We start from the raw sequence: 60356 nt of genomic DNA on the forward strand, positions 1-60356 counted from the left end.
GTAGCCAAGACTATACTTACTGCTCCGCCCCTATTGGCTGCAGGCTGAACACAAAAATAATTTTTCAAATGAAAGAAAGAATTAAAATAATTTTATTTTGAAAAAATATTTCACCCGTAGCGCGCTTAGATAGATAAGCGCGTTCAAGCAAACATACTCTTCAGCTTTATAATATTAGTACAGTACCTACATACAGCAGAAACTATAACTTCACGCATATTAAGTAGGTACCATCTGAATCAAGTACTCTGGTAAAACTTTTGGTGCTGAAACGCATGGCGTGATACTGTCGAAAGCACGTAAAACTTCATATTTCAGCTGCAAAATCGCCTCTATCACTTAGGAAATAAGAAACCACTAACTTTAGCTTCATATGCCCTCGTCTGTACATACGTTCCCAAGCTTATTATATAGCAGTTATTCATGATACAAGCGCTTCATGACACTCACTGATCGATAACCTGATGCATATTTAATATGGCCTGACGCTTGCATATTCGCGAACTAGGAAGCTACTGGTGAAGCGAGTATTAATTAATTAATTTACCAGGCGATTCCTCTACTTCATTTACCATGGGCATTGCTGGGGTGGTTCGTTCCATTTTAATGGAGCTAGAACTCGTTGCAAACTTTATTATGCAGGGTGTTAGGAAAAGGGAAAGCCCAAAAACACGGATAATGATGATTCCATAGAAGTTAGGGATTGCGAAGTCAAGGAAAAAGTTTTTTTTAAGATAAAAGTAACTACTTATTACACTATTCAGTAAAGACATAGGTTGCAAATTCTGTGTTTCCATTTTATAGAAAATCGTTATCGTGTCTCTCGTTTCGCAGCGAGAGAAGTGCTTTACCTTTCTGGATTTAAATAAAAGTCGTTGTAGGTTCCAAAGAGTTCCTAATTTTTCTTTTTCCCGAGACTACCATATGAAAACAAAATTCCTGTTATGTGTTACCATAGGGGTCACTTAAAAATCAGGACTTGATGGTGAAAACGGGCATAAATCTTGTTTACTTACAGACAGGCTTTAGCGGCTATGCTGGTAGATCCTGGCTAAAGATGAGATGAAATGAAGTTAAAGAAGCTAAAGAAGAGATGGAAATAGCTGAGTCCTAATATGTACATACCCAGGATAGTACTGCATAAGTGCATAATCATCATCAGGTCATTTAGTCTCCACTGCAGGAGTACGACTCTCCAATTTACTAGAGCAAATGAAGGATTTGTCCTACACTCCCCACGCTGGCCAGACAGGTTGGGGATGCCTGATGTTCGCATATTTGTCCCTCCCTTTTACGACATCCATGGGAAGAGTGGGAGCTGGTCTCTACTCCACCAGAACCACGCAAAGTATGACACTCTTTAATAATGTCAAAGGGCGATGGAGCGGGCTATGCTCGAAATTTCCCTGCGTGATCGAATCAGAAATGAGGAGATCCGCAGGAGAACCAAAGTAACCGACATAAGTAGCTCGCAGAATTGCTAAAATCAAGTGGCAGTGGGCGGGGCACATAGCTCGTAGAGACGATGACCGTTGGGGCAGGAAAGTTCTCGAGTGGCGACCACGGGCTGGAAGACGTAGCGTGGGCAGGCCTCCTACTAGATGGACCGACGATCTGGTAAAGGTCACAGGAAGAGCCTGAGGACCGTTAATTGTGGAAAACCTTGGGGGAGGCCTTTGCCCAGCAGTGGACGTCATTTGGCTAAAACGAACGAATATATACGACTGTGTTTCATGGAAATTATATTAAAACATTATTGCATGATGGCAGAAACTTTGCGTGTCTCTTGCACAGTAACAGCATTGGAAAGCAAATAAATAAGCTATTATAAGTAATACGGATTCGCGTGCACTGAGCAAATAAGTTTGGACGTATAGATTAGCGGTGCAGTGTGGAGAAAGTGATGAACTACAGCGAATAGCGATTCATAATAATATAAGTACTTATTTAAATAATACTAGCTGACCTAGCAAACGTTGTTTTGCACCTACCTATGACTATGTTCCCACCGCTGCAACTCCTGTGTAGCCAGGATCTACAGCTTGACCGCCATTAAAAACCCAACTAGTGAAGGTCAAGTTTGTCCCGGGGGAAAGTTTTAAACTGTCATTGGACCCGCAACGAAATGAATCAGAAGAACGGAGGAGAGATTCAAAGTTAAGATTCTTGGCCAGTCAGTATCTCACCAGGTGAAAAGTGTCAGGTCACAGGTGGAAGCGAGCTACACCCGCAACTTCAACCTAAGAGGAACTGGCTGAACCATCTTAGTTCCAACTGCCGAAACACATGTTGTTATGGCGACAGACTTAGGCTGAGTACCATCTAACTTTGACCGTAACGATAACCGGTGTTTGTTATATGGAGTTTGACAGATTTTAGACGTTTTTTAAAGTTAAAGTAGTTAGTTAAGATGGTGCAACCCAGCTTTAGGTTGCTAGCTAAACGGACTAAGTAGTACAAACTACTGCCACCAACCAAACTGAGCATAAAATGTTATCTCCATTGGAAATCAAACTCGGCACCTCTAGGTCATAAGCAAGTGGTCTTCTACTAGACAGAGAGGTGGTTTTAAAATTTAGTTAATATTAAACAGTTGACGTGCAAATCCGTTACACTGGACTTGTCAAATATTGACGCAATTATTAATTAATATCTTCGAATAGAAATGACTCAACCGCCATTTCTTTTAGATTGTGCCTCCCAAAATGAGCATCCGAAATGTAGGTCACACGGAAGCCAGCAAGATAGCAGTCGCGATACCAAGTGTATGCTGATTGCAGACTTCAGTGAGCTTAGTGAGCATACAAGTCGTAAAGACATCCATAGACTACAGGGGGCGTGGTATAAGTTTACATAAGGTAAACGGCTACTAGTTCGTGATAGTACGTAAGTTCGTAAGTTTTTTTTCTAGCTCAAATAATAAGCAAATGGAATATTATTTATAAAAATTCTTCATTACTGCAAAAACTCTATTATTTAAGCTATCTAAAAAACCAAGTACCAGCATTGTGGCGCCAAAAATGAGAGTAATACGAAGCTTCAAACTCTCAGAGAGCCAAAAACAACCGTGCGGCTTGCAAAGGTTGCTCTCACCGTAAGGTTAGCGCTCCAACTTCTTAAGCTTATAAAAAGGCGAAGGAACGTCCATTTAAATAAAACTTGTAATAGTGGTTTCATGTGTTCCTTGACAATTGATTTGGCTTAGAAAAAAGTTATATGTCAACGTAGAATTCCTTTAAAATTGCGATTAATTGACTCACGAAATAGCGTACATATTATTTTTCGTGTGTCCCCTATTTCGTGACACTACCGATTCAAGGATATTATGGATAACATTTTGATGCTTGGTTTTTAAATAATTATTTATGATAATTTAAATGTAAGTTATGAAACAAATAATGCATTTATTTAAGTTTCTCGTGACCTAAATTCGGTATATGTTTCGTTCACTAGAATTTATATGACACGAGTTTGAAGTTCACATATATGACCAATTTTAAGATAAATTAGCATAAGTAGTACCAGCATATTTTTGGTTTTATTTCGATTTGTTTTATTTATCTTTGTTTATTTGTATTGTATATGGGATAGATAATAGTTAATTGACACATTTTGACAATAATCCATGAATTTTACCTGGGGAATTTGGAATAATCAGTATCACGAAACAAGGAACCGTATTATTGTTACTTTTTTCCAAGTTCGTGATATATAAATGTATGGTGTTAGGTACTTTTATGACACACACCATCAAAGAAATCGACATATTTTTTAGTTTTTAATACTTACCTACCTAAGAAATTAATTAAATACTTACTTTTATTATGAGTCATTGGCGTATCTGGGGTTATTTTCAGGGGGAGGGGGGGGCGCTACCCTCACTTGAAACAGCTCCAGGGGTGGGATTATGGGGAGAAGGGGGGGTTACAAATCAAAATTTTATGGGTACGAAGGGGGGGGGTAAGTCCCCCCACATTTCTAATGGTTATATAAATATTTTCAGATATCGCTAGAAATAACAATACAAATTTTATGGGTACGAGGGGGGGGGGGGTTAAGTCCCCGCCCCCCTCTATATTTCTAAAGGTTATTTAAATATTTTCACTTATTGTTAGAATTAACAAATCAAAATATTATACTAGACACATTATTTCTTATGAATATTTCAGGTAAGTAATATCGTCAATTTCACATAATTATTTTATTGTAAATTTTTATCATCGTTTTTAAATTTATTAAACCCTTACTCATTATTAAAATATCCTAACGGTATGCATAAAACCTTATCCCGAAATAGGGGACATGAGTTCACGAACTTAGAAACAGAGCAAAATTTTGTCACGAAACAGGATCCAAACAAGAGGTCCGCAGAACAATTAATATAAAAAAAAGTTCAAACTATATAACTATAAATTATGTATTAACTTACTGTCAAAAGACCAAAGTTTAGCATACAAAAGCTTTCATACTGATATCATGCTTGGTTATTTTTAAATAAAATGTTAAGGTCGTAAGAGCCTTAATATACCGAAGTAGGGGGCACTTACCTTAAACGTCGTCTGTGAGCGTGTAAAAAAATTACATTAAATGTATGACGGATTGTAAGTCGCCCACCCAAATAAGCTAAATACCTATTATGCTTGTGTTAGGAGTGCTTTCACTACAAATACTCGTAGGTAGGTACCACAATAATTTTTAGTCCAGCGGTCGAAAGGGTCGAACCAGTGACCTTCAGATCAGTGACTTGACACCAAAACCTTAAGGTTATTGTCACCTTCAAATTATTGTAGGTTACTAGCTTTAAACACCTACCATTATTATTATTATTATACATTATTCAGCAAAAAATGAAATAAAACTGAACATGACGTTTCTCTTTCCCGCCAAGAGTCAATTTTTTTATCTGTTCATGACATTTCACTTTCCCGCCAAAAAGTCAATTTTTTATGACTTTGCGATTTGCCCATTTGGCCAGTGTCAAGTACTCATAAATTCTGTACAGCAATCTGATGTCACAACAATGTCAGAAGGACAGTTTGAAAACTGCGCACCGAAATACCGGCGCCGGCGCCGCTTGAGTTGTTTGACGTGTTGTTTACTAACAGTGCTGCCAACGTGTAAACGAGTTGATTGAGTTTTAAATTAATTTTCACTAGTTTTGACAACGGATTCGCCCGCGTTTCGTGATCGAATTAAGAATGAGAATCAAGGTAGGGCCCTAAACCACGTCGATTCAACTTTAAATTCGAACGGATCGATGTTTTGCGGGACACTGCAAACGGGATATTCCTGAGAATGTTATAAGAAAACAGTTCCTTCAAGAAATCAGTCCTATAAGAAATCAGTTAAAAACAGTTCCTGCAAAAAGCGCATCCCGCAGCCCTTACCCATTTGCAACACTTACAAAGCTCTATGGAATCATAGAAAAAACTAAAAATAAAAATACTCCATTTACGATTATTAAGGTAAAGATAGCCGTACCTATGTAATTATAATAAAACTTAATGCATTCCACATAAAGATCTCTCTAAGCTCTAAAGCTATACTCGTAGAACTATAATTGAGAACAAAAACAAAAGCTATGCAGATTTTATACGAGCATGAAATAAAAATAAAATGCACAGAAAATAAAAGACTAGATGTTAAATCCTCCTTTTTATTTTCTAAAACTGCAGAGCAATCAAAACACTGGCCAAGCAGAATCGCATTACCAAAGACAATAAAAGAAAACCACGCCAAATTCGCGCGTAAAATTTCAAAATGGCGCTATTCAATTAACTGTCAAATTTCCCGCGCATTCCGTAAACCAATATGGCAGCCGGCCAGTAACGGCTTGGCTTCCTGTCATTTGAGCATGCTAACCTATCTTGATTGAGATTGTGATTTGTTTTGAATGGCCTATCAGAGTTTGGGATTAAACGCTTGGCTGCACGTAAATTAGGTTTGCAGGTTAAATTTTGTTGTAGATACTAACTATTATAGATTGTAGCATTAATTTTCAAAGCAAATAAGCACCTGAATATTCGAGATAGTAAAGGGATGTTTTGTTCTTAGAAATTTTAGGACAATGCAACGTTATATTGAGAAGAATCTAATGCTTCTAAACACCTGCAGACTACAAACTTCCCAATGACAATTTACAGAAGCAAATTCATGTCTGGGCTTGTTAGTTTTGTCTTTTGTCCTTTACGTTAAGGATTCAAAAGTTTTTAACTAATTGGTCGTGGGAAGTATGTGGATGCAGGCAGAAAAGGACCGGTCGTTAAGGAAATCCTTGGGGGAAGTCATTATTTTGGCTGAAACTAACGCATAAAACTATTTTTTTATTCCGAAAAAAGCTTGTGTAGTAGTCCATTGAAAAGTTTTTACTCTCACAGCATCAAACGCTTTCAAAAACAAATCAAACGAATTACAACGTGCAAATAAAAACATTCAACCTTGAAAACGATTAAGACTGAACAAAAATAGGTTTAGGAACTACTGAGAGAAAATAACATTCACAGATACTGTAATACGGTATTGTAGAGTCATTTTATCAATGTTTACTTGACTAGCTATTGCCCGTAGCTTCGCTTGTCATGTATTTCGATCTATAACTTAATCTTTACCTAAGTATCTACGCGTAAACTTACATGGACGTTAAATTAATCAAGCTTCTAAAGGTCCTTAAACGGGACTATTCCCACCTCTCGTTCCCACCGCTGCAACTCCAGTGTAGCCAGGATCTACAGCTTGACCGCCAATAAAAACCCAACCAGTGAAGGCCAAGTCTGTCCTTTACGCTAAGTTTAAGTTACTTGTCTTTGCTTAGTTTTAGACTCATTAATACTATGGTTTGGGACATGGAGCAACGTAAAAAGCTCATGGATATTTTTTATTCGTTTTCTTTCATAATTCTACTTTTCATTCCTTATAATCGAAAAAAATTGTTTTCCGCCAAGATGTCTACCCCATCGAGCTAACTGCGCACCTCGCTGGAAATGCTGGAAAGCTCTCATCTCCTCTCCCCGTCGCGTCCGTACCAGAGCCTTCTTCTTCTTGTCGTGTCGTCAACAAACCTACACACCCATAGTACAAGCTTTGCTTAGTTTGGGACTAGAGGCGCGGTGTAAAATGTCCAAAGATATATTTTTTTTACACAGCGTCGGCTCTGCCACCAAGAATGGCGTCCGAACAAACCGAAGTCCAACAAGAGCCTTGACGTGACGTCACGGCTGCCAGGTGCGCAGTTAACTCGACCGAGTTCTACGGTTACATTATGACTCTCTCGAGGCGTCATGATGGAAGTTTATTTAAACAGTAAATCTGGCCATTACAGCTGGGTTTTCAAGTGTCCATAAATTTGGCAGGCGATGTAAAACAGATCCGAATCAGTTACGATTGAATTCGTAATCCAATCTACTTACGAACGTAGCTTTTTGTCCAAAGTAGCGATTTCACTATTAGGTTGTTTTGATGTGTTTTTTTTATTTAAATAATTAAATAACAACTTCCTAAATAAATAGGAGGTACAGACAAAGGTACTTTTTGCAATAAGGTAAAACAGTATTATGTTTTCTTTTCTTTCTTTTATACCTACTTTCGTTTTTGTTCTGTACCTACTTAACAATCTGAATATTTAGGTATGTTCAGAAACTACTAAGGTCTTATTACAAAAGGCGCACGATGAAATATCATTTTAATTAAATGTGCGTATTCAAAGGTTGTCTAATTTTTTTGCATTTTAATTTTGTATTTTGTATTCCTAAACTATGACCCTACACATCACAGATTGTGTCACAGATTAGAAATCACATTCCAAAAAAAGAAAAAGAAAAATAAAGTTGCGGTTTCGATTAATTGTGCCGTAACTTACACTTACCTCTGGCAACGTAACGTGATATTTTTATTGAACGTAAAAGTATCTGTTCCAATATCGGCCGGCGTTCTCGTAAAAGAAGTAACCCTTTTTAATAAAAACCAACATGTGGGATAGGGGATTTTATTTCCACAATATTTTTAGTTATATCCCTGCAGGGTTCAATATCACTAAGTGGTGCGGTTTAGTTGGAAGGATACGAATACCATCTGGTTTTATAAAGGGCGTAATATTTACGACAATTTGTGTGTTATAATCAACTAGCTTTTGCCTCGACTTCTTTTGTCACAGAAAGACGGACTTATCATTTACTTAATACTTATCATTGTTGTTTGGCCAGTTCATTTATTATCTCAAATCATAATATAGTATTCAAACTAATAAGCAAGTTTAATAAGTACTTACTTACATTTTAACGAAAATCTGTTCAGTAGTTTTTGCGTAAAAGCACAGAATAAGTAATAGTACAGGTACAGAAGGATTACTCCGCAAGACGATTTGAATAAATGCGAGTCTTGCTACGACGCGATACAGTGGAATTCAGCTCGCACAGCACTACGTACCTACAATTTTATTCACCTACAAGTTTTGTCTCTTTCTATCGCGTGCCTCTGAACTCTTCTTACGCTGTTAGGGTTGCTGTCTAGTAGTGTCTAGTAAAAAAATAATTAATCTACTTATTTGTAATGAGGTACGTATGTAGGTAAGTACGCATTCATTATGGAAAACCTTGGGAGAGGCCTTTGTCCAGCAGTGGACGTCATTTTTGGCTGAAACGAACGAACGCATTCTGAGCAGTAGTCATGGTAGGTTAGGTTCCTATACTATCCTAAGAATTATTGATTACCTACATGGCCAACATACCTTTCAGCATCTTTGGGAAGCGAAAAAAAAGATAAATCCGGTAGATTTATTTTCGAATTTAAACACCCGAACGCCGCACAATAATATTTCTTTCTCTTTATGTCCATTTTTAAATAATACTTCGATCATAGAATTAGGTACTACAACCAGGCCTCCGTCACTCGCCTATGCCGGCCGAGATAATTACCTACAGCGCGCGACAACTTCAAGTTGCAAATCAGTCAGGACCGCCACGCGCCGTGACGCGCCTCTGTGAGCACACGCGTATTTCTATACCGCTCGGTCGATCATCGTTGAAATCAAGGTTTATTGTTCCAACAGCACTGTTATTCTTCTTTAATGGAAAATCGTAATATTTAGAAATAATAATTAACTGTAGTGATTGAAATAATTTAAAAAACTACACTTTTTGAATAATTTTGAAATACTTATGTTAAAAAACTGTAGCAAAAAAAATATTTTACCTAATAAAAACATTAACTTTTACTTTACCGTGTCTATTTTCCGACACTACACCTTTTAAAACTGTTTGTCCAATTTCGAATTATCGTAACACTGAAGTTTATTAATAGGTACTTTAGAGATGGTACGATTATACAAACACCACTAGATTAAAGTTTACCAATCGTAAATACAATAAATGCTTCTTAAAATTAAGTTTTTATTTATTTTACTTTGCTTATACAACCCTGACGCTTGAGCTGTGAGGTAGATCAATTCTGAACACAAAAAAATAGCGCTCTTGTGAGCGTAGTAGTAAGGTGCGATTTCGAATGCACCATGTGCGTTGGATATTTTGCATTATTATTATTACCGTTAAAATGCCGGCATCTGATCCTACACAAAGGAGTGCAATTTCTGTTGCTACTATTATGTATTCTGTGCTACAACTAGGGCATGCAATTCGGATATCCGGATATCCATATTATTCGGATATTCGCCACATTTATTATTCGAATAGCATCTATATAATTATTCGGTCTTTTCGAACAATACGAATACGCCTTTCCTATTAAAAACTTGTAAAAATATCTGACCGCAAACTACTTAATAAAACTTAAAACTATTAAAACTGCAGGCAAGAAGTTAGAGGTAAGGTTAGATGAATGGACAAGTGCGTGCAATCGCTGATATCTCTTCAAGTGCCAACCAATATTCGCAAAAAAGGTTAAAATGCCATGCGTATGGTTACCGATGGTGCTAGTGTTATGGTCTTATGGTGTAGTTATCTCCTGTTGTAATGAGATTTTTTATTCGTAGTAAATCAACAGGAGCCCAGTGACTCAGTTGCCCTCAGTGGTCATGGTTTCTCAACTGTCCTGGAATCTACTAAGGAGACTCCTGACACTAGCTCTTTGCAGTCACGGGATTTGGTAAATCAAACGTATGGCTTTTGTCTGGAAACGCTTGATTATGTCGAGATTGGAGTTGGCAGCTGTTCCCCACGGCTGTATCCCGTAGGTCCAGAAAGGTTTAAGGATAGTTTTGTAGACCATCATTTTGCTACTAGTGTTCAGCTGTGACTGGACTCCGACAACCCACTTCATGTTTCTTAGTTTGGCATCTAGGTGCTTCCTCTTTGTCCATATACGCTTTCTCCAGGTTAGACTGTGGTCCAATTGCAAGCCGAGATACCTAACGTCCTCAGCGGCTCAGCCTGAGGTATTTGGATACCATTAAGTTAAGTGTAACCGGTGGGCAGGAGTTTCTTCTGAGAGTGAAGGTTACATGAACATGCACAGATTTTTCTCCGTTCGCTTTAATACGCCATGAATGGTACCATTTCTCCATTTCCGTCAGGCTTTCCTGGAGATAGAGTAAGGCCGTGACTGGATCGTCGTGTGCTGCCATTGTTACATTGTCGTCAGCAAAGGTTCCTGTGAATGTATTTGCAGTTGTTGGCAGGTCTGCGGTAAACAATAGGTATAGCACGGGCCCCAAGACACTAACCTGGGGTATACCGGACGTTATGTTGCATAGGGCAGAACAAGAGTCTCCAGATCTGACTTCAAAGCATCTGTCTTTCAAATACGACCTAAGTATTTCGTAGAACGGACATGGGAGGTTCTGTTTCAGTTTGTACAAGAGCCCTTTATGCCAGACCTTGTCGAAGGCTTGACTTATGTCCAAGAACGCAGCTGAGCAGTATCGTTTCTTTTCTAGTGCTTCTGTGATGATGTTCATGGTTCTGTGGACCTTCCAGTTGTGGAGTGTCATTCCCGGAAACCAAATTGGTGTTCAGGTATCAGATCACCGATGTGGGGCTTCATTCGTTTCAACAGTATTTTTTCGAATACCTTCAATAGCAACTTTTTTTTTTAAAGTATTTATTGAAGTTAGATGATTGTATTAAGCAAATTGATCCTTATTAAAATTATTAAAGACAAAAAAGTGTTTCTTTTAATTTACATTATATTGAAAATAGCAGTATTCGAAAAAATCGTTTTATTCGAAGTATTCGAATACCATAAATTTTAGTATTCGAAATATTCGAATACCAATATCGAACGAATAATGCATGCCCTAGCTACAACGCACGCCAGCGTCCTGACGGGCGCGCGCGTGACACTCGACTGATATAATACCCGCCGGCGGGGCGCTTCGCTGTAGGTAATTATCGGATGTACCGCGCGGAGTGAGCCAGGCCTGGTAAAAGATTAAGAAACACAATATCACTGTCATAGAGTAGAGTTTAGTGATTGATTATCTGTGGCATAGACAATAAACGTCGGTTGCATCGTCATGGCTGTTTTAATAACATCAATCCCAATTACTCCTAAATACTACATGGTGTCAGGTGTGAATTTACTAGTAAAAGTGGTAGAAGCGTAACTAATGTGCGTATGGATTGACAAGCTATAATAAAATACGTGGAAAATGACGGAAGCAACTCATCACAACATAAAAAGTGAAGCGCTGTACACGATGTTGCAGCAGCCGGCCGCCATGTCGGACGAGGGCAGGGTTGCCAGACGTCCCGATTTTGGCGGGACGTCCCGATTTTTAAATCAAATTTAAATGTCCCGCGCGGGACAGGCTCGGTCCCGCTTTTCGGAGAGAGACACTCACTTCACCAGACTATTGTTTGAAACGCCATATTATTCTAAAGAATAGTTTTTTTTTCTTTTTTTATTCTAAAGACGAATTTAACGATAGAGTAAATCTGATTTAAAATATTATTTTTTTGTTAAAATACATTTTCTATGGCTACTTTTGCTATCTATTGTCACGTAAACGTAATTTTAAGTCAAATAAAAAGATAAATAATTGAAAACCTTTGATTATATACGTTTTTTTACTATGTCCCGCTTCTGACGGAAGAATCCCGCTATTTCACTCAAAAAGTACCAAAGTCCCGACTTGGCGAAAAAAAAAACTGGCAACGCTGGACGAGGGCAATATAGCAACAAATTGGAGGGAATGGAAATCGGCTTTCGATTACTATATGATAGCCATCGGCAAAGAGACGGCAACTTCTAGAGAAAAATGTGCTCTGTTTATGCACGTAATTGGCAAAAGCGGGCGGGACATATTGGAGGAACTGGAATTGGACCACGAGGCCAAGACAAATTACGATGTGCTGGTGACAAAGTTTGCCAGTCACTGTGATCCCGGTCGCAACGTTAACTACATGAGACATGTCTTCTTTGAAACATACCAGCGAGAAGATGGATTCGACAAATTTTTGAGCACGCTTAAACTACAAAGCAAGTCATGCGAGTTTGGTCAACTTCGTAACAGCTTGATACTCACGCAAATTATTAGAGGGATAAGAGACAACGACATGCGGGAAAGATTGTTAACTAGACCCAAATTGGAACTGGAGGAAGCGGTGTCGTGGTGTCGTGCAGCAGAAACGGCAAGCAAGCAAGCGGAACGGTGCATAGGCGGCAGTGGTGAAGCGGGCCCCGCGCGGGCCGCGACCGGCGCCGACCTCGCGCTGGACGAGGTGCGCGCGCGTGCCTTCGGGGCGCGCCAGCAGCAGCGCGGGCGAGAGCCGCGTCCCCCAGCACAGCAGGAGCGCAGGAGGGAGGCAGCGGCTAAATGTGATCGGTGCGGTCGCAATCATAGTGCCAGTGACAAGTGTTGGGCTCGTAATGTGAAGTGCTATCGATGTGAGCGATTCGGTCATTTTGCTAAAATGTGTAGATCTAGGCAAGTAAGTGAGTTGAATCAGTTGAATGAGTCTGAGGATCGAGAGGACTGCGCCGAGTTACGTGAGTCATTGCTGTGTACTTTATCAATTGATGAAGTTAGTGACAATGAAAATGCTTGGTACAATGATATATTTGTAAATGATAAAAAATTGAGCTTTAAATTAGACAGCGGAGCTGAGGTATCTGTCATGTCACTGGAGGCATTTAAGAAAGTAGGATTTTGTGAAAGTTTACTTAATCAGAATCAGGCTATAATAAGAGAGGTTAGTAAATCTAAACTGCCAGTTGTAGGATATTTTGAGCCAATATTGCGGCACAAAAATAGGCAATGTAAACAAAAAGTTTATGTTTTGAACCTAAAGTGTAGCAATCTCTTAGGGCTGAATGCATGTTGTGAGCTCAATTTGTTGTCAAGATCTTATAATATTGATGAGCTAAAAAACTGTAAGATTGATGAAACTGTTTTTGAGGGCATTGGTTGTTTACCATATATTTATAAAATTAAAATAGATAAAAATGTGTCTCCAGTGGTTAACAGCTCAAGAAAAGTTCCAATAAAAATTATGCCCAAATTGAAAGATGAACTAGATAAAATGCAAGCTCAAGGCATTATTGTAAAGGAGGACTTACCCACAGACTGGGTTTCTAATATTGTTATCTATAGTCGAGCGGCCTGGTAAATTGCGAATTTGTTTAGATCCACATCACCTAAATAAAGCAGTACGCCGTTGTCACTTTCAGCTGCCAACACTAGAAGAGGTAACAAGCAATCTTACTAGTGCCAAGTACTTTTCTAAATTAGATGCTAAAAACGGGTTTTGGATGCTAAAGCTGGATGAGGCCAGCTCAAAGCTGTGCACTTTTGCTACACCGTTTGGGAGGTTCCGTTTCTTGCGAATGCCATTTGGTATCAATTGTGCTCCAGAAATATTCCATAATGAAATGTATAAAATATTTTCTATGCCAGGGGTTGAAGTATTCGCTGACGATTTACTAGTTTGGGGTGAAACTAAAATTGAGCATGATATGAGGTTACAGGAGGTAATAGAAAGAGCTAAAAAATTTGGTGTCAAATTCAATAAAGAAAAGTGTTCATTTGGGAAGTCGGAGGTACAATTCTTGGGTCACACTTTTAACAGCAAAGGTATTAGTCCAACAGGCACGAGAATAATCTCTATCAAAAATATACCAAGGCCAAGTGACAAGAAAGACTTAGAACGTTTCCTGGGTATGACTAATTATTTGTCAAGATTTATTCCTAATTATTCACAACTGGCGTCTCCCTTGCGATCTTTACTTAAAAAAGAAGTAATATTTGAGTGGCTAGAAGTTCATGAAAATGCGTTCAATGAACTCAAAAACAGGATAAGTAGTGCCCCCGTATTGCGGTACTACTCGCCGCACGAGGCGGTGACGTTGAGCGTGGACGCGTCGAGCGAGGGGCTGGGCGCGTGCCTGCTGCAGGGCGGGCGGCCCGTGGCGTACGCGGCGCGCACGCTCACGCCGACAGAAAAGCGCTGGGCGCAAATAGAAAAAGAGATGTTAGCAATTCTTTTTGGCTGTTTAAGGTTCCACCAATTTATTTACGGCCATAGTGAGATTTTTGTTGAAAGTGATCACAAACCTCTTGAAACTATATTTAAGAAACCTTTAAATGAAACACCACCACGGTTACAAAGAATGCTATTGAAGTTGCAAGCTTATAGTTTGCATGTGACATACAAACCAGGTAAGGAAATGCATATAGCGGATGCGTTATCTCGAGCGGCAAGCGGGACCGAGTTAAACGATAGGGATGAGGAGCTAACCGATGACATTACGGTGCACGTTAATGCATTATTTTCAAACTTAGATGCCAGTAGTGAAAAGTTAGAATTAATTAAAAGAGAAACTCAGAAAGATGAGTCGCTAAGTTCAGTGATGAAGTATTACTATGAAGGATGGCCAGATAATAAACAACGGGTCAATATTGCAGCGCGGCAGTATTGGGGAGTAAGGCACGAACTACACATTATAAATGGTATTTTATTTCGCCAGAACCAATTAGTCATACCATGTAGTATGCGCAAGGAAATGCTCCGCCGGATACATGAGGGGCACCTAGGAATAGAAAAGTGCAAGAGGCGCGCGCGCGATGTCATGTGGTGGCCGGGCATGGGCGCAGAGATCGAGGAGTGCGTGCGGCGCTGCGAGAGCGCGAGCCTCTCGCGCCGCACCCCATACCGCGCCTGCCGTGGGAAGTGCTCGCTGCGGACATATTTGAATTTAAAAGCAAACACTATTTATTAGTAGTCGATTATTATTCGAAATTTGTTGAAGTGATATCGTTAGTGAACATGAAAAGTGACACGGTGATTAACAAAATGAAATGTATCTTTTCTAGATTTGGTATTCCTCGGAAACTTGTTACAGATAATGGCACGCAGTTTACGTCGTTTGAATTTCGTGAATTTACAAAGAAATGGGAATTTGAACATGTCACTAGTTCGCCTCTGTATCCTCGTTCTAACGGGCTAGCAGAGAGAAATGTTCAAACCGTAAAGCGTTTACTTAAAAAAGCTACAGAGGATAAAACTGAATGGACTTTAGCTTTGCTCAATTTTCGAAATACTCCAGTTACGGGTGAAAAATATTCACCCGCACAGTTGTTAATGGGTAGGTCACTCAATACTAGATTGCCAGTCTCACCTAAAAACTTAATTCCAGAAAAAATTGACTCAAAAACATTAAGAAAGGACAGACAGATAAGAATAATTAACATGAAAAAGCATTATGATAAGGGCACAAAAGTAGCTAGGGATTTATCTAAAAATGACACAGTGTATATGAGGGAGGAAAATGTGTGGAAAAAAGGAAGCATTATAGGAAAGGCTGCTAAATAGGTCATATTGGGTGAAAGTGGACAACGGTGGTACATACCGTAGAAATAGTTCATCTATAAGAAAAGCAGTTCATAAAGACAAACCAGGTCGCTATGACTACCTAGGTAGCATTCCCACAAACAATCTGCATCACCAGACTAGTGATGTGGCTCCTGCGATAACGGGGACTGCGCAGACTTCCACAACGGAAGAGAGTGGATTGGTGGAAGCTGCTCAGCCGCCTTATCGTAGAACTAGGACTGGTAGAATTGTTCATCCACCTCAAAGATATGGGTTTGAATAGAAATATTTAAACAAATAAAATATTCTCAAATGTAACAAACCGTAGTATTAAAAACGTTTATTGTTAATTATTACTTCTCTACGTAAGATGTGTCTTATACTTTTAAGTATTAAATAAGTTTACTTCTCAAAGCAAACAGTATTATTAAAAATGTTTATTATTAAGTATTACTTCTCTACGTAAGATGTGTCTTATACTTATAAGTATTAAATAAGTTACTTCTCAAAAACTTATTAAAAGAAGAGAGATGTCATAGAGTAGAGTTTAGTGATTGATTATCTGTGGCATAGACAATAAACGTCGGTTGCATCGTCATGGCTGTTTTAATAACATCAATCCCAATTACTCCTAAATACTACAATCACATCCTCATAAAATACATTAATAATATAAAATTGTGTAGGAGTATGATATTATTAGAAAGAAGTCATTACTAGTAACATAAATAAACTCAATTTAAATGTTCTGCGCTGAGACCACTTCAATAAAAACAACAAAACGTTAAAAGATCTCAAAATAATGTGGTGAAGGAAAATAAACTCATGCAACTGTTTTAATTTTGGACATTCCCCGTATTAATAAAATTACTTACTTATTTAAAGCGAGTTAAAATGAGTCAGTGAAAATTAACAAATATTTTGTTTAACTTACGACAGCGTACGTCAGCTGTTTTGACCAATCGTATCGCAGAATCGAGAAGCGTGTCTGGATTGTAGACGTTAAAAGTTACCGTAATCGGGGCTCTGAGCTTATTATTAGAGATGAAACGGATAGTTGTTTGGCCGGATACCGGATACCGGATATCCGGCCAGCTGCTAGGCCGGATAGCCGGATATCCGGCGGCCGGATAGTTGGCCCATTGTCTCGTTGCATGTCGTGACGAGTTTAGCGCCGCACAGATGCTTCGAAACGCGAGCAGTGGGTCTATTAATAGACTAGACTAGTCACACTTTTCGAAAATAGAATCAGTCCGAATAGGATGTCAGATTTTGCCACTTGTCTATAATAGGGGGCAGATCAATTCGGGCGATTTCGGTTGCCATCGTGAGTGTGTGAATGAATAGCGAAAATAAATTAGTTTACTTGCTGCGTAATCTGACTGAACTGCATCATGACATCAGACCATCAGTGAAAAAAAGGTCGCCTACTTTGGCAATATTTCGACTTAACAGATAAATTTTCCGCATACGCCCCAAAATTTATATATTTTTTACGTAGTACCCATTTTTGGCTTTTTCCAGGACTACTGTCAACCATTGATAGTTCGCTCAGGGAGACACTCTCCAAAATTCTAAATTGTGCATTTAGCGATAACGCCTGGAAACAGGCCTCTCTCCCTGTGCGTTTCGGAGGACTAGGCACACGTCAGATATCGCATATTGCCCTTCCAGCTTTTCTGTCTTCTGCGTATGGTACAGCCGAACTCTTTAATAAATTACTATCCCCTTCTTTAGGGGCAGTGGAGTTGGCTCACCTCGCAGAGGCCAGAAACGCTTCGACTAGGGCATGCCCGGGAGCCGATCCACCTACCTCTCTATCGTCTCAGAGGCAGTGGGAAGAGCCGCTCTGTTTGCGTTTTCAGAGTGATCTATTGGCTTCCTCCGAAAATGCTGCAGAGCGTGCTCGCCTACTAGCGGTCTTTCAGGCAGAGTCCGGTTATTGGCTACATGCTCTTCCTTCGGCCAATATCGGGACTCTGCTTGACAGGAGTACACTGTCCCTTGCCATTTCCCTTAGACTTGGCGTCAAGACAAACCATCCCCATCGCTGTCGTTGCGGTACTCGCGTCGGTGAGTTAGGACACCATGGCCTCTCATGCCAAATGAGCGCTGGTCGAGTCTCCCGACACGCCTGCATCAATGACGTCATCCGCAGAGCTCTTGTCGCCGTCAATGTGCCAGCAGTTTTAGAGCCTAACGGCATATTCCGTGACGACGGCAAGAGACCTGACGGCATGACGCTCATTCCCTGGAAGCAGGGACGTCCTCTTGTGTGGGACGCAACATGCGCGGATACGCTTGCTCCGTCTCATACAGGAGGTACCTCCCTTGCCGCAGGCGCGGCGGCGGCCTCGGCTGAGTGCTCCAAGCGGCGCAAATATGCAGCTCTCAATGAGAGTTATATTTTTGTGCCGTTTGGGGTTGAGACTATGGGACCATGGGGTCCAAGCGCTCGTTCCTTTTATAAGGAACTGGCAAAGAGGCTCACCGAGGTGACCGGTGATCAAAAGGCTGGCAGCTATTTTGGTCAGAGAATTAGCCTGGCCATTCAACGTGGCAATGCTGCCAGCCTTTTGGGCACCATTCCTGACTGCAACGCTGGGGGTGAAGTATTTTTTATTTTGTAAATAGTTTTTATAATTAGTAATTTTTAAATTTTAGTTTTAAGTCATTTTAAGTTAATGTATTACTATAAACTACGTTTAATGTTGATGTTGATGATAATTTACTATTTATGTATTCGTCATTAGAGTGAATAGCCTAGAAAAAAAAAAGTTTTTTTAAAGGCCTTAATATGGCTCTTTGTAACTTTTTGGACTTTAAATAAAAGCCGTCGTTATTATAAGCCATTTTATTGTTGTTTACCTCAAAGATTAATGTATTTAATTTTATTAATAGGAAATTGTCGTAGTTTTTTAATATCCGGTATCCGGCCGGATAGTGAGTTACTATCCGGTAAATTTAGGCCGGATATCCGGCCTACCGGATAGTTACCGGATATCCGTTTCATCTCTACTTATTATGATTATGTATGATACCTAACTAGGTACAAATAGGTTGTTGGTTCTCTCTATTAAAGACGTAAGTAATCTAGTAAAAAAAAAATTTTGACGAACATCTACTAATAAAATTGAGACTTTATTTTCTGAATCTATTGTTTGTTTGTTAAAAAGGCAACGGAGTTTCAACACTATGTGCTCCTGCAGTGGAGACTTAACATGTCTGTCTAAAAATAAAAAATAATACATCAACACAGTGCAAGCGGTCGTTATTTAAACTGTATGAATAACTTAACAAATAAGCAATAAATTAAAGTAGATATATAACTTATCTTTATAATGTCCCACCTTACACCGCGAAATATTTCTATGGCAGAGCGCCAGCCAAGAACGGTCGTGAGGTTCGATTAAATTAGTTTCGGCCATTTATCATGTCGCCGAATAATTTATTGCGATAATAACATTGGCTACACGAAAAACCTAACGCTCTTTTAATATTTGTTTCAGATCCGGCCCTCGAACCATCCATTTACACGTCTCTCGATGTCCAACGCCAGGATTTAATTAAAAAAACAACTGTCAACTTTGGCGCCAAAAATTGACAGTTATGAGAGTTTAGTGACGGGGCAAAGAGACGGAACTGTGATTTTGGAATCATGTGTTAAGTGATCGAGTGACGATTCAAGATGGCGACGCCTCCGGAGTCCCCTGTAGAGGAGCATGCGTACGAGTTGGAGCCGAGTCGGACGCCGAAGCCGATTCCTGTCGCCTTGGAGGAGCTGTGTAGACAGACAAAGTTTTCCAAACAGGAAATCAGAGTTATGTACAGGGGATTTAAAACGGTAAGTCTTATTTGTCTTTTTTTAGTATTTAGACTCTTTTTTACATAGAACGTAGCGAATGATGTTATTGTATCATATGAAGGAAGACCTTCACTGAAGGGCTTAGGGCACAGGCTTTGCCTACCTACTGCTGCAAATAGTGTGGAGCTAGTGATTTATATCTGAAGCTACTATTAAAAATGTTTTGCGTGCAAAATTAGCAATAGTGTATCCGTTTCCGTGTAGGTTAAATAAGACACAAAAAAAATGTAGGTAACATCATCCCTGAGGGATTTCCAAAGTATCTGGCCCCTCAGATAAGTGGTAAAAAGTGATAATATTGTGATATAGTTGTAACTAATACAAAAAAGTCTAGAGCAGGTATTCTCATTTCCATAGCTAAATGATCAAGGGGATCCCTGCTCAATATCAATGTTCTTTTGATAGATATTCAATGAATTGACATACTTTTACTGACTGAAGTGCTTTCACCTCTGCATTCAGGCTCCGATGCGCTGGAAATTCAATTTAGAAGCTAAAAGCTCTTCACTAATAGATTTTATGAATGAAAAAATATAGTAAAGTATCTAAGTGGAGGGAAAAATGACATGTCCACTTGTAGGCTCTAATTTAGATAAGGTAAATGATTTTGTCAGATAAAGATAATGATAATTAGTTACTCCATTAACGATAAGGGATTTGGTTTGTTTTTGTCAGCTTTTGATACACAAAAACCATGGGTATAAAGTTATTCAATTTGGCGGTTTAGTTTGAGGCCCAGAAAAGGGCGTAGGATAGTTTTATCCCGGTTTTTGAAACAGGGACGCCTCGTGATTAAGTTTTTCTGTGACACAAAATTTCACGCTGATGAAACCACTAGTAAAAGCTAGATAAGGCATTAATTTTCATATCTTTTTTTTTACCCCTGCTAGCTAATTTAAAAGCTTAAAGTGCTTGCCAAGCAAAATGGTTAATAGCAAGATGACGTTGCTTTTTTGAAAAGAAAAAAACTCTATCCATAAATTGGAACAAACGACAATCGTTTTCACTTACTCTAGAATAAATTGCGGGTTGCAATAACGAAGCATTATACTGAAACAACTTGGCAGGGGCATAGCCTATAAATTTTAATTTAAGTATCCACTTCTTTCTATGTCCCATTGTATTTAAAGGCTTAGCCTGTGGATTTAATTTAATGCATCTGTAAATTAAAAAGGCTGCGCTCTTTTAAATGCATTTTAGTGTTAAATCCTAAATTAAAAATACAGTGTATTTTTTTATGCATTTTAGTGTTGTGCGGCTTTGTATCACATTACCTACTTACTTATGATACTAGGTCGTTATCTGCAGTGATTTGTAAGCAATTTTTAATTTAGGTACTTATAATCGTTGTCGCTAGTTAACATACAATTCTTTAGACTTTTAAACTTGCATTTCAATTATTTAAAAGTTATAATCATTATGGTAATGCCAAGTTTAAGTAACTTCCATAATCCACAAACAATTTGACTTTAAAGAGCCGGGACAATAATGAGACTCTATTTTTTAAGCCTTTTTTGAAATGGAAACTGATAGGTTAAGTTTATTTTTGAGTCGAAAACAAAATTTGAAACTGGACAATTTGTTTTCGATTCCTCAAACCTACACATTTTATGCCTTTGCCTGTGAATTCTGATGATGTAAAAAGTAAAAGGTATGACATCATCGACCTAGCAAGGCCAGCAAGCGGCAGAGTGACTGACAAACGACGGAAACAGCAGTCGCGCTGAAAAGGTTTCCGGAACTGTGACGCGGTACTAGGTATCGAGTGACAGGAGAGAGCGAGTGGCGCGAAAAATATGATTAACGAGAGTCAAAAAAGGTTAAAGACTTTCGATAGAGGTAGTGGTTAAAAATTATTTCAGATTTAGGTAGGTACAGTCGCAGAATGAAAAGGTTCGTCACCTTAGTGTCGGTTTTCGCTTGCACTAGGTACTGTAAGAGTCAAACCTGCCAACATAACAGTGCAAGAAACAGTGCTGCTAACATTTTAATAAATATGACGTTTGCTAACAAATAAGGTTTTGCTTGTTTATTTTTCTATCCCATCAGTGCAATGCAATGATGACATTGACCAATTGACAATAGTTTTTTTTATTTAATAGAAATAATAATGGCAGGTTGAACCAACAAGAAGGTTTTAGTTTATCAATCATAATAATCTTCTTGACAAGATAAATCGTCAAACAACTTTGATCTGGATAATTTTGAACTTTACTGACGAACAGTTAAAGATTATTTTCTCTAACTCGAGATTATTCTGTAACATAGTTTCAAAAGGTAATATGTGCTCGCGATTCGTTGAAGGAATCAATTTGAAAACTGACGAACCTTTTCATTCCGTGACTGTACAATTGGCAGATAGTTCAAAGTAAGATAAAATTACGATATTGTTCAGCTGAAGCCGTCACCTAAATTAACATACATAACAGAAATTTTAATTTCCAAATGGGCCACTTTCATAAGTACACCCATACCACTGCTTCGGGACAATAAATGGTCCAGTGCAGTACCAGTGCTTTTTTAAAAGACTTTATGAGCTACCCTATGAGGTCTCTACTGCCTTTCGAAGCACATTATAACTAGTAGATATAATAATATTTTCAGCGACCCAAAGTGTTGCCTCCGATATGAGATGTGACCATTTAAATTAACTAATGATGATTGTTAGATTTATAACTGGGTCTCAAAATGTGATAAAATTCTTCCAACTTGGACCCCACAAAACAGCCCTCAGTGCGCCATACTGAACAATCGTAGCGTCAACGCGACAAAAGAACAAGTCAAAGGCAACACGTATCTGTCGCGTGCTGTCGCGCAAACGTTTCAATTTCCACTGTGTCACGTATGAAAGAACGTTCTGAAACGAAGCTGGAACGTAATTTGTTGTTTTGAGCGTTTGAAGTGCCAATATCGTGGAGGCAATTAAAAATACCTTGCTTTGTTGAGGGAATAACGTCAGCTGTAGTTGTGGAATTGAATCACACGCTCAAAATCAATTTGTCTTCTGAAATTCAACCTTGAACGGGCTGAAAAAATGTATTGAAAGCATATAATTTTTAAACGCAGAAGCATAATAAGATGTATGTTTAGGTAACAATTGGAAGAAACAAGTGTTTTAACGTCAGCCTCAAGAGAAAATTGTTTTTTTTTTTTTGTATAGGATCGTGTAAAGAAGAAAAAATAAAGCTGTAAGAATTTAAAAAAATACAAAAGAACTTTCATTCCATTTAAGTCTAAAAGATTTGCCAAAGCTTGCAAAAGTCGTGTTAGAAAACAGCAAAAAGACACAAAAAAGTAGCAACGTGATGCTTTGATTCGCAGCGCATTGTGAATTTGCGATGCAAAGTGGTTTGTAGCGGGAATCTACATTGTAGAGTGTAGACATGTCTATTGTGCAGTCTATGTAGGGCTGCCAAAACCTGAAAATTTGAAGTTACAGGAACTTCAAGCAAAACTTCTAAAAAAGCTCCATTTTTTCCTTTTATTCATTTTCATTTTAAAAAAATATTATTTCTTGAAAGTTTCCGCTAGGGACGCTGTACAATCCGTCATACATTAATTAATGTCATTTTTTACGCGCTCACTAGTGACGACGTTTGATGTAAACTCACCCAAAGCCCTCTGAAGATCAATTGCAATTAGTTTCTAATAAATTAGGTAACTGTAAAAATTTTTACTTGCTTTGAAAAACAGATTTAAAATTAAAATGCCTTGAAACCGAGTAAGCGCAAGAAAAGCGAGGCACTTCTTCGAACTAAACCACTGGGTTAGTTTTTTCATTCGGACAATTTAATAAAGTGAAATTACTAGGAAAACGTTTGTAAGATAGGTAACTATTTTGCGTCACTTTAGTTAGATTAGACGAACGGACTATCCATCTAGGTGTTAATTATGTAAGCTTTGTAATCAATTAAGCCTAGTTCCTATTTAATATACTAATCTATAGGGGGCCTTTTAGCATGTCGAAAAAAATGGTGACAAATTAATTTAGGTCTTATTCTAGTCCACTATCCAATTCTCTTAAAATAGAGACACATTTTCGATGTTATTCAAATGCAACTTCCTTGCTATCCGATACAAAATTAGCGCCTTGTCGAAATACCACGCTACATTATACATTCCCGCCAAACGAAAATAGAGGAGAGCATTGCACAATCTGTATTTTCCAACATGGCTGACATACAACTGTCAACGTGACAAGAAAGCGCGAAAATGCTTCCCCTATTTTCGTCCGGTCGTCGACATCACCCACTGACCTTTTACGAAACATCTTGATACGACTGTCTCTCTCGCTCTTATGCCAGACGTATGCAGACGTCTCGTTCTAAATCATTAGCCAAAATGTATATGCAGGTTGGGTATGCATTAAATGACGTGCTTTGGAGGATTGTTAGGAAAGTCGCTTTATTTTGAAGGGGCTGAAAGATTTTTAAGGGTTGACAGTTGACAGAGTGCTGGGACTTTTAGATGTCACTTAAAAATATCAGATGACTACCTACTGATTAATGAAATGAGTTTAGTGGCATACTTAGCTGTAATTTATGTTGCCATCTTTTAATCGTACCATAAAATTCTCATCGTTTAAGAAAACATGAACATATTTTTTTTAACATATTGATAAACGGTTTTTTGTTGTTTTTCTCTGCTTCACTTGTGGTTGACTGGTAAAGAATGCTTCCGCCATTGTACATTATGTTCAAAAGTTTAAAGAAATAAATAAACTGTGGAGTTGGTAGTTGCGATAAAAGTAAAAAAATCATTTTCATGTTTAATTAATTAAATGAAACATTTAGCCCATTTGCAATTCCTTAACGTAAAATATTCACAGTAATAACAGAAACCATAGAATTTCCATATACGGACTTCATAAAGTGAATTATGAAGGCGCCTATTACCTCAATTACCTTGGAATTGTTTCCAGCTGCTGTTAATTGAATATGAATCGTTGATTGAGCTATACGAACCCAAGTAACACAAAACACAATTATAAGAAGCGTACAACAGCATGAACTAACGTGCAGAGCAGTATATGAGCAGCATATGTAGCACTATATCAGCCGTATAAAAGTCTATAAGTGTCTTGTAAGCGCAATTTGGGCCCCAAATAATACGACTTTGAGCATTATTAAATATTATTAGTGCTGCTAACCAGCGCTTATAATGTTATTGAAGACAGACATTAGTAAAGTTGTTAGACAGCATATTCTAATGTAAAAAGCATTTTATTAGATGTTAGTACAGCTTCGAAACAGCTTTTAGAATTACAATGCCAAAGTTACGTTTTATTCTAAAGCTGAACGTTTTATTTTGTTTGTTTGAAAGTATTCGAAAAAACTTATCGCATTTTATTGTCCGATTTGATTATTTTTCGTTTAGAGTATTGCAGTGCAATGGAGTTGTGAGGAGATGTTTTAATGTCTTTATTAAAAATATTTATCATAAGGTAAGTATCATTTTTTTTTGTTTCAAGAATGAAAATGAGCTGGGAGTATTAGTCTTATGTGAAAATATATATATGTTTGTGGTTTATAACTCACGCGCCTTCACAGAAATGCTTTATTTAATAAAATAGGGACAAATTTAGAATCGACATATGACACTTTTTGTGATTTTTTTAACGATTTGATTAATTTCAACTTATAAAATTGCTTCTATCGATACTCCGCTTGTAAGAAAAGGATAATAAGTAGTATTTCATGCATATGTGTATTATAATTTTATTTTCTATGTTAGAGAAAACAGAAAGCAAATGGCGTCAGATAATATTAATGTTTTAAACTTTCAACTAGTGTCTTTTAATGTTGTCAGTCTTATTATAGTAAAAAGAAAATGGTTAAGTCATTCAACCTACATATAAAATATCTAAGTGATATCTTTAGCATTACTGTAACACTTTTTAGGTATGTTATAATGTTCATTAGGTTTAAACGTCATAAAAATGGATTGCTTTAGTGTTAATCAGGGTACCGAAACAATAATTTAGAATCCTTTAATCACGTAATCCCCTTCTCCACGTCTTTCAATTTTATCTGTCTCCAATTGGGTAGGTACCTAGTTTGACAAGTGTTAAGTATAAAATCATTATCACTACAAATGTAATTTGTAATGAAACACGATATAGCTATCTATCTTATTTTTCGCTCATTGTAATAGTAATATTTAAAGGAACTTTTTGTAACTAGTTAGCAGTGTTGCTGTAGTCGTTTTTTTTAAGGGTTTGCGTTATACGGGTAATTATTTAGTTTTCAGGTACCTACTTCTCAGGTATTAAGTCATAAATAAGCTTATTTGTTTTTTTTTCAGATGCCTTTTAAAATAGTGCAAACGACCGAAAGGGATGAATGAATGTTCTACGGAACTTCTTGACTTAGTGCTTGGCTCACACAACAACCGATTGTACTGTATTTTGTGTATGAGGAGTATCATTTTTTGGAACACGTTTTGCATTTCTTAAACCAAATATAAATTTTGAATATTCCGTCTTTATCTTTCTCTTTACTCCACCTGTTCTCTTAGGCTGAGTTGCACCACCTAACTTTGACCGTAACTCTGACGATAACCGATGTTTTTTTGTATGGAGTTTGACAGATTTTTGACGTTTGTTAAAGTAAGTTGGTGCAACCCGGCCTTAGTCTTTTTCCACTGTTTATTCATGTCAATAACGTGACACGTTCGACATAATTTTTCTAATGAATATACCTACTAACGCACAAATGAATATAATCATACGGCTCGTGGTTTTATGGCCAAATTATGACCTAAAGTAATATAATAAAATTTTTATTTATCTAAATAGTGCTAAAAGCTTTAAAGTAACAATAAAATAAGAAGATAACAGAGCTAAAACTTTAGTAAATGTTTGGCTAATGCTGAGCAGTAAATAAGCATAAGAAAAGATCATAAAAATGCGTTCAATCTGTAAAATGTGTTAATATATCTGAATGCACTATAAAATATTTCGACAACGTTTATTTAATGCATTAGGTTTTCTTATTTACTAATATACGGTTTTAACCTTTGTGTTAGTGTAAATGCTGTTAAAGGTGCTGTATATTAAAAGTAATTAAGAGCCATTTCACAAAAATATTCCGCGCGAATTTAGGTAAAAGCTGTCAACGCAACGTCAAAAGAGTAAAAAGAACGCTGAAATGGACAAAAAAATCTTGAGCCGTGACCGTATTAGGGCCATTCTTATTCTTACGCATTTTTGTGTGAGATGTAAGAATAGCATATGTTTTTAAAGAAAATCAGTGCACTGTATATTAATTTACTTAGTAAAATACCTCTATTAACTAGGCCCAATATCATTTTTATCATAAAACTATTAGAAGAATATTAAAAAAAAGTTACAAGTCCAAAATGTCACGGACCGTGTAGTGTGAGATTCCCAGATTTGGACATACAATATTTTTTTCTGAAGAGATGTTATGTTATTTTGATAAATATTACAGTAATTATGCAAGATTAATACAGGTTATATAAGACTGTTAAAAATTTATATCAATAATAATTACCATTTTTGATTTTGAACACCAAACATTGTGTGAGCAGTTTTTGTGTCACAACCACGTGCGCCACTTTAAATATGCGTAACTCGGTAAAAAACTATCTTTGATATTGACATCCCTTGCTAAGTTTTTTTAGAACAGTAACATTGTCATCTTATTAGATTTGCAAATTGCTGAACGTAGTGAGTGAGCCGCAAAAAAATATTTCCTATTTATTTGAAAAAAGGGACAACCATAACACGTCCATCCCGTGTACGGTTTTTAAAGGTAGGTATCAATGTCACGCTATTGTATAAAACATAATTATGTACCTCATGCAGTATAATTTCAGATAATTGCACAAGATCTGCTAATTCACAGATAGTTTTTTGGATATATCGGACACGTTCCAAATTGTCACGGCCATGGTATTAAAAATGTGTCACTACCGCAAACTATTTAAGTACATGGTCGTGACATTAAAACGCGTGGTTGTGACATTCTATTTTTAGTATTTTAATAGTTTTTGTTGTTCTGCTAAATTATTTTGTGTATTGTGCAATTTTTAGGAGTAGCCTTTTAGTAAGTGTACTTATTTTTCGCTAGTATGATTTTCTAGATGCCACGAAGGAAAAATTATTGCACTTTCTCATTTCTGCAGTAATATCAAATTTTACTGAGATAGCTCCCGGTAAAAGCCCTGCAGAGGTGGTCGGAGTTGTTTTAAAAGGAATTGCTATTAACCATATTTTTAGTGGTACGGTGACTATGAAACATGTTTAAGTTGTCAAAACCAACTGTTATGTGAATCCTACAGAAATCTCATATGATACTCAATTAGGTACCTACTGTGTTTAAGATTTACTAATTTGTTAAGCATATTATCATATCGAAACCATGTAGGTAGCATATCGGAAGCATGATCAGATAGTGCCAATAATAAAAAGTCTATTTTTGTTATTATCTAGTAGATATATTAACTACCTGACTGTATTTTTGATCTCAATTTTAATTAAATTTTTGGATGTTCAGAAAAAAATACATATTACCAAATAACACCTTTGTTGATGAAACGAATTTAGTGTATTTTATTGTTAATCAATTTAAACTATTATGATATAAATTTAACAACATAAATATTATTATTTACAGTAAAAATGTAAAACTGTCACATCCGTGTCATGCAGTGTCACAGCCGTGTTTACGTAGGCTATTTTGTTTCCTTTCCGAGGGCTTTAAGGTTGTCCATATACATCAAAAGTATGCTTTTGGTTTATACTTTCGATACACATCGCAAAAAGTTAAAAAAAAAAATCTTTAATTTTTAAAAAAAAATTGGCACAAATTTAAGAATGGCCCATTAAGACTTGATTTAAGTTATTAATTTTAAGGTAGAATGAGGTATTCAAACTTGATAAATTAATTTAAATTTTTAATAGAGTTTATTAAGTCTTTTATATTTCGATTCATAATGAAACACGAATAGGTATAATATGTAAAATATATATTAAGTACAAAATAAAGACAGTCACATAGTGAAAAAAAAATCTGCCCCCTTACAGCTCCATCATCGGACCCTGGATACGAATAATGAAACACGAATAGGTATAATATGTAAAATATATAGTAAGTACAAAATAAAGACGGTCACATAGTGAAAAAAAAATCTGCCCCCTTACAGCTCCATCATCGGACCCTGGATACGAACTATTCGTCAAAGCGAATCACACAAGCCCAAACTCCATAGGGTTCTATTGTTTTGTTACGGAGGTGGCCATTGCATCTCCTCCAGATCCATTATCAGACAGAGCTAAGAAATAAATAAATAAATATTATTATAAGTAAACAAATAACTAAAATAATTCATCTTACTATCTTACTTGTCTTACTAATATTATAAATACGAAAGTTTGTGTGGATGTCTGGGTGTTTGTTACACTTTCTAACTACTGAACAGATTTTGATGAAACTTGACAGTACAGTACAGCAGTACTAGGCAGTCTGTGTTCAACTATCACTCGGGTCGGACGTTCCTATCGCAAGACCTTTGGTTCACTCAGTTCCGATACGACTCTAGTGCTGTGTGTAATCATTTTCGTGAATACACTGAGTTTATTAATTTCTACGAGTGGATTTCATTTTGACTGAGACCTACGCCATGAACCCTGAACCAGAAGACCCTGTCGCCAGCGACAGCGACGCTCATCCAACCCTGGCGTCGACCAGAATAACAATGTATAGGCTATAATTTATGACGATCTGTGACAAACTAAATTTCAAGCGGGTGAAGCCGCGGGCAATACTACATATTTCATACTAGCTTTTTGCCCGCGACTTCTTCTGCGATGAAGTGGAAAATGGTTCTAATAGAATTAAAATATTCTAAGAAAAAATATTTTGTTAAATGATTATATTGTTTGATATAAAATCTACAAATTATTATGTTTAAATATTTGAATACTTACAAAATTATGAGATCTTTCTAAAACAAAATTAAAACACTACACCTGCCGCAGATTTCTTTGTAAACAATGTTTTTTTTTATTTTCCTTCAGGTGCTAAAATCACCAGGCTATTGTGTGCGCATACTCTGGAGTATTCCACATACAACTGGTCGTCGGAGAAGCATAGATTTCCATTAAGTCTACTCCCGCTACCATATAGAACTCCGCTAAAACTCGTGAGGGCGCCAACACTTACTTTTGTATTGAAAATTAGTATGAGCAGCTGCGCACGCGGTTGCCCGTTGCAGGCTCTATGCAACCACACTATTTTAAACCGTGGTCCATAAGCATGAGATGGGAAACTGCACTCTATTGAATTCTCTTGAATTTGATGGTGTTAGGGGAATCCTAGGAATGAATACAGACTTTCCAATGGAATCTCCTCATCAATATTGCGAAATTGCGAGTTGCAATGCAATGTTACGTTTTCACTTGTTATTTTATTGTTATCTGACCTTGATTTTTCAAACACGTGTCAAAATAAAAAAAAAAAAATTAAATCAAAAGTACTAAGGAATATTTCATTGATATCAACTTAGAAACAAGCACAGATCACAGAAACTAAAGGGAAATGTGACAAGGGACAAATTGGAACATATTGCTTGTGAAAGCAATGATGACAGTAGCGACGTCATTATGTAAACAGTTTATATTGCTTGCATAGTACTAAAGATTATTCGAACGTTGAATACTGATACCGCAGTGGATAATGAGCACATAATTTGATTTCTTTGTGTGTGTGAATTTCTAATACGACACTGAGTTTCGAACTCAGCGCATTACTTAGCATCTCTCTATATTTCTATGGAACCAAGTTATCTCCAAAATAACATTCCACACCTTTTTAACCTAGTCAGGTAATAATTTTAATAAAATACGAAGCACGTCATCTATCAATAGGATATAACGGGTGTAAAAAAACCTATCCCGAAGCCGAAGACTACTTATTCTCCACATCATGGGGATCATTTTTTTCTTTGTGACCATACCTGGGAAACTTGTGGTTTAGGAGATATTGAAGGTCAAAGTCAGAATATTTTTTTCAAGATTTTTACATTATCAATTTCAATTCGTTGTTTAAAATTTTTTTTTCTAAGAAACCTTATTAAAATTTTGAGTATTTTCGTCACAATAAGGCTTTTTTCTTTACAATAAGAAATGGACAGCAGCGCGCGCACACACGCTCAAGCGCTGCCCCCACGCCCCGAACCGCAACCCGCGCTCGCCCGTGAGTCATTCAACTCTACTGTGAGTTCAACGACTACGACTGGACCAACTGAACTGAGCTTAATCCAAATCTACCTAGTTTGTAAAAATGAAATGAGTACTTAAATTAGTTACTTACACCTTAATATCACCTTACCAGTTTAGTTTTTATTCTAAAAAATAATAAATTACATTTTAATTAATAAAAACCCTTTACACGAATTTGTTTCTTTCCGCAAATTAAATAATCTTACAGAACCTAGGTTGTTAACTAAACCGTGCTTTTACGCATAACCGTTATTCTATCACAATGTAGTATCACAGGTCTTATTAGCTACGCAAGTGTGATAAGCGTAAGTAGGTAATTAAAAAGTACCGTAAACAGATGAATAATGATCTTTTGAATGAGGCCTGTCATTCTTTACATTAATAACTCTCTACTCAATAACTTAAGTCTTTACGATAGTAATAAAATTCATAAAGTAAAACTCAAATTATTGCTTACACCACACCGCTCTAAACGCCTAGAGTAAACACCTGGCAATGTTACTCCTATCGTTGATTAAGGCATTCACTTTCGATAGGAGTGATGATTGTGTGTTCTTTAAACTTAATTGATTTCAGCAACTAAATAAAAAGGTCTCTTTTTTCAGTCTTCCTTCCATACTCATTACTTCCTTTCTTCATAATTTACTTGAAATAAATAATGGTTATGCACGCGATTCTAAATAAACGTAATTTTAATCGTTAATCACAGGCAGTAAGCAGATGTGATAAACTTGTATCATTAAAAAGTACTGTAAACAAATGACAAATGCTTTTACACACAGGTTCATTATTTCTAGCTCTCTAACTTAATAAATTTTACGTCTTTACGATAGTAATTAATAAAATAAAACTTAACTTACTTATTACTGCAATCTGAACGCCTAGAAATAACACACTGGCAAACTCTTGCTCCTTCACTTTCGATGGGAGATTAAAACATAAGATTTTATTTTTAAACTCGATTGATTTTAGAAACTAAACAAAATTTCATATCTTTTAGCACTTCTTTCATACCAATTACTTCCATTCTTCAACATAAAAAGATTCATCGTCTTGTTCGTGATTATTTTAAATGAACGTAACTTTATTACACGGAATAACTATCAAAATGTATTGATATTCTTATTGTTTTATTAATAACGATTGCGCATCTACAATTCATTCAAATTTGAGTATTTTGGAAGCTTGCTTAAAGCATTAATTATTATTAAGTATGCTAGGACGGATCTTTAGTTAACAAAGATTAATCAAAGTATTTTTGCCGCCGCTTTTACAATCTCATTCGTTGATAGACTTGCCTGTACTAAAGTGATGAAATTACATTTTTGTTAAGTTAAAAATTACGTAAATTTGTAGTTGAAAATGAAGAGTAATAACAAAGCGCTACCGATTCACGACGAACACATTCGATAGACGTATTACTTGACTGTTATTGGTCAGTCAGTCTCGCCGCGCGGGGCAGTGCCTTTGTTGCGAGGGGCCGCTCGCGCCTCGCGTTGCTCGTCGCACGGCCAGTTCGGTTTCTTCGGCCGTCGAATGCGCTTGCGACTTTTGATTGTTTTCTCGTGCGGATAGTTAGTGTGTGAACGTGTGATAGTGAGTGTGGTAATAGTGAATGTGTGTTAGAAAGATGCCTAACCATACGTACAGTGCTCGTGAGTACGTAAACATGGTTTACTGTTATGGGAGGGCACGTGGAAACGCATCTGAAGCCCTGCAGGCTGTAGGTATCGGGCTGAACATCCTACAGCGCACCAACGTACTGATGCACGTATTATTGTTCTGGCTGTACAACGTCTGTTGGACAATCAGCCGATTGTGCCTCCGTCCGCCTCGTCTAGGCGTGTATTGTGTCGGATTTGAGGAACTTAAATACCGGTATGTACGTGAAGGAATACTGGAGCGCGCATCAAAACACGATTTACCTGGCACGCGTTTGCTTGCACGTGGAAGGCCGTCAGTTCGAGCCACAACTTGTCCGGTTGGAGCGGCCGATTCCAGACGACGTCGAAGGGGATTAGTCGGTAAGTACTTAGTTCTAAACCTAAACAAATGCTAAAGGAATGTGTTTTTTAAATGTAGGAAGTGAATAATCTGGTAATTTTGTGTACAAAATACTTCTGCGGTCACGGTAGGTAGTGGCGGTAAAGCGCGTACGCTCCAACCAATACACTCACACACACATAGGCACGGTCATTGCGTTGCGTGGCGCGCTGTACATTGCGGGCTGCGGAATATTGTATTTTTTTTAATCATAAAAATAAAAAATATTTCCCACCAATAATATTTTGTAATATTACTTGGTTGGGTGTACAGAAGGCGTAGTTTCAGTCTTCGTGATAGGTTTTTTTACACCCTGTATGTATATTTTAGAAGTTAAAAAATTTCTATAAAACAAGTACTAAAATCGTACTGAAAAAAAAAGTATTAATAATATGTCATCTAATTTATTTATTAAACGTCGAATTTTATCAAAGATTTTGGACTAAAGTTTTTGAAAATATTTATAGCCTACATAGAAAAAAATTAGGATTCTAAATCGTGAAAGAATTTTTTTCGGAGCCTATTGCCTCCAAAAAAACAAACAAACAATTAAATCTTTCCTCTTTTATTACTATAGATTTAACAACAAAGCTTCCCTCTCGAAACAAAACGCTTCTTTTTCTTCTTCACGAAACAAAACTCAAAGCGGATAAATAAATAAACAAATCTTTGGACAATTTCACAGCGCCATCTAGTCCAAAAGTAGGCAACCAATATGCTTGTGTTAAGGGTGCTAGCATAATGGATATACTTTTTTATAATTTATTTATTAAATTAAATACATGGTACCTACATATTATACATAGTTACACCCAGATCCGTCAAAGAAATTAAAATTCATCATTTCAATTTCTGCTCGGCCGGCCGACTCGAAACAGCCTCTCGGCATAGTATCAAATGCATTTGGTCGCCGTACAAATCACCGCTTCACGACACGAACGCACGTAAACGTCACGGCGGGAAAAATGACACAGGTCCTGCCTTGACGGGCGCTCGCGCCATACTAATCGATGTCGGCTTGCGTATTGTAATTTATACTGATATTCACATCAATATTTTGACAAAGTGGTTACTAATATTTAAACAATAACTGTAGAAATCAATTCTACAATGAATATTCTTTATTTTGGGATACTTTTATTGCAGTTATTGCTGTGTTTTTAAGAGCCATTTTACATTTTCGTGCGAATTTCTAAGATTTTGGAAGCATGAATTACTATCTTAAGCAACACCCAGAGATTATTTAATAACTGCGAAAGATAGGTCAATCCTTGGTGTTGACCATTAATGAAACGGATTTACTAAAACTTTTTTGCTTAATTCACAGTGCCCCATCTCCCACAACCATTTTACGGAAAAATTGCCGCAGACTCATTTTCAAAGTCCTGTATCTATTATTTATGCTCATATAATAAGCTTAAAAATATATAGTAATCATCGGACATATATTCTTGTAGTCTATTAATGAAATAGATTCTTGAATTTCATTACCATTATTGAGTAAAATCTAAAAATAATTTGGCAAATTTGAAGATTAACGTCACATTTTGATCGTGGTTTTTGGTTTAAAAACACAGCAATAACTGCAATAAAAGTATCCCAAAATAAAGAATATTCATTGTAGAATTGATTTCTACAGTTATTGTTTAAATATTAGTAACCACTTTGTCAAAATATTGATGTGAATATCAGTATAAATTACAATACGCAAGCCGACATCGATTAGTATGGCGCGAGCGCCCGTCAAGGCAGGACCTGTGTCATTTTTCCCGCCGTGACGTTTACGTGCGTTCGTGTCGTGAAGCGGTGATTTGTACGGCGACCAAATGCATTTGATACTATGCCGAGAGGCTGTTTCGAGTCGGCCGGCCGAGCAGAAATTGAAATGATGAATTTTAATTTCTTTGACGGATCTGGGTGTAACTATGTATAATATGTAGGTACCATGTATTTAATTTAATAAATAAATTATAAAAAGTATATCCATTATGCTAGCACCCTTAACACAAGCATATTGGTTGCCTACTTTTGGACAAGATGGCGCTGTGAAATTGTCCAAAGATTTGTTTATTTATTTATCCGCTTTGAGTTTTGTTTCGTGAAGAAGAAAAAGAAGCGTTTTGTTTCGAGAGGGAAGCTTTGTTGTTAAATCTATAGTAATAAAAGAGGAAAGATTTAATTGTTTGTTTGTTTTTTTGGAGGCAATAGGCTCCGAAAAAAATTCTTTCACGATTTAGAATCCTAATTTTTTTCTATGTAGGCTATAAATATTTTCAAAAACTTTAGTCCAAAATCTTTGATAAAATTCGACGTTTAATAAATAAATTAGATGACATATTATTAATACTTTTTTTTTCAGTACGATTTTAGTACTTGTTTTATAGAAATTTTTTAACTTCTAAAATATACATATATCCTATTGATAGATGACGTGCTTCGTATTTTATTAAAATTATTACCTGACTAGGTTAAAAAGGTGTGGAATGTTATTTTGGAGATAACTTGGTTCCATAGAAATATAGAGAGATGCTAAGTAATGCGCTGAGTTCGAAACTCAGTGTCGTATTAGAAATTCACACACACAAAGAAATCAAATTATGTGCTCATTATCCACTGCGGTATCAGTATTCAACGTTCGAATAATCTTTAGTACTATGCAAGCAATATAAACTGTTTACATAATGACGTCGCTACTGTCATCATTGCTTTCACAAGCAATATGTTCCAATTTGTCCCTTGTCACATTTCCCTTTAGTTTCTGTGATCTGTGCTTGTTTCTAAGTTGATATCAATGAAATATTCCTTAGTACTTTTGATTTAATTTTTTTTTTTTTATTTTGACACGTGTTTGAAAAATCAAGGTCAGATAACAATAAAATAACAAGTGAAAACGTAACATTGCATTGCAACTCGCAATTTCGCAATATTGATGAGGAGATTCCATTGGAAAGTCTGTATTCATTCCTAGGATTCCCCTAACACCATCAAATTCAAGAGAATTCAATAGAGTGCAGTTTCCCATCTCATGCTTATGGACCACGGTTTAAAATAGTGTGGTTGCATAGAGCCTGCAACGGGCAACCGCGTGCGCAGCTGCTCATACTAATTTTCGATACAAAAGTAAGTGTTGGCGCCCTCACGAGTTTTAGCGGAGTTCTATATGGTAGCGGGAGTAGACTTAATGGAAATCTATGCTTCTCCGACGACCAGTTGTATGTGGAATACTCCAGAGTATGCGCACACAATAGCCTGGTGATTTTAGCACCTGAAGGAAAAACAAAAAAACATTGTTTACAAAGAAATCTGCGGCAGGTGTAGTGTTTTAATTTTGTTTTAGAAAGATCTCATAATTTTGTAAGTATTCAAATATTTAAACATAATAATTTGTAGATTTTATATCAAAAAATATAATCATTTAACAAAATTAGTTTTCTTAGAATATTTTTATTCTATTAGAACCATTTTCCACTTCATAGCAGAAGAAGTCGCGGGCAAAAAGCTAGTATGAAATATGTAGTATTGTCCGCGGCTTCACCCGCTTGAAATTTAGTTTGTCACAGATCGTCATAAATTATAGCCTATACATTGTTATTCTGGTCGACGCCAGGGATGGATGAGCGTCGCTGTCGCTGGCGACAGGGTCTTCTGGTTCAGGGTTCATGGCGTAGGTCTCAGTCAAAATGAAATCCACTCGTAGAAATTAATAAACTCAGTGTATTCACGAAAATGATTACACACAGCACTAGAGTCGTATCGGAACTGAGTGAACCAAAGGTCTTGCGATAGGAACGTCCGGCCCGAGTGATAGTTGAACACAGACTGCCTAGTACTGCTGTACTGTACTGTAAAGTTTCATCAAAATCTGTTCAGTAGTTTTTGCGTGAAAGTGTAACAAACACCCAGACATCCACACAAACTTTCGTATTTATAATATTAGTAAGACTTGTAAGAAGTAAGATAGTAAGATGAATTATTTTAGTTATTTGTTTACTTATAATAATATTTATTTATTTATTTCTTAGCTCTGTCTGATAATGGATCTGGAGGAGATGCAATGGCCACCTCCGTAACAAAACAATAGAACCCTATGGAGTTTGGGCTTGTGTGATTCGCCTTGACGTATAGTTCGTATCCAGGGTCCGATGATGGAGCTGTAAGGGGGCAGATTTTTTTTCACTATGTGACTGTCTTTATTTAGTACTTAATATATATTTTACATATTATACCTATTCGTGTTTCATTATTCGTATCCAGGGTCCGATGATGGAGCTGTAAGGGGGCAGATTTTTTTTTCACTATGTGACTGTCTTTATTTTGTACTTAATATATATTTTACATATTATACCTATTCGTGTTTCATTATGAATCGAAATATAAAAGAGTTAATAAACTCTATTAAAAATTTAAATTAATTTATCAAGTTTGAATACCTCATTCAACCTTAAAATTAATAACTTAAATCAAGTCTTAATACGGTCACGGCTCAAGATTTTTTTGTCCATTTCAGCGTTCTTTTTACTCTTTTGACGTTGCGTTGACAGCTTTTACCTAAATTCGCGCGGAATATTTTTGTGAAATGGCTCTTAAACCAAAAACCACGATCAAAATGTGACGTTAATCTTCAAATTTGCCAAATTATTTTTAGATTTTACTCAATAATGGTAATGAAATTCAAGAATCTATTTCATTAATGGACTACAAGAATATATGTCCGATAATTACTATATATTTTTAAGCTTATTATATGAGCATAAATAATAGATACAGGACTTTGAAAATGAGTCTGCGGCAATTTTTCCGTAAAATGGTTGTGGGAGATGGGGCACTGTGAATTAAGCAAAAGAGTTTTAGTAAATCCGTTTCATTAATGGTCAACACCAAGGATTGACCTATCTTTCGCAGTTATTAAATAATCTCTGGGTGTTGCTTAAGATAGTAATTCATGCTTCCAAAATCTTAGAAATTCGCACGAAAATGTAAAATGGCTCTTAATGTTTTAGTATGATTATAAGCCAATTAACTTAATTTTTTTAGACCATATAATAGCTTCATGCATTGTAAATTTTACCGCATTCTACTCAAAAGCATTTAAACTAAGTCAAAACTGATTTAAAGTTATAGTCTGACTTTAAAACGTAAATTAATCTTAACTTCAGTGAATATACAGATTACGTGTTACTTGGGAATATATTGGTCATCAACGTAACAACCTCATTGGATATCATATCGTTAACTAATGATTGACAATCGTCAGCCAATTTACCGCAGTCATTAACCCATTTTCTATATTTTTCTGAACTGAAAATTTTAGTCTATCATTTTTCTCTGATATGCATATATAATAAATGATACTTAGGAGTTGCAAAGTAAACATCTAACTAGCTTTTGCCCAGGGCTTTGTTCGCTTGACAAAATATGTCACACAGTAGGTAATTTTACTAGCTTCCTATGTACTGGTGAAAATTGAAAATAGTTTCGGTACTTAGTTCCAAAGATTACTTCCATCAAATAAACTCACAAACTATAACCTCGTTAAAATATTAACCAAAAAAGTGTGAGGTCAGAAGACACTAGATCTAATGAAACTTATCAGTCTATCTACTTAACTAAGCTGTGCCTATTTCCACAAGAAAGCACAATTCAGAGATTGGTACTAATTATGTCAGACCATAATCGCATACCTACTTACACAACCACATACCACGTTGCTGTATGGCTTCTAAGTCCACAAGGGATTATGTGTTAAGCTTTTTACATTGTATTTACTAGCATAACCTGTTACACAATAATATGTTGATGTGATTTGTTTAGTTAGCGTATGCAAATACTTATAACTAATCAATAGGAAATATTAACATGTTACCTACTGCCTACATTTTACACAATAACAAATAATTGCAGTCACAGTTCACCAGAAAAACTGAAAACTACACAACCATTTGAAGTTCTTAGAATTTAATAAAAAGAAGTTATATTGACAACTTTGCTAAAAAAAGTTATATAAAATCTCTAATAGAATTGTCATGCGTCAATTTTGGTCTGTATTAAATAATTACATGTAGATTTATGAAAATAACATTTAGAGGACCTAATATACAAAAGTGGCGTGACCATGAGATGTATTTGGGTGAAATCACGCGAATTAGCGTGTTGTTTAGTAGAACCCATAATATTTTAGCTTTGGAATAGCATAAAATGGGGCCGGAGTTACTATTGGAACTCGAAAATAATATTTATTTGCTAGGAGTGGACCAGCCGGGGGCTGTCTAGCTTGTCTAGGGCAAGGTTTCCCAATTTTTTTTTTCCAAGGAACCCTAACTGATTATACTTTTCCTAGCGGAACCCCCGTACTACTCCGCCCGCACGCCCTGCCCCTCCCTTGTGCGTAAACAAGTCGGTGCGAGCGAATAATGTCGGTCACGAAACGTGGGATAATATTTTTTACGGAACCCTTGCGGCCTTTCCACGGAACCCCAGGGTTCCGCGGACCACTATTCGGGAACCGCTGGTCTAGGGGTAGACAAGTGATTGTGCCAATTTTGTAATTTCGGAGCGAAAAATCCTTCAAAAAAACGCCGGAGCGAAGGAATTCCGGAATCACAACTGTCACGTTGATAGCAACACGTTCGTTTCCACAGGACGTCCACTATCTGTGGATTTCACTAGATTTTAGCAATTATGAGGACGATGAAAGTCAATTAACAATTTATATAAAAACATATTTGATTCGCTTTTCTAACATTTTGAAAAGCCCTATAATATAAGCATTGAGTTATAATAATGTACTACGTACTAGAGAAGACATGTCAACTAGACTGTTTCTGGCACGCAAATAGGTCCAAGGACCGAAATTCAATTAGTATGTGCTCAGCGGTTGCTGTGACAACACGCTTGAGTGCAGTTTTGTTTTTTGAAATATGCCATCCTATAGACGAAAATACTGTTCAAATAACTCCAGATACGTATTAAGTAAAAATCAAGGAATGACTTTTTACCATTAAGTTGTACATTTATGCACTTTAAAACACTAATTTAATTTTAATTTGTTAATTACAAGGCCTCACCGCGGCGGCAGCCATTTTACGAAAATTTCAAAGAATAAAAATCGCAGACTTGACACTGACGCATAAATTAGTATACTAAAGGAAGGTTAAATACAGCAATAAAAAGATTTTTTTAAAGATTATAAGCACTTTGTATTGCACAAATTACTAATAGTCCCGTCCAGCCCCTTGTGTTAAGCTAAATAAGCTTGGGTTACGGGTGGGCTCACACAATAGTCGTGCGGCATCATGGATCAAACTTGTTTGAATCTCACTGCTGTTGTTCGTATGCGACTGGTTAGTTAGTAAATCACCCTAATTATTGACACCTAGCTCACGAGATAGGCTAAAATTATAATAATTGTGCAGTGTGTCTGGTCACCAGTGTCCGACCCGTTAGGGCGCAGTAATATGATCAATTTAATCGACAAATCCAGTATTAAAAAATTACATCTATTTTATTTTTTTTAGTTTCTGAGTCCGGATGGATTCATTTAATTACCAAATCTACCGATGTACAGGACCTATGAGTATAAAAGTGATTCGTTCGACAGCTGAAAAAGTAAGCAATACGTTGTCATCAAAAGCTTCCATTTAAATTTCTTAGAAACACCTGAACGTAAAAAAAATTATGCATCTTTTTAGATTTTTCAATGTTACAAAAAACTAGAAAGTTTTACATTTTTAGATGCACTAAGTCATTACCTAAAAACTGATATACCTTGACTTTAAATCAACTAGTCTAGGTGCTAGCTACATAGGAGATGCAGCGGTGAAAAGGAGAGGTGGGAATAGTCCCGTAACTCCTACCTCACTGCTATTATACCCTAGCTTTGTTCCTACCGTGACGAGTGGGAATTTTTCTAAAATCTCAAGACGGACTGACTGAAGATAGCAGGAAGACGCTGGGTGCAGTCCACTATCAACTGGGCGATGTGGAAATCATTAGAGGAGGCCTTTGTTCAGCAGTGGACGTCCAGTAGCTAAAATGATGATGACGATATTTCCTTACAGTATCCAATTCAATAGGCAGAAACTAAACGTAAACGAAGTGTCGCCTCTGTAATGGTATCATTATCTATAACTCATAATATTTCGTGCGCTGTTGGATGACAGTTTTAAACTAGAGATGGGTAATTTTTTTATCGAATTAGAAAATACCAGTTAACGATTCTCAAGGCGATTATCGATTACATTAGATTTTAATCGGGAAGAAAAATAATTAATGGCTTAAGCATCAGTATGAAGCCCATACGCACTTGTAGCACAAGTAACACGATTAGCCTCAGTCCCCTCAGTTGTGAATTCGGAATCGCCAGTTGTAATTTTAAAATCGCATCACAGAGTGAAGTAATTAACACCAAAAAACGGCAGAGCGAAGTGATTTCGAATGTTTCAACTGCTAAGTTTTGTCACTTGTCTAGGAGGGCTAATTTTAGTCTAAGGGAGGGGAGCTTAGATTACATTACAGGAAACGCACAATATAATAAAAGAAAATAATGTAAGTAGCTGAACCATTTTGCTATTGAGCACCATGAAAATTTAACACAATTTAGCCGATTTGTTTATTTTCACAATCGATTCACAATGTCTATGATGAGGCGACCGCAGGAACGTCACTATTCGTGCAATCCATCAATGAAGTACGACATTTTCTGGTGCAGATTTTATCGCCATAAATTATGAAACTTGATAGTCATGGATTTGACTGACAGCTGTCCGTCAAATTCCCGCCCCGCACCCCGCTCTGAACATATTTTGTTCGCGATGTCTGTTCTATACGTAGTAATATTACTTCAATGTATATAAGTAGCAAAATGTGACAGTTTTAGGAGGTAATTTCGAAATGCGGAAAGCATTATATTTTGGTATCTAGTTACTTGGTGACTACAACTGTCACTTTTCGCCATTTGTCTAGCCCGACTGCCCGATCGAGCTAACTGCACACCGCGCTGGAATGCGACTCTCCTTCGCATTCACCCGCACACCCCGCGTTCGCCCCGTCCGTACCGGAGCGTCGATGTGACGTCACGGCTACCAGGTGCGCAGATAACTCGACCGGATTGTAAATGTTATAGCAGACAAGTAAAATAAGTGACAAACAGATGAGGACCCATAGTAACTGTAGCTCGACCCTATTAGTATGGCTATAACGCCATATTTGGCGGTTCAAAAGCTTTGAAGGTTGAATGCCAGTACATTGTGCTTGCATTTTGTAGGCTGTCTACGATAGCAAACAAACAGTAAACGGTATTAATATAGGTAGGTAAGCCTTGGTACTATTACTTATTCTGTGGTATAAGGTTTGTTTTGCCAATTGTCTGGGGTACTGGTGATGATGATGATAATCTTTATAAAGTGACAAGCAATCAAACTTTTGAAAGGACCATCTAGCCAGCGTGTGGAGGGTAGCCTGAATCCCCCATGCTCGTACGTTGGTACTCCTGCAGTAAAGACTAATGACTTGATGATCTTCTTCTTGTCGTGTCGACAACAAACCTACACAGCGTCAGCCCAAAACTCCGCCACAAGAGTGGCGTCGTCAGTAGCCTTCATTAAAATCTTCCTGCGTGCAGTTGTTTGGGCACGCAGGACACGACATCATGTTCTTCGTCGACTGGGGAACAAAACCACACTTGCACTCCAAGTTTGAGCGATCCAAGAATCCCCACCTGAACAGATTGTCCTTACTATGGCTGACCTGCGTCCGCTCCGAAGTCTATTTAAAGATTTCTATGTAGGCACTCAGGCGGAGGACTCTCAGACATAGGGACAAAAGGACTGAAATGACTTGATGATGATTTTAAATTCTTGTGTTGTTGCAGGAGTGTCCAGAGGGAGTGGTCCAGGAAGAATCCTTCAAGGACATCTACGCGAAATTCTTCCCCCACGGGAGTGAGTACCAGTTTTAATTAATTTTAGTATAATACCCTAAATAGCTCAATTCCAGAACTAACTAAAATTGGGTCTTACAAAGCTTTCAGAAAATGTAGCACGGTGTGTAGCTCACTATGCAATGTGTTAATACAACTCAGTCGATTTAACTGCGCACCTGGCAGCCGTGACGTCACATTGCCGCTCATCGTGTGAGTTTAAATCAAACGTACTCGATATCGAGTCCGTCAAAAAATCTATGAAGATTTCTTGAAAGTATCCGCTATACGGGACGCTGTACAATCCGTCATACATTAATTTATTAATGTTTAATGTAAACTCACACTAAGCTCTCTGGTGCCAAAGTAAATACAAATGAGTAGGTCATCTTCATAGGGACGCACAGGCGTGGTTTGTATGTGAGCGCGCCAACACGTATGCGGCGCGCACGCACACACTGACAAAATTTAGAGGTGATCTACCCTACCTACCTAGACCTACTCATTTGTATTTACTCTGCTGGTGCGGACGGAGCGAACGCGGGGAGATATCGCATTCTAGCGAGGTGCGCAGTTAGCTCGACCGGGTTGTACATTGCAGCTTAGTACCTAAATAGTAAAATAAATGTGCTTTAAATGTTTGTGCTTGTCTTGACGATATATTTTCCAAATGCACGTCCTCTCACACAGCGATTAGCAAGGCAGCGGCGGTTAAACTTAACTTTAACAGACTTTAACTCCATTTAATACTAAAAAAAACTTTGACATTGAGAAGTCTAACTAACATGGTCCCGGCTAAAATGCTTTTTTGTCTCAGATAAAAAAAGAAACATTTAGTCTTTTTTGTTCAAGATGGTAATATGACACCACGTTGGGCGCCACTCTACAAAATGGCGCCCAACGTGGTGTCACATTGTCATCGCGTGTAACGTGACGTGACGCGCTCACTAGAGCGCAATTTTTTTTCATCATAGCTGACCCGGCGAAGTTCGTGCCACCTATGTTCTTCAGAAATAATCTAGGATTGTACTTAATGGTGAAAGAATTCAAATTGGTACATTAATTTTTGAGTGTATTCGTTACAAACAAAAATACCAATCTTATCTCTTTATAATATTAGTTAAATAGAAGAAGAAGAATAATAGAATAAAGAAAGAAGAATAGAATTACGTACAATGACCCCAAGGTACCTATCCTTATCGCTCGCGCGTAATTATATTGGTATCGCGCTCGCACATTCACTGCGGCCGCCCGTCGCACATTCGCGACAGCATTATTTACGTGTGAGCGATAAGGATTGGGGTCATTGTACGAAATTTTATCTGCTCGGCGACCGAACTTTAGCTTGGGGTCATTGTACGAAATTCTGTCTGCTCTGCGACCGGACTTTACTATAGATTATTTGTTTAACACCGCCGCTACCGCCGCCACTCGCTGTGTGAGAGGACGCGCCCCATGAGCTTCTGTATGTTGCAGACTCAGCGCTCTACGCCCACTATGTGTTCAAGGCCTTCGACGTCAACTGCAGTGGCGCCATCAGCTTTAGGGTGAGCGGAACTGAAACTAAATCTATATTTTCTTTGTTTGAAATCAAACAGATTTAAATTGAACTAGCGGCCGCCCGCGACTTCGTAGGCGTGGATCCCGTTTTACCCCCTTAGGGGTGGAGTTTCGTAAAATCGTTACTTAGCGGGTGCCTACGTCATAACATCTACCTGCATGCCAAATTTCAGCCCGATCCGTCCAGTGGTTTGGGCTGTGCGTTGATAGATCACTATGTCAGTCAGTCACATTTGAGTTATAGATTGATCTTGATCTGAGGGTTAGATACTTAGTTTGATATTTCCAACCCGTCTGGCCAGTGTAGGGAGTGTAGGCTAAATCCTCCATTTGCCTCTGGTAAATTAGAGATGGTCGTGCTGCTGCAGTGGAGACTACATGACCTGATGATGATGATGATGATGATGATGATGGTGATGATGATGGTGATGATGACGTACACAAACAAATCGGATACCAAACCTCCTTCTAAAATCTCTACTACCATCTAGGCAAGAAGATTCCTCTATAATAAGGTATTCTTCTAAAGCCTGGTCCATGAGCACGTAGAATCCCGTCCAATGACCCCAAGCTGCCCATCCTTGTCGCTCGCACGTAATTATGTTGCTGTCGCGCTCGCACACTCACTGCGGGCGCGCGTCGCACAGTCGCGACAGCAATATAATTACGCGCGAGCGATAAGGATGGGTAGCTTGGGGTCATTGGACGGGATTCTACGTGCTCACGGACCAGGCTTTAGTTATCAAAATTATTAAAACCACGCCCTCTGGCGCGCTTTCAAGAAACTTTCAGAATATCAAAAACTTCAAGGTAAAGCGCCGACAGTTCGAAGTTTGAGCCTTGGAGTTAGACCAAGAACTGGAATTTATAACATTCGCGGTAAAACTAGGTGGGTAGTTACTGAATTTTTCATTGCTATCGGAAAGAAAGTGCATCGCAAATATTTGTTAATATTTCCGTACATAACGGAAACCCCATTAACTAAGTTTTCTTTGTCTACCTATGTAGTATTTGTCGCTGTAGATTCTTGACTAGTATAGTTAAAAAACTAAAAACACGCTTTTAATTACTGCACTAAAAGGCCAAAAATATTTCAAACTCATAATATGAGTTTCCGCCGTTTCGTTTAGGAGTTCCTATGGACATCTCCCGACTCAGGACCCTGGACATCATCTAGCATTAAAGTGTTCGAAAAGACAAATCCAATGAACCCAAACTCGATGCGATTCCGCCATTTCATTTAGGAGTTCCTATGGATACCTTCCAGTCCCATCATCAGACCAGCTTGATGGTACCATAATATTGTATTGTCATCTAATCTACATTTTATAATTACAAAGTTTCATGATGATACAAGAATTAGAAGTGCGTGTAATTCAGATTCTTAGATTCCAATTCCATTACACAGTTAGTTACTTACATACACGACGACCTATAGGTAGTTGGGTGCTGTCTTTATTTCACATACTGAAGTTTAGGGCGAAAGTTAAAATATAATTAAGTGGCACTTAACTGTCTCCAACTCGCTCTGAGGTTGTAACTAGATGGGTGGTCATATTTAGCGGCATTTATCACAAGCGTCTCCATACACAGAAGGTACACGTTATTCCCGGTAAAGCTTAGTAGAAACATCGATGGTAGGTAACAGATTTTTCCACATTCGAGCTTTAAAATACAAACGAATTCAAACAACTAAACACAATTCAAATTATTTCCTCGTAGCATACAGGAAATACAGTTGGATAGCTGCATCTGACACCGGTACAAATTAAAAGTTCACATTTCATAGCCAATACACATTGATACAGCAAGCCCACCCACGAAATTAGAGAAAATAATTTGTTCCTTCGTTCAACCAAATGACGTCCACCGCTGGACAAAGGCCTCTCCAAGGATTTTTAAAACGATCGGTCCTGCGCTGCCCGCATCCAGGTGCTTCCCGCGACCTTCTCTAGATCGTCGGTCTAGCTAGTCTCACTAAAAATGTCTTTCGAGGCCCACTAATTTAAATGTTGTTCTATTTTATGTACCCTAGCAGACTTCAGGAGGTATGATAGTATAAAATTCCTAACCGACCAAAGGTGAAAAGATCTACAAAGTGGTCAGTTCGTAAAAAAGGAAAATGGCGCCCAACGTGGTGTTGATAGAAACTTCTTTTTCTGAAGTCATGGAACTGGTGTCAGACTTATTGTCATTTTTACTTATTCAATAGAATGTGAACATGCTCTTATATGCACAGAATTAGGGTTTCTTCTTTTCAAAATTTCGACTTTTCGAACTCTACGTCGTATTTCTTTAGCTCTGTCAGTCTTTGTCACTCATGCTGGCATCTCGCTCTACTAAATGAAAGGGCTAGAAATATTTTTGGGAGTAGTCTTGCTGTAACAAAACTATGTTAGGAGCATTTTTAACGAAAAATATTAGCTACCATATTTACAAAACATATTATTATATTTAATACGTCGAGTACTAAATAACAAAACTTAACTTTAATACTTAAAATCAAAAGAAAAAAAGGAGCAAAATAACAAGTGTCCAGGAGGCAAAGAGGCGAGGATGATATTATTATGGCTGCATTTAGGTCTGTAACATGTAAATTGTCGACAAAGCTGTTGAGTTTCCAAATAAATAAATAAATAAATTTCACGAAATTGTTGTATTATATCATTTTTAATGGGATGTTACTGATTGCACAAGCACTGTGTAGTTATCCAATTTACAATTCTGCACAGTTTAAAACTCCGGCACTGAAAGTTTAGCTATTACCAACTAGTGCAGGCGAGTTGAGAACAAAATAGAGTTCGATATTATAGTCGGTTAGGTGTCGAGCAATTACTGCCAGTAATAAAATTTATCCTGGTTCCTAAGTGAGAAGACTAATGCCCGTTTTCACCATCAATCCCTAATTTTTAAGTGACCCCTATGAAAACAAAATGCCTGTTTTATGTGTTACCGGAGGAGTCACTTAAACATTAGGGATTGATGGTGAAAACGTGCATTAAGGTCCTATGTCTCTTAGATGAGGCAGAGGGCGTCCACAACAGTCCTCCATCACATTCGGTCTTGAGCTTCGCGTTTGATCTCGCTCCAACTCCAAGTCTTGCCGATTTCCTTCGCCTCGTCTGCTACAGTGCGCCGTCAAGTTTGCTTGGGGCGACCAAAGCGAGAACTGCTTTTAAAATTGTTGGTATACCGGATATAGTTTGTTGAAATACCTAAAGAAACTAGATAACAATATTATGTCCCAGAGTGTGACGTACAGATCAGAGAGTAGGTTAAATAGCTCAGGTGTATCGCAGGGCAGTATATTTGGTCCGTTACTTTTCATCCTTGTGTATCATCATTATAATTACCTCATCTAGTAGGCACTACAGGTGCGCCAAACCATGGATAATGGCGATTTGCATCTCTTAAATGGAGGGACGTCAACCTATAAGTTAGACAGATGACCTTATAAACGTAGCAGGAAGGCGCTGTATGCAGGTCACTACCAATCTATATGGAAATCATTGGGCCGCCTATGTTCAGTAATGGACGTCCTATGGCTGAAAATTAAATGATGATGATGATGATGATTTGAGATTACAGTATTTAGGTATTTTTTGGTCAGAGGACCAATATCCAAAGAAACTCATAGAGATGAAAAGTGCTTAGTTCTATGGACGTCCTGTAGCTGAAATGATGATTATTATTATGTTTTATTCTTAAATGATATCGTAACCAAACAACCGTATTTTCCAGGAGCTTCTAGTGACGCTTTCAACTCTCCTTCGGGGGTCAGTCTACGAGCGCCTCCGCTGGGCCTTCAGGCTCTACGACGTCGATGGAGACGGTGCTATAACCAGGCAGGAACTGGCAGAGGTGGTGGTGGCTGTGCATGAGCTGTTGGGGAGACGAGCGCCGCCTGGGTCACCAGCTGCGAGACTGGACGACGCTAAGGCTAACGAACAGGTTGGTGTTTGATAGCCAGTTACGTTAAAGGTGATTCGAGTAGAATAGAGTTACTATAGAGTCCAGTCCCTGCGATTCTGGGGGATGCGAAGGCTAATGAGCAGGTTAACTTCGAACTCCTATATTCTTCTGTTTAATTTCGTTGCTGGTCCCATGGGCGTAAACACTTAAGAACGCAACATAAGGCAGGTTCCAGGAGAGGATGCTTCTCTCTCCTGCTCCCTCCCTCTGTATGGGGGTCTAATGACAGTTTAACTTTCCATCGGGAGAAACGTGGCCCTCACTGGTACTGGAGCTGTAGATTCTGGAGGAGGAGGAGTTGCAGTGGGAATAATACTTAAGTCCCTAATATTTTTTCTCTTATTTTTCAGGAAGGCTATTCAGGTATAACAGGTATCCAGGGTCTTCTGCTGCGAGGCTGGATGATACAAAGGATATTAACGATATCAGGGGTACTTGTTGCCGTTAAGCGTATGGTTCAAGTAGAGTAAAATTGGACCATCTTCACTCATCCCGTGGACGCCATAAAAGGGAGAAATACGAACTTCAAGCGTTCTCATCTGGCGTGGGGAGTGTAGGCCAAATCCTCTATTTACCCCTGGAAAAAGGGTCCTGCTCCTCCATTGGAGACTAATGACCTGATGATGATATTTTAAAGACTAAATTGTTGATTTACAGGTGGACCGCGTGTTCAGGAAGCTTGACTTGAACCAGGACGGCGTGATCACCATCGAGGAGTTCCTGGAGTCGTGCCTGAAAGATGACGTCATCACTCGCTCGCTCCAGATGTTCGACACGGCACTATGACGTCAATCCGACGCAGCGCGCTCGCAACTTGCCGCCAGGTATTTATTTATTCTTTTCTGCCATATACATAGTTGGTTCATAAGGCGAACTTAACCAGGTATGAGGGTTGCTTACTCCTTTTCTCCTCCATGATTGAGAATTCTTCTTTTTTTCTTTCACTGAGGCTTTGTGCTTCCTTACCCGTCTAGCGAGCTTGGGGAGGCCAAATCATCTCCTTTTGCTTTTAAATTAGAGAGGGTCATCTTCCTTCAGTGGAAACTAAAAATGATCTGATGATGAAAGGGTACGTTCGGCTCGCACAGCCAGAGTCAAGTCATAGTCATAGACATTATTCCATAAACAACAAGTAACCAGCTCGTATAACTAATGGCCGTTGCGGCAGAAAAGTTGTTGAGTGGCGACACACGAGGACACGACGGAAGACTTAATATGAAGCCCACACTGTCTTCGTCGCGGAAAATAGGTACCTGGATGCAGCAGCGCAGGCAGGACCGTTCGCGTTGTGAGAATCCTTGGGGAAGGCCTTTGTCCAAAGTAGACGTCATTTGGCAGAAACGACGAATGATGGTGATGATATGAGACAAGACCTGGGTATGTGCCAAGAGTGCCCAGTGGAAAATAGAGGCCTGCATTATAAGTACTTCTTCGGAAAGGATCAACACGGTATCGCTTTTCGCGAGCTGCCATCGCCTTTTGCGCGTCTTTTCGTCGCCTTTTCGTGTCAACCGCGAGGCGAGGGGTTTACGTAGGTGCCGATAAGTTTGCGTTGCAGCAAGGAGTTTCATTTTTAATAATGATCGCCTCGAGTTGATACGGTTACGACGATCTCTTTCCGGGTTGATGAAATGTGCGACGACCTTAATTTCGTTGCGGGTCCAATAACAGTTTAACTTTCCCCCGGGACAAACTGGACCTTCACTGGTTGGGTTTTTATTGGCGGTCAAGCTATGTGGTGGGAACGAGGAGGTGGGAATAGTCCCGTACCTTAAAAGCATCGTTTTTATGACTTATTCTAGGGATTATTTTGTTTCCAGGACTGAAGCTAAGCGTGAAAGCCCGTCACTCCGCGTGATCCGTTACTGCCACTGCGCGCGCGCCGACGCCGGCTTCCTGCACAACATGGCGGCCGCGTGCCGCCGGCGCGTGCGCCTCTGCGCGCGCTACGTCGGCTTCCTCGACAACTTCTACCACGGGGTCGTCAAGCCCAGGATACGGAGCGTTTTGTTTTTCCATTTCTAGATGACGATGTTTTGTGAGCGAGGTCTGATGTTTGTTGGATTTTTCTGATTTTTTACCACAACAGCTGGGATTTCATGGGTCAACTGAAGGGGGCAGGGGGGGCTACAGCCCCCCCTCATACCCCCGAATTTGACGCCGTTCCTTACTACCTTGTTTTCGTCCTAAGTGTCTAAGTGCGAAGGATCCTGCTTAAAAAATTGATATGCCTCTCTTCCTAGGCTAGACTGACCCCCCCCCCCCCTTTAGATCAGACTGCTCCCCCTCCCCCTCTAGCTTAGAGGCTGGGTACGCCTATGTAGATTTCTTAGGATTTCTTTTTTTCAACGGGGAAGCTCTTGCTCTCGCTGGAAAGTGATGATCAGTCTAGACTCTAAGACTCGCTTTCTCTAGCTAGACTCTAGAGAAAGCGACCTTCATTTTAAATACTCAGCTACATAGAAACTGGTTGCTTTTGGCCTGTAGACCTGATGAAAAGTGACGATCAGTAAGAAACAAGCGAGTTTCGTCCTTAAATCAACTTCATAGGAACTATCTCACCTACTCCAGTCTGACGGTATCAAGCGACTTTCAACCTTAACTCCTCAGCCACAGGAGCTATCCCCCGCACAACATGGCGGCCGCGTGCCGCCGGCGCGTGCGCCTCTGCGCGCGCTACGTCGGCTTCCTCGACAACTTCTACCACGGGGTCGTCAAGCCCAGGATACGGAGCGTTTTGTTTTTCCATTTCTAGAAGGTTAGAGCGAGGTCTGATGTTTGTTGGATTTTTCTTATTTTTTAAACCACAGCTTGGGTGTATTGAGGGGAATAGGGAGAGGCTGCTGCCCCCCTCCCTGCCCCTGACCTCGCTAGAAATTTTTTGCCCCACCAATGTACTTTATATTACGTCAACTCCTTAAGTGTCTTAAATGCGAGCGAGAGTATACTAAAGGGGGGGGGGGGGGGGATACAGCTCCCCCTACCCCCGTCCACACTGGAAACTTTACGCCCCTACAACGTGACTGTTTCTTCCTATCTAAGTGTCTTAATGCGAGCGTCTGGGCTCGTTCCCTCCCCTTTAGGCTAGATGGTTCTCCCTTGTCCAGAAAGCCCCCCCTCCCTTGGCTCAGATTTCTCCCCTCCCACCTACTGTCTCAGAAGCTTAGGGCACGTCTATATTAGTGAGTGCGTTGTTTCCTTACTATCTTCCCTCCTACGATCAAAAGGAGCAAGCGACTTTCGCCCTTAACTCCTCAGCCACAGGAGCTATCCCCCGCACAACATGGCGGCCGCGTGCCGCCGGCGCGTGCGCCTCTGCGCGCGCTACGTCGGCTTCCTCGACAACTTCTACCACGGGGTCGTCAAGCCCAGGATACGGAGCGTTTTGTTTTTCCATTTCTAGAGGGTTAGAGCGAGGTCTGATGTTTGTTGGATTTCTTAAGTTTTTTACGACGATGGGGGCGTATCTAGAGGGGTAACACCCCCCCCCCCCCTACAATCTACCATAATCTTCGTTTTTGAGTGTCTAAGAGGAGCACAAGAAGTGCGGGTAGCTGATTTTCTAGACTGCCCCCCCCCCCTTGGGCTAGACTGCCCCCCCCCTTTGATCCAGACTGCCTTCTCCCCCTCTGGCTATATCTACAGTATTTTACAGCAACCGAATGACTTTTTAAATGGACCTAGTGATGCGCTATAGTTTCTTATTTCTTCGAATTTCGTTTTGAGAAGCTCTTCGCCTGTAGACCTGATGACAAGTGACGATCAGACAGTATCAAGCGACTTTCACCCTTAATCCCTCAATCATAGGAGCTATCTTCACTCCCCCGCCGCTCATTTTTCTTTTTTCTTCTTCTTCTGCCAGTATAAAATGACGATCAAGCAGTATCAAGCGAGTTTCACCCTTATTTTAACCTCATAGGATCTATTCTCACCTCCTACGATCAGACAGTATCAAGCGACTTTCAACCTTAACTCCTCAGCCACAGGAGCTATCCCCCGCACAACATGGCAGCCGCGTGCCGCCGGCGCATCTTCACTTGATGGAAAACGATTCCAGCACGAGCTTCCTCAACCACAGGAACTATCTTATCTCACACTGTTGAATAGCTTTTAAATATTGCTTGATAGAAAATCGATTTCAATAAGTTATCGTTATTGTAATGTCGATGATTGATACCATACATACAGTTTATAGAAACACAATCACAGCGAAAAACCTATTTTTAGAGAAAAATCCTTCCCCTTTCGCTTCCCGCGCAAAATCATAGACAAAAAAACGACAATTTATTTGATTTTTTTTAGTCTGTAGTGGTTAACAAAACGCAAATTTGCACTTCAGGGCCGATTCTCTAAAACAAATTGAATTAGAATTGTTTGAATTTCGAACTGTTTTGAATTGTTTTGTCAAATTGTCAGAAATGAATTTACCTATTTATAGCCTGACCAGTAGGCCTAAGATGCGCGCATCGACAATGACATGATATGATAAGACAATTTTCGATCACGTAGATAATTTTATCATTTTCCCTAACATGGGACCATCGATAGAAAAGTCTATCGACCGCTATCGCGTGATAACCGAATTGTTGCCATATTAAGAAAAAATTGCGTTATTATGTTGGCCAACCTTGAAATATTTTAGCTCATTCGTTCAATCTCGTTCATTTCTGCTACTAATTCGGCTAAAAACACATATCTTAAAGCAGTGAGAACGTCATTAAAAAAAAGTTATGTCAATTTTGTTGACATTACATGACTGCTTGATTGTATTTGTTTGTGTTTTTAAAATTGTATTTTTATGTTTCCAGTCTTATTTTTAATATTTCTAAAGTACGGAAAATATCAAACGAAGAGATAACCAAGTTAAAGAAAAACAATGAAGAATTCCTAATCATACCGATAGTATTAAAGAATGAAGTCTTCAAAATTAACAGAATAACCGAACTCCACTACCTACAATTGAAGCGCAATTGAAGCGCCTCTATGCCAGGGTTTTTATGTTCGTGGTCAGGCTATAAAAAATATTTTGTATCTTGCTAAAGGTGAAATAATTATTATTCATGCAAAAGTTTTATTTGCGGATTTTATATAAAATTAGTTGCGGAGTTTTTTATTTAGAAATTAACGTGATTTTTATTTATTAAGGATCTATTTATCGAAGCTTTTTAACACATTGGCGGTTTAGTATTCCCTAATGTCATACCTTACCTATTGATACCAAAAAAGTTGACTAACTCTGGAATATTGAATTTTATATATTTTTTTATATAATTATATGAAAATGATTATTATTTAAAAATCCAACAAGCATCGACCAAGCGCAGACAGAACTTAACCGTAATTTTAGGAGTTACGGTTAACTGTTTAGGAGTTTTTAAAATTTTACTAGATTAAGTCAACGATTGAGTGCAGAAGTGACTTGATATTCTTTGATTTAAATTCAAATTAATATTATGAGGTGTAAATTTTAAACTAGGTTTTTAAGTCTTGGTGATAAATGTAAAATATGTATTGTATATTATTAGTTTTTAATTATTATTTTTCACTAAAAAAAGGGTACACCGACTAATTTAAAAATGGTCATGGAACTTACAATATTATTTATATAATTAAGTTGATTTCCTTCGATTACTCTAATAATAAATTAATAATAATAACAAACCACTTCTATATTCGATAAAAAACTGACGGTTAAAATAATAAAATAGATAATTGTTTCGCGGTAGACAGCGTAGATTTCAAACGTATTAAAAGAAGTTCTTAGAAGACTTAAAACTCCTAATCACCAAAGTAAGACATTATTATAGCGCTCAGTCAGTGGCCGGACATTTACCCTAAAAAGCCGGACATGCAACGGGGGACGGGGGGGGGGGGGGGGGGTGCAATTAGTGAGCTCACGAGTGAGTACTATCATCGGTTGCCTCACGTCCTGATGATGCGTGCCTTATTCTGTGGCTCGACTTTCGCCTGGCGCGGCAGCCAAATAAAAAGCCTAACAAAAGTCGGACAGGCCGGACGTCGGTTATTTTGGCCGGACACGCAATCGAAAAGCCTAACTATGTCCGGCTTTATCCGGACGCCTGGCAACCCTAACGGGAGGGGTGACATTGATATATTGTAACGTGACAGAGCATACAAATCTGAAGCACATTTGAAGAAATCGATGACGTTTGAGGTCTCAAAAACACCCTCCCGTGCCGCTCCCATACCCCAGGCACTGACTTAGTTAAGTGACCTATAAATTTAAATTTAGACTTTAATTGATTCTGTTCATCAATGGCCGGTGGTGTCAATTGATAAAACACTTTATTTTCATCAAAAAATAGGTTTGAAAATTTTTCTCTTGATTTTCGAACACTATTATTTTAGAAAAAAATAAAGTATAAAAAATAAAAAAAATGTGGCGTGAGTTGTAAGTTTTCTAACTACTTCGAGCCCTAGAAAAATGGTAGATAGTCCCTAATTACCTAATGTTACTAGCATTTAAACAATATTGTCCTTTAGAATCGGAGTTTTGATGATAAGTGTCATTTTTAAAAGCCGATAACCCCATGATATAAATAAACAGAAACGAATCAATAGCTCTTACACAGTAACTGTGAAAGTTTTAATAAGTTTCATTACTTTATTTTGTACAAAAAGAAAGACTTTGAATGTTATTTATATGAATATGCTTTTAAAACTACGCGGACCTGTAGATTCTTAAACAAGGTTTCGATTTAGCTTTCCATAATACAGTGTTTTTAAGTTTCATATTTGCAAGTTCATAATAATATTTTATTGAAATCTGACATATTGCTTACACTTTTCGCGCCAAAAGACATTGTCAATTTTGCAATAAAAGACCACCAAGATGGCTTTTTACTAGGTCTACTATATAGGCATATTTAATTGCCATGCCATATAATTTTAAGATCACTTGTATATTTTCAAATACTTTATTTTCAAAATTGCTAATGTCTTTTGGTGCATGAATCTTTTTATGAAAAAAAAGGATCTTTTATAAGACAGCTAGAGCGGTCTGCAAAATTTTGACGGCCACTAAAATTATAGAAAAAAATATTTTTCAGAATATTATCTACATTGAAAGCTCTTTTTCATCTTTTATCAATATTTATACAACAACAGGGTAATATACCGCTCCTTTGAACAGCTGAAATGTTATTTTAAAATGTTTTAAAACCTTTTGGATGTGCTTACCATGATGAAGATATTTTTCTAAAGAGAAATACGGGATGGTAGGGATAGGATGGCAAAATCTAAAAAAAAAATATTTAATCCAACTTTTACTTCTGGTGGAATCAATGGAATTATTAATAATCGAATTATGGGTCATTTTAACCGGTTTTATTTGTATTTTTCATGATGAAAACCTTTGATTTATTGAAATACTGAAATATAAATGTTTGTTTTTTTTTTATTAATGTGATTGTTAAACCAATAAACTAATCTTACATGAAGGAGTAAAAAAATCAATAAACTTTTGCTATTAGTTCTCAGTTAATAAAACAAATGATAACGAGCTTGTAACAGTAACCCGAGTCCACTATTTAAATTTTTGCCACCCTGTCCTTTCCACCCTGTATAATTTCTGTAATATTTTGGCTTTTTGTCGTATATTATGATGTTTTATATGACCTTTACCCCAGTACTAACAAATTGCGTACGAAATTAGTTATTGAATCTTTTATTAAACTTCTAATTCAGTCCTATCCTAAGATCTTTTGGACACGTGCATATTTATTAGTACTGGAGACATTATTTATGGATATAAAGATGTATATATAATTTTAAACCTTGTTGCTTTGATAATAAATATGTATCTTTTTAAACGATTGTACAGCTTCACCTGAGTGTGGCTCTATAATGTATAAACTACTTATTACGTTTTTTAATAATGTTAAATATTTAAACGAATGTAAATTTAACTATCCAAATAGATATAGCGGGTGATATTGGATTCGAAATCTCTTTTACTTCAAAATTTTAAGAAAAGTAAAAGGAAAAATGAAAATAATTAGATTGAAAAATACGTTTGAGGGAAACTTTAATTTTTTTTGCAGTAAATTACCTAATTAAAAAAAAATATAAAAATAAGTTCACTTTCGCCCGTTATTTGTAATTCAATCTTGAATTTATTGTTTGAATCCGCATAGTCTCATTTTTACTTTAGCATGTAGTTTTAATTATTTAATACTACTAATAATATTATTATTATTATCACTTAAAAATAGCTCAATCTCAAGCAATTTGGAACCATATCACGTCTTGTGTTTCTAGCTTTATATAAATACGTAAATTGCGCGTGATTGTGCTTGTGAACTTGCATTTATTGAGGTGAAAATGAATTGGAAAAACTGAAAGTGATGGAAATTCATTGTATGTGGGTCTTAACCAGTTTTAACGCCTTAAGGACTAAGCTAGTGCGAATTTGGACATGTATGCCTGATGCACACACGATATAAAATAATTTATATATATATATAATTTATGTAATATATATTATATTTATATAAAATAAAATTATATATTCACAAACAATTACAAAATTTAAGTACATTTCTGACTAAAGTAGGTACAATATAAATTACTACAATGTACTACATCCATCGACCTTAACAAAATCGATAAGAATAAGCACGAACTACATGGAATTGACTGGAAAAACGGATTTGGATTGCATACCTACCTATAAATAAGTATTAGGTAATTCACCATCAAACCTTTGTGAATTCCACTAAATAGTTATGAATTCATATAGGCTGCAAAAGCTAAAATAATATAGTAAAAAGCTTTTAATGGACACAATTAAATACAAAATAGATTATTGACTATAGGAATTGCTAAGATATCGTGCAATTAATCAAAACCTAATTACCATTTTAGACATCTCTAAGAAAATAATAATAATATTAATAACATCAGTTACCTAAAAAGAGTGGATTTGGAGATAATTATCTTATGAATTATAGAATAATGTGATGTATTGATTGATGTGAATTAGATTTGTGACTGATTCAGAAGTCTAGGAGAGTTTGTGTCTAGTATAGAAATATTATTTAATGACACTTAAAGTGGTAATTCTGCTCTTAGTAACATAAAAACTGTTGATTTTTAATTTTTCTTTACTGAAGGCCTGTTCTTGCTTGAATTAGATAATTTTAGATAAATCACAATTACAAAATGTTTTGATTGACCGAAGTACAACAGACCGATTCAATATAGTTTATTTAGTAGTTTTAGGTACTCGTTACTATTTATAATCAAATACATGTAGCTAGATTTGTAGTTTATGCATTTTAATAGAATTATTTTTGTTGATCTTTCATAGTGTAGTTTATCTATTGTTATGTGAAACTATAAGTTTGTTTGGGATGGTTATATTTTAGGACAAAATACATAGTAGCAGAAGAAAATTAACACACAAAATGCACTCAGTCTACGCACACATTGACAACGTTCACTAATTGCAAACCAGTCTAAACCAGTGCGAGCGCGAATCCCGCGTCTGTGTGCGTATGCAAAATGAAGTTATACAGATTATTGGCTTCTGTTACTATCTAGTTTGTGCTTTTAGGTACGTGGAATAATTTTGTCTACGCCGAACTTTTCCCTGTCCAGTTATAATACAATAATAGTAACATTTGTTAATTAATTTTCTAAGTATATAATTAAATATCTATCCTATACCTACGTCATTGTCCAATATAATTGTATTATGTTGTTAAAAACTTTAAAAAATTAATATATTTTATGCTAATATTATTCTAAAGTCAGACTTTTAAATTGTAATTATTTTATAAAAAGAATAAGTAGGTATAATTAATAATTTTGATAAATAAATTAAATAAAAATTGATTATATTTCAGTCCAAAATTCGTAAGCCTGTAATATCAAATTTTAATTTAACGAATTGTTAATTATATTCTCAATTATTTCATTAAGTTGATTATTACACATTGCACTATTTAATATTATTTGTATATTGTACCTACATTTTAATAATAGGTATTACCCTTCACCAAAACCGCGACCGCGCTAAATTGGTAATTATCTCATGAATAGCTAAGAGACCATAGACTAGGATTGTAAAAAAGAAATCATAATTTTGTGTCCTGTAGTCACTTTGGTTCATTATAATTATTGTCCTTCTCACTTATGTTTCTATTAACCACAAAATTTGTAACTAAAGAACATTGTAATGTTTATTTATTCATTATCACGACTGAAAATATTGTATTTTGACGTATTTACGTATTTCGGTGGCTGGCGTGTAATGCGCCTACAATACCGAATTCTGACTAAAATAATTAAATAACTAGTTTTTAGAATAAGTGTTCCTCTGGAAAATTACAACGACACTAAATAAAATTAAATAATATTGATTATTCTAAAACAATACACAACACAAAACTTGCTTTGAAATATAAATTATTCAACCCTATTGATTTTTTCAAGTTCTGAAGCGCGCTCGCATGGGTGTCTTGTCCCCGTGACAGTAAATATCTCTCCTTTTCTCTTTTTAATGGTGTAAAAGAAACAGTTAAATTTATACTATCACAGATAATACTGTCACAGCGACAAAAAGTGCGCTCCTTTTACGTACATTAATTTTCAAAAATTCTTGAATGCATTGTAATTAAAATGTAACTTCCTTGACTTATGCCCGTTTTCACCATTAATCCCTAATTTTTAAGGGACACCAGCGGCGCGGCGGTGTAGCATGGGGTGGCACCCGGGGCGATCATCCCCCCCCCCCTCCCCCCCCCCCGTCATAAGTCCTAAGGCACCCCCTGGTACCCCTCAGGATTTTGGTTTCCTACCGATTCGAAGATTGAAAGATAATCGCACCCCCCCGTATCATGACATAGACCGCAGATTTGCCATGCAGATGTGCCAGTGAGTACTAATCTTCGCGACTTTTGTCACCCCGTGATGCTTGGCACCCGGGGCGGACCGCCCCCACCGCCCCCCCCTTACGCCGCTACTGAGGGACACATAACAGGAATTTTGTTTTCAAAGTTGTCACTTAAAATTAGGGATAATATATTGATGGTGAAAACGGGCATTAATGTCCTATATCCCCTAGATGGGGCAGAGGGCGTCCACAACAGTCCTCCATCGCGTTCGGTCTTGAGCTTCGCGTTTGATCTCGCTCCAAGTCTTTCCGTTTTTAAAATAAAAGCTTTAGTTAGATTAATAGTGTCGTTGTGATTTTCCCGTTTTATCAATTTAGCCTTATGGTGGTATGTGAGGCGGGTAAATTGTAAATAGTATTTTGTCGCTGTCTCGAGACGTCCACGTTACATCTGATAGTAAATCAGTTCTTCATGTTGTTTGTGTGTTTTATTAAAGATGCCCCTTATCCTATAAGACTAGTCCTGAGTTAGTGAGGTAGGTACAGGAACGGCACAGAGTGAAGACACGGAGGCGCCTCCTCCTGCACTGCACCGCCGTCGGACGGGATTGGCCTCGTGGTCCCGGCTAATCCTGTCGGCCCCCCATTAAGTGGGGGCGTGTTGGGTCCCGCCGTGTAGGGCGGGACGTCCGCGGAAGGCGCCTTGGTCGTTTCTAGTACCCAAGGCGCCGACCACTTTGCGGCAGAGGGAACACCCCAAGGTTCTTAGTGGGTTTGAGCCCCACATAACCTGCCGTCCCCCGGCGGTAGGTATGGATAGGCCATTTTCGTGGGTAAAAAAAGGAGCGGCACAGAGGGGTGTTTTTAAGATGTCAAACAGCGAGATTTTGGATCTCTTTCAGATCTGTATCACCGTGCCGGTCCTATACCTCAGTCAATGACCGACTTAAGCGCAAGACCTATACTTAGTCACCGATACACAGTAATAAAGTCCAGTTAGCAGCGTGGAACGTCCACGCACAGGTGGACTGACGATCTCATAAGGTAGAGCAGGAAGGCGCTGGATGCAGGCCGCTACCAAACGGGCATGATTCCGCGCCCGCGTTCCGTCGGTGGGTAGACGAAAAAATGGAGGA

The 60356-nt window shown here is 37.8% G+C and overlaps 1 protein-coding gene and 1 long non-coding RNA gene across 2 annotated transcripts; both read left to right on the forward strand.

Annotated features, from left to right (window-relative positions):
• The first annotated feature begins 19276 nt into the window (after positions 1 to 19276).
• LOC135086139 (Kv channel-interacting protein 1) lies at positions 19277 to 50258 on the forward strand. The gene is made up of 6 exons (XM_063980940.1): positions 19277 to 19605; positions 42783 to 42852; positions 44307 to 44377; positions 48132 to 48341; positions 49020 to 49186; positions 50183 to 50258. The coding sequence occupies exons 1-5, from the start codon at positions 19450 to 19452 to the stop codon at positions 49146 to 49148; spliced, it is 636 nt and encodes a 211-aa protein (XP_063837010.1). The 5' UTR covers positions 19277 to 19449; the 3' UTR covers positions 49149 to 49186; positions 50183 to 50258.
• LOC135086061 (uncharacterized) lies at positions 24925 to 26104 on the forward strand. The gene is made up of 2 exons (XR_010260279.1): positions 24925 to 25069; positions 25930 to 26104. It is a non-coding gene; the product is annotated as an uncharacterized LOC135086061 (long non-coding RNA).
• Positions 50259 to 60356: the final 10098 nt, after the last annotated feature.

This window comes from Ostrinia nubilalis, chromosome 30 (genome assembly GCF_963855985.1).
Source record: "Ostrinia nubilalis chromosome 30, ilOstNubi1.1, whole genome shotgun sequence".
NCBI classification, from domain to species: Eukaryota; Metazoa; Arthropoda; class Insecta; order Lepidoptera; family Crambidae; genus Ostrinia; species Ostrinia nubilalis.

Excerpts from the sequence above, each read along its gene's own strand:
- LOC135086139 (XM_063980940.1), top strand. The coding sequence starts at position 19,450 with ATGGCGACGCCTCCGGAGTCCCCTGTAGAGGAGCATGCGTACGAGTTG. Across the intron at positions 44,378-48,131 it reads GTGGCGCCATCAGCTTTAGG|GAGCTTCTAGTGACGCTTTC; the intron begins GTGAGCGGAACT and ends CGTATTTTCCAG. Across the intron at positions 48,342-49,019 it reads ACGCTAAGGCTAACGAACAG|GTGGACCGCGTGTTCAGGAA; the intron begins GTTGGTGTTTGA and ends GTTGATTTACAG.